General features: G+C 34.7%; 7 protein-coding genes across 11 annotated transcripts; all 7 read left to right on the forward strand.

Annotated features, from left to right (window-relative positions):
* The first annotated feature begins 1,017 nt into the window (after positions 1-1,017).
* On the forward strand, positions 1,018-7,075 carry LOC129302949 (probable E3 ubiquitin-protein ligase RHG1A). 2 transcript variants are annotated; one of them, XM_054941890.1, is made up of 7 exons: positions 1,018-1,537; positions 1,845-1,983; positions 3,039-4,859; positions 5,387-5,437; positions 6,064-6,162; positions 6,272-6,412; positions 6,500-7,075. In XM_054941890.1, the coding sequence occupies exons 3-7, from the start codon at positions 3,132-3,134 to the stop codon at positions 6,629-6,631; spliced, it is 2,151 nt and encodes a 716-aa protein (XP_054797865.1). In that variant the 5' UTR covers positions 1,018-1,537; positions 1,845-1,983; positions 3,039-3,131; the 3' UTR covers positions 6,632-7,075. The 2 variants fall into 2 exon arrangements, with proteins under 2 accessions (XP_054797865.1, XP_054797864.1); XM_054941889.1 differs by lacking the exon at positions 1,845-1,983.
* A 3,015-nt stretch (positions 7,076-10,090) lies between these two features.
* Positions 10,091-13,001, forward strand: LOC129303255 (transcription factor SPATULA-like). 2 transcript variants are annotated; one of them, XM_054942448.1, is made up of 6 exons: positions 10,091-10,692; positions 11,055-11,147; positions 11,228-11,293; positions 11,388-11,453; positions 12,167-12,481; positions 12,647-13,001. In XM_054942448.1, the coding sequence occupies exons 1-6, from the start codon at positions 10,276-10,278 to the stop codon at positions 12,725-12,727; spliced, it is 1,038 nt and encodes a 345-aa protein (XP_054798423.1). In that variant the 5' UTR covers positions 10,091-10,275; the 3' UTR covers positions 12,728-13,001. The 2 variants fall into 2 exon arrangements, with proteins under 2 accessions (XP_054798423.1, XP_054798424.1); XM_054942449.1 differs by having other exon boundaries at positions 11,270-11,293.
* A 6,816-nt stretch (positions 13,002-19,817) lies between these two features.
* LOC129303254 (probable serine/threonine-protein kinase At1g01540) lies at positions 19,818-22,816 on the forward strand. The gene is made up of 7 exons (XM_054942447.1): positions 19,818-20,856; positions 21,034-21,138; positions 21,287-21,409; positions 21,511-21,681; positions 21,777-21,906; positions 22,024-22,233; positions 22,521-22,816. The coding sequence occupies exons 1-7, from the start codon at positions 20,207-20,209 to the stop codon at positions 22,644-22,646; spliced, it is 1,515 nt and encodes a 504-aa protein (XP_054798422.1). The 5' UTR covers positions 19,818-20,206; the 3' UTR covers positions 22,647-22,816.
* A 3,196-nt stretch (positions 22,817-26,012) lies between these two features.
* On the forward strand, positions 26,013-29,055 carry LOC129302174 (subtilisin-like protease SBT3). Its single transcript, XM_054940855.1, has one exon. It carries the CDS (start codon positions 26,208-26,210, stop codon positions 28,503-28,505), a length of 2,298 nt encoding a protein of 765 aa, XP_054796830.1. The 5' UTR covers positions 26,013-26,207; the 3' UTR covers positions 28,506-29,055.
* Positions 29,056-34,565: 5,510 nt separating this feature from the next.
* On the forward strand, positions 34,566-36,387 carry LOC129301937 (uncharacterized). 3 transcript variants are annotated; one of them, XR_008591124.1, is made up of 4 exons: positions 34,566-35,275; positions 35,367-35,552; positions 35,653-36,144; positions 36,247-36,387. XR_008591124.1 is itself a non-coding variant. In XM_054940567.1 (3 exons), the coding sequence occupies exons 1-3, from the start codon at positions 34,802-34,804 to the stop codon at positions 35,935-35,937; spliced, it is 945 nt and encodes a 314-aa protein (XP_054796542.1). In that variant the 5' UTR covers positions 34,566-34,801; the 3' UTR covers positions 35,938-36,263. The 3 variants fall into 3 exon arrangements, 1 of the variants encoding a protein (XP_054796542.1); XR_008591125.1 differs by having other exon boundaries at positions 35,653-36,128; XM_054940567.1 differs by having other exon boundaries at positions 35,653-36,263.
* An 8,426-nt stretch (positions 36,388-44,813) lies between these two features.
* Positions 44,814-47,817, forward strand: LOC129303161 (probable BOI-related E3 ubiquitin-protein ligase 2). Its single transcript, XM_054942270.1, has 4 exons — positions 44,814-44,974; positions 45,126-45,226; positions 45,578-45,894; positions 47,225-47,817. Exons 1-4 carry the CDS (start codon positions 44,901-44,903, stop codon positions 47,750-47,752), a joined length of 1,020 nt encoding a protein of 339 aa, XP_054798245.1. The 5' UTR covers positions 44,814-44,900; the 3' UTR covers positions 47,753-47,817.
* Positions 47,818-60,342: 12,525 nt separating this feature from the next.
* LOC129303832 (heat stress transcription factor B-4-like) lies at positions 60,343-62,003 on the forward strand. The gene is made up of 2 exons (XM_054943374.1): positions 60,343-60,770; positions 60,871-62,003. Exons 1-2 carry the CDS (start codon positions 60,522-60,524, stop codon positions 61,690-61,692), a joined length of 1,071 nt encoding a protein of 356 aa, XP_054799349.1. The 5' UTR covers positions 60,343-60,521; the 3' UTR covers positions 61,693-62,003.
* Positions 62,004-70,465: the final 8,462 nt, after the last annotated feature.

Raw genomic sequence — 70,465 nt, forward strand, 5'->3', positions numbered from 1 at the left:
AAGAGCCTTCTTTACCCTCCTCTCCTCTTCATATTTATTCGAACACGCGACATGTAAGGCAACCAATAACCTACATGATATTCGAACACGTGGCATTTAAGATATGTGGACTTTTAAGAAGCTGACTAGTTCCTATTGACAGCACTCTAGGCCAATTGTTGCGTTGTATATATGAAATAAAAGGAAAAAAAAAAGGAATATAGACTGGGAAAAAATTAAAAGAAAGAAAGGCGAAGGGTGGGGCGGAGCCTGCCAAAGTACTGGAGAATTTTAGGTCCGTGTATTTATTCAGCACTCATTTCACGCCTCTTTAAAGCAAAGTAAAATCATACATAAAATTGGTTGTGGTTTCAGCAGGTTAAGAGCCCGAAACACTGCAACTTGCCTCTCATCATCCCTGCTAGCCATACGTTACTATTTGGTTAAGTTACACCTAAAATTGTACACACGGGACAGCGAAATTGAGCGACCTTGTACACCATGTTTCTTTCTTCTTCTTCTTTTATGGTCATTTTATTAAACCGAGGCTGCATAATTCAAGAGGAGAAATAAAAAAGTCCAGCGGCGATGGGCAGTCAAAAATCAACATCAATGTCCAAGGAAGCGCCAAGATTTTGGGTAGAAAATGGGGGAAAAAAAGAAAAATGCAAGTCATGAAGGTGTGGGTCCGCCGCGATTAAAAATAGAGCCACGTGTAAAATCATGGAATTTGCTTTTGCTCATTGTTATGACATACAAATCAAATGGGGCCCAAATCACAAGGGAGGAAAATGAAGGAGGCATGGCATGTGAACGTGAGCGAGCGTGCGGATGGGATGGTAAAGGGGAAGGTAGGGAAGGGAGGGAGGGTGGTGCTTGGCGTGATAGAGATTGAAACGAGGAGCGACGCACACACCAGAGGGGCTGTGTTCGGCGCGCATTGGAAGCCGAGTCTTGCACTCTACTGATAATGATAATCAATCTATTAATCTCACTCTTCCGCCCTCATTGACTCATTCATTTATTGTTGTTGTTACGGTTTTGAATTGGTTCATTTTGCGAGGGGGAGATGCATGCTGGGGGAAAACAAAAGGGAAAAGAGGTGAGCTTTTGGAAACGGGCTTTGGCTTCCTTTCCTTGTCACTCATTACCCTACCATATTAATCCAGATTTTATTTTTCCCTTTTTCAAAATCTTTATAATTATTCACGTCTTAGTTGTAAATTACTGTCCGTCTCTCTCTGTAGGGTCATTTTGTAAATTCAAAAGATTACTGTCCTCTTTAATCTCTCCCTTTTCATTTTTTCTCCCATTGCTCTCTATCTCACTTCAATCCTCCACCACACCATCCGAGGCTCTCTCTCCTTGTCCCTTCCCATTTCTGACTCCGTGTTCTGCCCTCTTTGTTTGCCCTGGAAGGAGGGAGGAGGGAACGCTCGTCCAATCCAATCCAAGCCGCCGGCCGCCGCCATGGGCGCTTCCCTTCTTTTCCTTCTTTCTCTCGCACGTCGTCCTCTGATTTTGCGGTAGATCGTCCTTTTCTTAATGCTTTCGTCTGGTGAGTTCCTCCCCTCTCTTTTCTTTGTTTTTCATTATCTTGGGTCTGATCAATCGGCGATTTTGCGGAATCAATGAATATCAAGTTTTATTCCCCTTTTTATTTTATAAATATTTTATTTTTTTTTAATTTTTCGGATTTCATCCTTGTATTGATCTTCTGTGATGATTTGGGGCTTTCCTTGTTGCTATTTTAATTTTTGCTCATAATCTTGAACCGCTTTGTGTGTTGAATTCTGCTGGTTTTTGTTGGGTCTTCTGTTCACTTGTTCATAGCTGGAAACGTCTAATTCAAGCTAGTCTTGAAGGTTTTGTATCCAATTTTGTGCTGTCAATGATCGAGCTGATCTTACGGAGACTGTAGTTCTTATTCCGCTTGGCTCATCTTATCCTGCAAAATGAGTTGACTTTAATGTGTGCTAACCATATGGTCTTTTTCTTCTTTGGGTGAGTTATTTTCTGCGACTTTTATCAATGGGTTATGGTGCATTTGTGGAATTCATTTTACCTGCTAAGCATCTATGTTACTTGAATCTTAAGTGATGGAAGAGTTTTCAGTGGTGGTAGATGTGATGTCTGGTAATGCGTATGCATTCTCCTTCCTGGGGTTAATAAGTAAGCATGCTTCCCACTATCCTTGGTTCTTATTTGTTGACTTTATTGACGGACGTGGCTTTGGTGTATTGAGCGGCATCTATTTTATCACTTTGTGGCATTATGTACAATCTTGGCATTGTGACTATACATAAGCTACATTATACAGATGAGCCTGGACAGTGGTTGATTTTTGACAATTTACTGAAGCGGATGCAGATAACATCTTTTGTCAAGGAGTACTCTACCTCTAGACTGCTCAGACATTTTTACCGTTGCTGCATCTTTTCAACCGATAGATAACACTGATAAAAGCCTTTTATTTTTCACATCATGGGTCTGAGCTGATTGCGCTTGTTGTATTCATTTCTCTGCTTATTTAATGTTGCCACTGCAATACAAGGTCAACAAAAATATGGGATTGTGAAGGATTTCTGTATATAATGATGATTTTGAAACATTAAATAATTGTTGCTTTCTGATGTGGAGAAAGATGCAAAATTGCTTTCTTTCTTTTTTCGGTTTCTCCGAGTTCAATGTGATAGAATGCATCAGTTAATTCATTATCAATTTGTATAATTAATCTAAATCATAATACAAAGCATTGTAAGTATTTTGCTTGCCCTCTTGGATGGTCTTTTTCCTGTGAAATTTAAGTGCTTTTGGCATAGAGTAACAAACCAATATGTAGTGCTTCACCAAGTGAGTACACCACAGTTAAGCACTTCAGGAGATATTGGTAGTTGTGGTTGTGAATGCTTTCATGGGTTAAAATTGCATCCCAAATTGTTTGAGTAGACATTGATTATTTTGCTTGCGACTTATAAATTCTTGTTAGTGATAGTGAATTGATTAAGATTTGTCTATTTTCAATGCCTGATTATCACTCTTTTGTTTTTGTTGTACAGATTTTCTAAACTTGATGTACCGCGTGCTTCATTGTTGAGGTTATCAATACATATTCACCCTCATCGTTTAGTGTATCTTTTATTGCTGCCCCAATGCAAGGTCAGAGGGGTGCAATTGGTTCCTTGCCTGAAACCTTAGAATTCAACTGTGGATCCACATCTAGTAATCCTACTGTGGATCAGCAAATTTGCTGGAATAATATGCGGAATCCTGCTGATAATGATAGTGATATACCTGAGTATTTACTTCCTTTGAGTGATATGGACCCGCCATATATGAATTCGATAAACCATGAATGGCAGAATTCAAGTGGATGGAGCTTAGGTGAGCCAAGTTCTAGCAATACCCAGAGTGAAACCAACAATAACCAGCAGAAAAGAGAACTTGAATGGACATCTCCAATTAGTGCTGGTCCTGTAGCTGGTCCAAGTGCAGAAGGAAGGCACTTTGAACCAACCATTATTCTTTCGGCTGACAATGTCAATTCCAGTCCTATGTATATGCATAGCTCCAATTCTCACGTGTCAAATCTCAATTTAAATGCTGGCTTGTCAGATGGTGGTGGTGATAATAGCCAGTGTTTGGAGCATCCTAACTTGCACAAATCTAGTGGATCAGTAAATGAGCGTGTTCCACCTAGCATTGTTACCGGTCCTTTTCCTCCTCCTCCTGGAAATAACAGCTTCGTGCTAGAAGGCACTGATGTTAGGTCAGGCTGTTCTCTAGATGTGCGCCGTGCTTCTTGTAAAAGAAAGGCCATTGAAGAAAATGTTGGACCATCTTTTGACAGTGGAAGTTCTAGTTCTAGTCAGCATACAGAAAGCAGTTCATGGAACACTCTTCCAACTCAGGATAATGCTGGGAGCAGTTTAAGTAGATCTGCTTCATCTGAGCAGGCAATTGCTAGACTTGGGCTGGGAATGGGGGATGAAGCCCCTGAAAACCTTCCAGATTCAAATGATGAAGGGGGCACAGAGGGCTTCTGCAGGAATCTCCGTTTGAGGATAAGTCCTTCAAGCCAACAAGATTCAATTCCTCCCCCTGCAGTCTCTACTGGGAGTGTGATTAGGCATTCTAGTATGTCAACCTCTTCAATGTCACAAAGGTTTCGGCCTGTTGATAACTCCCTGGACTTGAGGGCAGCACCAATGGTAGATAACGTAACTCCACAAAGCCAGCCCCTTGTGATCCATGTTCCTGCTTTACCAAGGAATATGCAATCATTAAGATGGAATGGTAGTTCTAGCTCAAGAAACAGCCAATCATCAAGCCCAATCCTTTGTGCAGATAGGGATAACCAGCCACGGGAAGAATCTAGCTCAAGAAGTATTTCTAGAAACATTTTTGATCGTCCAGTATTTGTACCAGCCACTGATTTAAGAAATCTTGTTCGAAATCCAACAATTAGAGCTTCAGGTAGTGCAAATTTAAGCATGTCAGGAAATGTTGCTTCTTCTTCACGGGCAGGATCAAATTCAGCTATCAACCAGTCATCTGCCTCAACATGGGTTTCTCGTCCTAATCCTCCACAGTATCCACGTAGATTATCCGAATATGTTCGTCGATCATTGTTTTCTCCTCCTTCTGAGGCTGCTGGAAGTCAAAATCTAAGCAATAATTTTTCTTCTCTGCGTTCTGGTCCTTCTGCATCATCTGAAGCAAGGGTGCCAACATCTGGGGCTGGTGGCCAAGGACTTCATCAATCACATCCGAGATCTATGTGGATGGAGAGGCAAGGTGATGCAGAATTTGGAATTCCTTATTCTTTGCGAAGTTTGGCTGCTGCTGGTGAAGGAAGTAGTAGTAGACTTGTATCTGATGTATGTTTTCAACTCTTCTCTTTCTTATGTTCATGTTTTCAATGATTTCTTATGTATTACTGCAGGGAAAGGTTTTTAGCTTTGATAGGCACTCGGGTGATTTGCTGTTTTTAACATAAAAAAAATCAATTCTTTTTTTCAAAAATTTTTAAGAGGAACCTGACCTTGTGAAAATCTGTAATTCTGTATTTGTCAAATTCAATGCATTCAGCTTACTCTGTGAATGCTGTCAAGAGTTATCTTAGGGTGTGAGTTTTTGGGAAACTCCAGGATGGGGATGATGTAGACCTCTGAAGATAACAACTGGTAGTAGTAATGATTTTTGGTGAGCAAAGCAGGTCTGAAACCTAGCAGTGGTGGAAAAAAATATATCATTAATCTTCAAGCTCTCGAGTCCTCTTACTGCTTGTATAGAACATTTTTGGAGCTGTCTGTTCCTTATACCTTGACAATTGCAATGTCTAACTTGCATCTCTGAATGATTTTTCTCTTGCAGTTGACATTTTCTTTGCCCTTTTGTTATGCAGCTGCGTAATGTTTTGGGCCTCATGCGAAGGGGTGGAGGTCTGCGATTGGAGGTTAGTTTTCATAAATTAATTGTGTGGGTTGACAGACTCCGGTTTTTGATTTAACATCTTTTCTTTTTATTTTTACTAATTCTCTTTTAGCTTTCAATAGTGTTTAATTGTCTCCAAATCTGGTTGCTATCTGATTAAGTTGTATAAGATATGATTACTTGTACTGTTAATCATCATTGTGTTGGCCTTTGCAGGTCTAATAATGATTTATTTTTTAATTATGATTTATCTTTGATTTACTCTTGAATTCCCAAAATGCATATTATTCTGTTCATAATCGTATTTGCCATGCATGAAGGGATTATTTGAATTAAATGCAGTAGAAGAGTCAAAAAATGCAAAATTGTGAACATAAATTTTTCATTTCTACCTAAAATATAAAAAATATTCATGTGAAGTGCGCTCTCTCTCTAAGATGCTAGCCTATTTGTATGGGCTCACAACTTTTGTGGATTTTTTTGATTGGGGAAGCTGCCTCTGCTAGCAGCCTGAGCCCCTTTCACAGAGTGCAAAAAACAGTTTTTTGAAGTTACATGCATGAATCTTTATCTGCTCATCATTTCATCCAGGTGGGCGGCGAGCTATTAAATCAGTCATGTAATATCTATGCCTTAACTTTGTCACAGGATGTTATGATTCTTGACCAATCAGTCTTTTCTGGAATGGCTGATATTCATGATCGACACAGGGATATGCGTCTTGATGTTGATAACATGTCTTACGAAGTAAGAAAATTTGACACTTGGTTTCCTTCATGTGTGATTGCTACAGCATTTAGTTCCTTCTAATATTCATTTTAAAATGTTTCCTTTTGATTCATAAATGTGATGATAGGAATTGTTGGCTCTGGAAGAGCGAATTGGAAATGTTAGTACGGGATTGAGCGAAGAAACTGTAGTGAAACTTTTGAAACAGAAGAAGTATTCAGTTGAAGGAGGATCTCAGCTTGAGGCAGAACCGTGCTGTGTCTGTCAGGTAAACCTGTCTGTCTCAACTTCATGGCTAGTTTTATCTCCAGAACCCAGCACGCAGGTCTGAATCGCTTGATTGTGTCACGTGCAGGAGGAGTATGATGACGGAGATGATATTGGAACCCTTGATTGCGGGCACGATTACCACACAGACTGTATCAAACAGTGGCTAATGCATAAGAACCTGTGTCCCATTTGCAAGACAACGGGCTTGGCATCGTGAGACAAGACAACCATTCAATTCTCAGGCATTTGATTCCATCGAAAACAAAATCTGGAGATTTAGATGTAGGTGGAGAGAATTGGCACAATTACCTTAGAAAGTCAGGTTAATTGAAGCGGAATTCTCTGGTGCTTTGCTGCCTTGTCCGTTGTCATACCCTCTTTCTATCTATAGTGTTGGTAAATGCTCAAGCACCAGTCCATGTGACAAATTACAAATGTCTTCCCTTCCCCCTTCCCCCCAATCTTCGTTTTTAGCATTTTGTTTATTTATCTAAGCCAATGATCTCGTACTTTATGGGACTGATAATTGGCATTGGGTGAAGGAAGCATTGTTCGTCTTTATTCTAGTTGATCGGGATTGGTTTTTACTCTTTACTGTCTATCAAAAGCATTTTTACATTGCCCATGATGCTAAAATCAATGTTTTTTATTCGATTTATTATGACTGATGTATCCCTATGACAGCGATACTTGCTGAAAAAGCGACTTATTTAGGCTGAAAGGCTGTAGCTTGCTGATGGTTTGGTTGACAAGCATGTCTATGGCCCTGGTGCTTCTCCCATTATCATCATATTCCGCGCACGCGTAATTCTTGTGAATATCGGTCTGTCCTGGATTGTCCCGACGAAAAAAAGACGCTAGTGCTTGATGTTAGTTTAGGGGTGGGCGTTCAATTTCTGCTGGTCCTCCCTAAACTTTTTCAAGTATTGATAATGATTAATTAAAGTTTGAGTATTTTAGTAATATTTTATTATGATCCTTTTATTACGGTATTTGATTGACTTTTATCCTTCAATTTTATGTTTAGTTGTTATCTATAAATTTAAAGAGGAAGGGTTGGTATAGTGGAAGAGTGCACGTGATTTATATATGGGATCCAGAGTTAGAACCTGTTGAAGCATTTGGGAGTTATTCTTTTGGATAAAGCCTTGTTGTTGTTGTTATCTATAAATTTAGTTTAATTATTTAAAATATCGTAAATGAAGATTTCTTTTTCAGATCCCCTAAACTGATTTTAGCTCGTCCGTGACTTGATATTTTGACTAGCCTTGGGTAATTTGGATCCTGCTCGCGCGATTTGGAGGGAGGAACGGGTAGGTTGGGACAATAAAGTTGTGGGCTTGATGGAGCCCATAAATGAAACGGCTTTGTGGCTGTAGAGAGGGAATAACAGAGAGAGCAGAAGGGCAAAACAAAAGCGTTGGTTGAGGGTGGAGGGCAGTGAAATGCCGCCTCGGGAATTGCACTTCCTCGGGTTCCCTATCTTCAAATCTCAAAATAAATAAATATTGGATGGATTGGGGGTGCTGTGCTGTCCGTTGGGTTGGTTGGGACTTTGATATGACGTCTTCGACTTTTCTATTCTTTGCTTTTCCTTATTCCTCTCTTTCCTTCCTCCTCTTATTTATTTTTGCTAAATTCAATCCTATTTTCTCTCTCCTTTCTTCATATTCCCAGCTGCCATCCATTCCTGCAATTCAATGTCGCCAGTCAAACTAATGCATTCCTTCCTTCCTTCAATCCATAACCATAACAATAAAAAATCAGCCTTACATGCCATCATACATGTAGAAATCATATTCTTAAATGAGTTGATCATGTAATTTCTCTCACACGCTCTGCATTCTATCTTTGACTCCAATTCCCCCTTCCCCACCAGTGAATTTTGTATCGTTTTATTAATTTTCTTCTTTTTCATATATTTTAATTAGATTCTTATGTTGTAAAGAATGGCTATGATTTGAAAGAAAGCATATAAAATAAGGACAACCGCCGTTGCATTAACAATAAATTTAATTTTCTGTCGGATTTTAGAATTAGTTCAATTTATTTTCAAATTTTCAATGTATGTATTTTTTTTTTGGACGTTATATTTTAAAAATTTTTATAATTTCTTTTAAAGTGAAAATCTTTCATAATATAGTCATGAAATTTTTTTAATCACTAATTTAATATTAATATCAAATGTTAACAATGAAATAGTAACTCATTTTAAAAAAAATTGATATCCTAAAATATAAAACATTTTAACAAAAATAAGATTTCATCAATTAAATTTTTTAATATTACATTTCTCATATATTTTTTCTTTTTAATATTATTTTACAATTGAAGTATAAAATAAAAGGTATTTTAAAAATTGATATTTTTATTCTTAAAAAATAAAATTAAAGTATATTCAATAAGATTTTTTGATTCATGTAATTTAATCTAAAAGTATTTTATAATTTAAGATTGAAAGAGTTTTATTTTATAACAGGTAGGAGAAGGCAAACAGGAGGGATTGGTAGAAGGAAAGAAGCTTACTCCAACACAGCTCAAAAAATTTGATTTTATTGACACGAAATAAATTGAAATAGAATAAAAATAATTAAAATAAAAAGCAGGTGCGATGAGAACGAATCTTTCCCCGGGGGGGGGGGGAATCCGTAACTGATAATGGTTTTAGATTCCAACTTAATGAATTAATAAAAGAACTCCATCCATACTATAGTTTACGAGAAATACTTAAATAGATAAATATATTACATCATATATAATCTGTCACATTAAAATATTTTAAGTAATTTAAATAAAATCTTATATTATTTTTTTAATTGATTTTACTTTTATAATAGATGCCCATTTTGCTTTTTTTTCTCTACTATCATTAATATTAAAATTAATTTATATTTAATGTCATCTACTATCATCAAGTAAGTAAAATAAATTTTTGTGTGATATTTTTTAATTAATTTTATTTTTATAACAGAATGCATATTTTTGCCTTTTTTCTTTTTATTATCATTAATATAAAATTAATTTATATTTAATATCATCTAAATGTTATATTTTTATCAAATAGATCACAAATGATGTGGTACGCTAACTTACCTAAATATTTCCCATTGTCTATGGCCTACAAGGATAATAAAGTTATAGAACATACAAGTATTTTAATGGAAGAAGATGAATTTTTAATATAAAATGAGTATCACTTTAAAAAAACAGAAAAAAAAATATAGGACATGTTTGACAACTTGTTCTAAGAACAGTTTTTGTTCTCCAAAATAAAAAAATAAAAAAATTTATTTGATAATATATTTTTAAAAAATAAAAAATAAAATATTGTTTTAGAGAATAAAAAAATAAAAACAACTTATAAGTATTTTGAGATTATTATTTTAGAGAACAAAGGAAAATAAAAAAATACATATTTTTATTATTTTTTTATTTTCAAAACATATTTTATAAAATTATAATTAAAAAAAAAAGACCAGTTTCAAACAGGCTTTGGAATGGAAAAAGTATTAATAAAAGATTTGGTTGGAAAAGAAAAGATGCAAATATGTACTGGGGCGGGCAAGTGACTGGCAGACCAAGTGAGGGAGGCGGGACGGTAATCAAATTGTATGAACTGCTTTCAAAACGGCGTCGTTCGAAGAGCTTGAAACTTGAAAACACGCTCATTCGTTAAACCCACAGCTAAATGCAGGCTTAACGAAAAATGCTTGGGACGCTTCCATACAACTGCGAGCCAAGAACCCAACAAAGGTACAAAAGATGAGCGCAGGCGTTTTTGCGCAATTTGGACATGAATCCAAATCCTTCCTAACCTCCTAAACACTCTCTCTTCCATCTCTCTCTCCTTTCTTTATATCTATGGCCGATATGTACGGTACTCCTCCCTCCCTCCTCACCTCCGTCATGCCTTCTGATTCTGATGATTTCTCCACCTTCTTCACCCACCTTCTCGATAACTCGCCCTCCTCTTCCATCCTTACCAAACCCAAGACCTCGCCGCCGCCATGGCTCCCCGTGCCGGCGGGGACCGCCGGGTTTGGCCAATTGGGGTCGGACTCCCCTCACAAAAATGGCAAGTCTGTTGGTTCTTCGGATGCAGTCTCCGATTCTTTCGACTTTTCTGATCCCTATGCTTACGTTCCTACTGATGTGAAAGAGGCTAGTGGAAATGAGTTCTTTCCGACTGGTGTCGACGATTCTGATGAAAATACCTCCTTCAAAGAACACAGGATTTCGCCGGAGATTGATCCCGGCAATTTCGTTTGCGCTACCGAGGTAGCGCTGCCCGTATCCGAAGAAATTCGTTTTGGCTGCCAGATTTACTCGAATTCGTTATTTTTTTTGGGTTGTTGGTGCTAAAAATGAAGATATGTAATGAATTTGACACTTTTTAACTTTTGAAGCGATCTTTTCACATTATTGCTTTTGGGAATACCCTTCCACTCAGTACAAACAAACAAAATGTTAAAAATGAGGTGGACGTGTTACCAAATATTCAAGTTAAAATTGCATTTGGTCTTGCCTTCGAAAGTTTCTCTTTTTTTCTTCATTTATTTATCTCAAGAAACCACAGTAGCCAAACCGAGATTCGGTTTTTATTAATCACTCTGTTCTGGGTGGATTCTTTTTGAGTCCAGAAGAATGCTGAGGCGTCGCAGACAAAGCGAGTTCCAGCACGTACTTCCTCAAAGAGGAGCAGAGCTGCAGAGGTTCATAATATGTCTGAAAAGGTTAGCTTTTTAACTGTTCCATTCTTACATATTGTACCAATCTCGGACTTCATCTTGACTCGTCTTAATTGACGGGGCAGAGGAGGAGGAGTAGGATTAACGAGAAAATGAAGGCTTTGCAGAACTTAATTCCAAATTCTAACAAGGTATTCTTTTAACCTTTCGATGGGTTTGATCTTTAAAAAAAAAAAAATTCTTTTCTTTTCTTTTGGCTGATTTTGTTTGTTTATTTTCCAATAGACGGATAAAGCTTCAATGTTGGATGAGGCGATTGAATATTTGAAGCAGCTTCAACTTCAAGTGCAAGTGAGTTTTCTTTCTGCCTGCGTCTTTGGTATTACATGACGATATTATATTGATGATGTGATTTGTCGCTGTTCTATATGTCCCATGGTTATTTTCCTGGTGTTTTTTCATTGCTTCATATCGATTGATAGCCTGAAAACATAATATGTATATATATATATATATAACTCTACAACGACCATCGCAAATTTGTTCACCATTCTTTTCTCTTTCAAATTTTGTTCGTAGTATTATTTTTTTCCGCTGCTAGTGGAGATTATTGTTTACCTTGGACAGTTCAATATCAAACGAATAAGTTGTGCATTCCACCAACACTTCGACTTGAGATAAGAAGAAAATTTTGAAATCTGTTTTGATCGGTGCATTGCATCACCTTCTAGGCCACAAATTCAGAAATAATAACAAGGTTTGAGAGATGGTTAACGTGATATTTCTAATACTGTGCAGTGCTGAGCATGAAATTTTGAATTGATAAAGAAAAGAAAAGCATGGTGATGAAATTGTACATGTGCTTGCGTTCTCAACGAAAGCATTATTAGTGTCGAAATTCTTTAGAGAATTGTTTCAGTTATAACAAGTTAAACTTGTTTGACACAATAATCTCGTCTTAAGCATTGGTTCCACGCTCTTACTCATGTGATCAGACAGAAAGGCCTTGCGTTGTTATTCCTTCAAAGACACTATCACTTTAGCACTTGTACTTGGTTGTGCAGATGTTAATGATGAGAAATGGTTTGAGCTTGCATCCAATGTGTTTACCAGGAGGACTGCAGTCTATGGCAACGGCACTGCCTCAGACAGGGTTGAATAATTTTGACGAGTCCAACGGATATCAGAATTCTTGCTGCGGAATTGCCTCGTCCGTAAATGCTGAATGCTTGGTGCACCCAGACTTCAGCCTTCCAAAGCATTGCTGCATCTCAGACCAGCCTTTGATCATGCCCTCGATGACAAACATGACCAACCCAGATAACTCATCTGGTTTCAAATTTCACACTGGACTGCTTGACCCTTCTACATCATCCAAGGTAAGACGATTTTGTTTCCCTTTTCTAAAGATTTTCAACATAACTATAGTGCGAATTTCTTGCATGTATGGAAGGAGTCACACGATATATAGTATATAAATATAGTGTCACTTGTTATGTATAAATACGTTGTATTGATAACGAATTCTTGTGTGTGATGTGAAGGATGCACTTTCTGATGGCGCACCACAGCTCCATTTGGATACCACAAACATTGAAAAGAGCGCGTCTTCAGATGTCTCTTGAGCAGCCTGATATCAGGCGTCGAGGAGATAGAAAGAACTTGGTAAATTGGAGGCCACCATTGAACACTAGTTCTTTTTTCGGTTCAAGGACAGTATAATCTACAGAAGAACCTCGAAATTGCTGACCATGACACGCCAGGTCAAGATTTTCTTTGTGCGAGCGATGACAGTTTGACACAACTATGAGCTCTCCGAGCTTATCGAAATGTACAAACTTTCTGTTTATCGATGGCATAGCTATTGGACCTTGTGGGCACGTTCAGCTTCTTCTGTTAGATTTTTTTTCAATATATATATATATATATATATTAAAAAAGGCAGGTAAAGGAAGTTGATCAACACTTCAAAATTAAAAATCAAACACTTTGATTCACAAGTCCCATGCATTTACTTCTCATGATTGTGTGTGTTTTCCATTAAGTTCTTTTGGGCGATGACAAACTTTTAGATAAGGAAATCTATATGTTGCATGCGAAGATAATTAACCGCCATTTAGAATGCACACAGGGTCATATAATCCAATACAGAATAAAATTTTGATTGAACGTGCTAATGTTGCGGTATATATAAGTCTTACGTCTCAGTATATAACTTTAATGTAGAAATTTGTTTTATATATTGACAAATAGTTAAAAGATCATTGAAAAACGAAAGGATTACTATCCTTTTGCGCGCTAACGGGAAACTTCACCTGCAGTCTGGTGAAGCCAAAACAGATGATCTATCAATCTCCTTCATTCCCAAATGAAGCGTTGTTGAGAAGCTAGATGTAGAAGAAGGCTACAAATTTAGTTGAGGAGAGTAAAAGAAATAATGCATGCGCAGGAAAGGGTGGAAGAGGTTAGGCATATAATGAAGATAAAGCCACCTGTGCTGAGACTGTAGCGTGTCAGAAATGAAGGCGACATGGTGGGGCTCCTTCACAAATAGTGGACAGGGCGGTGCTCACACTACTAAACACAACATGTTATACTTTCCCTTTAATTTTATTCGGTTCTCCTTCCGGGTCCTTTTCATCTGTCTGTATTAACGTGGATTAGTAAAAGATCCTCCGGAAATCATTACTTTTTACGAGGTACGTGGTTAGTTTTATTAGTTATAACATGGGTTTACTGTTTGAGAACCCGCATATGCATGAAAGGATGGAAAAAGAATATGAAGGATATAGATCAAATAATTTAAGTTCTTGGTAAAGAGATGACTCCGAATGCAATTATTAGAGAACTTGAAAAGAGAGAGAGAGAGAGAAAAATAAGTAGAGCAAAGCAGAGCATCGCCGTTGTCTGATATTGAAGGGAGAGGAGCAGCTAGCACCAAACAACGGATCTAATGGTTTTGGACGCTTGATTATTATTGAATAATCGATTATGTTTGTTCAAGAGAAATTAACCAACCATGATCGAAAATATGTGTTTTGCCTTTCACAAGCAGACGCATTTTGTGCGGCGGGAAACTTTGAAACTCACTGTCAGTGGAGGTGAACTTGTGGTTTGTGATGTTGCTCAATGCTCTTCCTAAATAAATTTAAAAGATTAACTTAGTGGAAGTGCGTGCACGTGGTTGAGCTAATTCATGAAGTGGATAGAGGCGCATGGCTCGTGCCTTGTGGATTATTTTACTGCTTATAATGCTGAGTGATTGTGATTTAAGTTCACGGCTTCCTAAGTAAGACGAAAAGAAGTGTGCATATATTTCACTCGGGATTCTCATGGATACCATAGAAGCATTATTATGGGAAAGCTAGCAGATGGTGAACAAATTATTTGAGCGAAGGAGGAATGTATGAATAATGAAGAAAATAATTATAAAACAGGAACAACAATTACAAGTTGTTAGCGTCTGCATTGCAGAGCGACAACGAGGAAGAAGGTTGACAGGTTGTCTTGAAAAAAATCTACAATACAGGATGACATTTATTATCGTCAATGAAGAGTGAGAACGGCACCAGCCTGCTATACCTTCCCCGTTGCTCGCCCTTCATTTGTAGTCCCCGGATTTTTGTTTCACAAGCCCTTCTCTTAATTATACGTACTTCTCAACTCATTCCGTATGTCAGTGAGAGCCAGAGAAAACGGGAGAGAGATCTAGAGGGGTAATCACGTACAGCAAATTAATTAACATAGAAATTATTCATATAGAGAATTTGAATTTCAAACCAGCGTATAATGAATACTAAGATCTGAGATGGATGTTTCATGTGCATGTCCATAATGTAGCCGGTAATTTGGACAATTCAAGCTTATTCAAGTCAGGCCCAACTCGAGCTGAACTTATTAAAATTGGACTTAAAAGTATCTTACCTCTTTAAAAAATTCATATAATCAAGCCTGATTCTAATACATTCGGGCTTATTCGAGCCTGCTCAAATATTCAAACCTTTTTAAAAATATTTTTTTATTTTTTGAATAAATTTTAATTTTTAAACAAATCTATTAAGCATAAAATATTATTTTAAATTTATAAAAATAAAATAAAAAATAATAACTTATTAACTTTGTACTTAAGTGGCCATTTACTATTTTATTGTATTATATGTAATTTATTCACAAATGTTTTCTTTATTTGTAAATCAATGTCTAAATTGTTTAAATATTACTCTTATCATGGTCATATATAAATATTTTACATCTTTTAATTAAATTATATTATTTTAATTATGATCAAGTTGATCTCAATTCAATTACGGTTAGACTATTGATTTAAAATCACTATTTCGATTAGTTTAAAATTTTTAATAACTTTTGGATAAAACAAAATTATTTAATTATGAGTAACATACTATTTTTTAGAATTATTTTTTCTTTAAATTTTTATATTGTTTAACTCTTACATACAAGAAATTTTTACTTTAGTTTGTTCTTAATTTTTAACCAAGTCTATCATAGACGATAACTAAATAATTATTTAAAAATATTTTTTTATTTATTATGTTTATCTAGTAATAGAGTCGGGAATTTGTGCATTCAAAATTTTATTTTTAAATTTATTTTTAATTTTTTTACTTTAAGATTAATTATCTTATTTTATAAAAAATATAAAATATATTTTTTGGATATTAAATAATGTATAAGACTCAAAAAAAATTTTAAAAAAATAGGGTCCCAAAATATAAAAATAAATATTAAAATATATTTTAAATATTATTTTGAGTTATTTTATTGATTAAAAATAATAAAACAATGAAAATATAAATATTTTTAATTATTTTTAAAAATAACTATAGTAATACACTCAAATATATAGTATTTTGGTATAAATTAACATAAAACTTAAAAAATTAATTAACATTTATTATATCTGTTGGTAAAAAGCATTTATTATATTTTAAATATTTTTTTAAAATTATTTTTTTATTTGGATATTTGGGCTAAGTCTAAACTCAATCAGGTTTGGCTGAATTTAAAAAATAATATATTTTTAGGGCTTAATTTTAAATTTTTCAGGTGAATTCGGAATGGCCAATCAAGCTTGATCTAAATTATTGACTCTCATTTATATTTTTCAAAATTAGTAATTTGGGCTAGCCCAAACTTGCTCGAAAAATTTCAGGCCAAGCTTAAAAACTTATTAATTTTTTAATACTTGGGTCTATTTAGGTAGGCCTGAGTAGGCTCAAAAAAATTTGGGCCAAACTCGATCAGGTTGGGGCTTAACCTAAACACCTGAATAAAAAAATAATTTAAAAAAATATATAATATATATTAAATATTTATTAATTTTTTAAGTTCTATATCATTTTATATCAAAATTTTTTAAGTTTTATGTCATTTTATATATTTAAATGTTTTACTATAGTTATTTTAAAAAAATAAAAAATATTTATATTTTTATATTTTTATTATTTTTAATCAATAAAATATCTCAAAATATTATTTAAAATATATTTTAATATAAAATTTTATATTTTAAGACCTGATCTTTTTTTAAAAAAATTTTAAATCCTATACATCATTTGCGCATTTAAAAAAATATTATATATTTTTTATAAAATAAGATAATTAATTTTAAAGTTAAAATAAAATTTAGGCATGTACGAATTCTCAACTTTATTATTAAATAAATATAATAAATAGAATAATATTTTTAAATAATTATTTAGTTATTGTCCATGCTAAACTTAGTTAAAAATTAAGAATAAACTAGAGTAAAAAATTTTGATTGTAAGGGTAAAACAACATAAAAAGTTGAAGGAAAAATGACTCTAAAAAATAGTATTTTACTCATAATTAAATAATTTTATTTTATATAGTATAATAATAGTTATTTTTCTCATATTCTTAAAAAAAGGAAGTACAATTTACTCAAAAGTTAATAAAAATTTTGAACTAATTAGAACAGTAATTTTAAGTTAGTAGTTTAATTGTGATTGAATTGAGATTAATTTAATTATATTTAAAATAATATAATTTAATTAAAATATATAAAATATTTATATATGATTATAATAAAAGCAATATTTAAATAACTAAAATATTAATTTACTAGTAAATGAAACTTTTATGAATAAATTATAATAACACAATAAAACAATAACATTGCTACTTAAGTATAAAATTGATAATTATTATTTTTTATTTTATTTTTTAAATTTAAAATAATATTTTATACTTAACAGAATTATTTAAAAACTAAAATTGGTTTAAAAAATAAAAAAATATTTTAAAAAACTTTTGGATAATCGAACTGGCCTAAATAAGTCTGAAGGTGTTGAGGTCGAATTTAACTATATGAATTTTTTAAAAGGAATATGATACTTTAAGCTCAATTTAAATAAACTAATATAAATTAAGTCCTATTCAAATAAGCCCAAACAATCTAAATTATTAACTCTAATATTTCTCTAGAGTATCACTACAGTGCACACACAAAGATAGCATCCACTTCACTCCCTTGATCCCATTGATAATTAGGGAGAGGATCCTCTCCTCTTCCCTTCCCATCGTTTTCCCCTCCTCTTCCTAATTATTAACTATTAAATTAAAATTTAAATGGTTTAGATTTAATGCCTTATTGCTAAAGAAGAGGCATGTTTTGCAAGTTCAATTTTATAGAATTTGTCTTTTGATTTGCTATAACAAGATGTGAAATACAAGGCTTATTTGGTGAGATTTCTATTTTTTTGTTTTCTATGGGTAGGATCTTATTGTAAAGGGCCCTTTGCCTATTAAATTTGCTAGAATTGATGGCGTTTTAGAGTTCCTTGGCTCGTTACTATTTAATCTTATACTTGCCTTTATCGTCTGATAAATGTATTATAAAATGGTTGATTAAGTCTATTCATCTATGTCTTTTTTGAGTTTCTACTTTTAGATTAAACACATGTTCTAAACTGTTCAAATATAGACTATTAAAATTATTCAATTTTTTATTATAACTTTATACTAGATCAAAAATATCAATTTCAATGTTTGATAGTAAAAATTAAATCTCAAGTACTTTGAATATTAAAAAAATTAAATTTTGAATATTTAAATTTTAATTATTTTATCAGAACTTGTAAGACTATTTTCCTAATATCAATTTTAATGCTTGACAAAAAAAAAATCTCAGTGACTTTGAATATTGGGGAGGATTAAATTTTAAAGATTTAAATTATTGATTGTCTCATTGAAACTTGAAAAATTATTTTTCTAATATTTCACTATTAAATTTATAATTGATTAATTTTTCAATTAAAAGTTTCTCATTATAGTGTCTTTTGAGAAATTAAAACATTTAAAATTAATTTTTTTAGAAGTTGTGTATTTAAATGTGGTTGATAGAATATTTCATGTGTGAATTATTAATTTAATTAAATTATATTTAACGATGCAATGAGAATTAAGAGTACTCACAAAATGTAGTAATTACATCAATTTTTATCAATGATATTAATTATATTTATTTTAAATTTTTTAATTTTAATCCGTGCAACGCACGCACGGGAAAGAGTCTAGTTTTTAAATGAAATTGCGTCCATAACGTCAAGATGATCATGCGCTGACAGCGTTTACTTACAGTGAGTGGGTCCACCTTCTTAAGTAAGATTCCATCATGTTAGTTTATTCACTATTCCGTATGTCTGCCCAAATCCCACAGTTTCCTGCCACCAATCTTAAAACTGACTCTGGTTCATGCTCCTATGTCTACTAAGGTAATTAACATCTTTTTCTGGGGAGTTTGGGGAGTTTTCACTAAAATAAAAAATTAATTCTTGACCAGATTCAGGGAAAATGACAATTAGAAACTTAATATTAATGATAATTACAGGCTCCAAATTACTGAAATTCCAACAACAAATCATAATCCTTATTTACAATAAAATTATTTTTTATTGATTAGCTTGAGTTCATAATTAACTCCGGAAAAACCCCAATTAACACTGCAAACAATTTTAAATATCTTTTGTTAATTTTTTAAGTGATAAAAAAATCATAAAAGATTAGCTTGAAATTCACAACCGATTCTCATAAATTTTAAATACATTACAATTTTCAAACAATTTATCTATATATTGATAATAAAAAATATTGATTTATAAGTGATTGATTTGCAATTTCATAACTAATTTTTTGTAAATCACAAGTGATGAGCTTGCAATTGATAATTGACTCTTATGAATTCTCAATTAATTTAATTTTAAGTATATTTTCTTAATTTCTTAATTAATTTATTTATATATTGACAATAAAAAATAAAATTTATAATTGAGACTTGTAAATTTTTAACTGACTTGATTGATTTTGCAATTGACTATTTAAATTTTTTTAATCGGATCTTAATTTATTATTTAAATTTTAATAATTTAAAATTTATAATTATTATTAATAGTCTTAAGGGTTTCTAATTATTATTTTTCTGCCTTTTTATGAAGGCATTTATCGTTGAGAAAAGTAAGGCTTAGTACATGATGAAAGCAACAAGCAGGAGGCAGGAAGTCTCCAGTAGGGTCCGGTAAAAGAGATGTTAATGGTTCTAAATATTTAATTCTCTTAATAATCCAATCTCTGTTTCGAATGCTCTAAATGAAGATGCTGCCGTATCCAGGGTTTTGACCTTTCTTTCTGTCTTCATCTCTGCACCTTTATTTATTTTCAGTTGACGACCACAAAACTTTGACACCAAAAAAAAAACATCAATTACAGAATTGAACATTCATGATTCAACCACAGTTGTTCAAGCTTCATAATGCAGGTTACATACGAATCAAATTCAACCTGCTACAGATTGCCAGAAATTCAACCTGCTACAAAATTTTGAGATGAAAGGCACAGACTTCAAGGTAAAATGCCAAAAAGTAACAAGAGGAACATTTTCTTTATTGTAGGAAGAAAGAGACCCAAAACTCGTAGTTCTCGCTCCACTGGCGCCGTGCGGTTTCACCTTGCTAATCGCTGCACAATCACAGACCGTGTTTCCGTTTCACTTGGGGGTGGTTACTGGTTAGTCTTCTCATCCTCCTCCTCCTTTCATAATTTGGGGAGGGGAGAAGAAGAGAACAATGACGAGCTACGCGTTTCTGAACGATCAGCTCTCAAAGCATACTTCAGTTTTTGGGTTAAGACTGTGGGTGCTGCTAGGCGTATGCGTTGGAGCAGCCATTGTTTTTTTACTGTTTGTCATATCACTCTGGTTCGCTGCAAAGCGCAACAATGCTTCCAAGCTCAAGTCTAGTCAGAAACCCAACATACCAAATGTGTCCAGGGAGATCCAGGAAATCCGGCTTGACCATTCTCGTGAACCAACTAAGCCAGTCCTCTTGCCCTACCCCGACCCACTGCCGGAATCACAGTCCGAGGCTCTAGAAAGAGCCCAAGCCATTCTTCTTCAGCAGGAGGACGAAAGCCCAGGAACAGGGCCCCGCAGAATCCACATTGAAATTGGAAAGGGCCACTGCATTTCGTACCCTGAGAGGGGGGGCGGTTCATCGCATGGCAGCGGGGAGGTTCGGTCAGGCGAGCAACTCTCCATTGCTGCGCCGGAAGTTTCTCATTTGGGTTGGGGGCATTGGTACACTCTTCGAGAGCTTGAGGTCTCCACCAATTTTTTCGCCGATGAGAACGTCATAGGTGAAGGAGGCTACGGGATTGTTTACCGAGGGGTGTTGCAAGATAATACCAATGTTGCTGTTAAAAATTTGCTAAACAATAAGTATGGGTTGCATGATTCTTACTTTCTCTTTAAATCTTAGCTCCACGAGTTTTTCTAAGCTCCTAAGAAAGTTTTAACTGTTACGTATTTAATGTGACATGGACGCATGAGCTCAATAATGAATCGTAATTAGCATCGCCTAGAAGAAGGTTAAGACAGTAGGTTTTCTGCGTACAGGGGTCAAGCTGAGAGGGAATTCAAGGTGGAAGTTGAAGCAATTGGGCGCGTTCGGCATAAAAATTTGGTGAGGTTGCTTGGGTATTGTGTTGAAGGAGCTCATAGGTATTTCAATATTGATTGATGACATATTCAATGCTTTTATTTTTCATCTTGTGTATTGCCTGGTTTCTCAATACTATACGCCGTGGCTGTCTGAACATCTTGAGTGTTAGGCATTTCGGTACTAATTCATATGCTTCAATCATTGCAGGATGCTTGTTTATGAGTATGTGGACAATGGAAATCTAGAACAGTGGCTTCATGGAGATGCCGGCCCTTCTAGTCCCCTGACGTGGGATATTCGAATGAATATAATACTTGGAACTGCAAAAGGGTAAATACTTGCATTTATATCCGCTTACTTTCTGCAAGTTCATGTTCTTTTAACATTACTCCTTTATTTCAAGGTTAAAGCTTCATGCTGATTGATTGTAGGTTGACATACCTTCACGAGGGCCTTGAGCCGAAAGTTGTTCATCGTGATATCAAGTCCAGCAATATATTGCTTGATAAGCGATGGAATCCGAAAGTTTCTGATTTTGGGCTTGCAAAACTGTTGGGATCCGAAAGGAGTTATGTGACGACTCGCGTGATGGGAACATTTGGGTTGGTTGAACTTTTCTTTGAAACGATGTAGCCACTTTCTAACTTCATAAAGTGATCCTGGCCTAACAGGACAGATGACCCGTTCCGTTTCACAGATATGTGGCGCCAGAATATGCAAGCACTGGCATGTTAAACGAAAGAAGCGATGTGTATAGCTTTGGAGTCCTTCTTATGGAGATCATCTCTGGTAGAAACCCAGTTGATTACAGCCGTCCTCCAGGAGAGGTATCAACCCATACTATTCGGTGACTCTTTTTTTGGGTCACTTTAAGGCATCTTTTCAATGTTCTTCCTCCACCAAACGTACTCTTTCGGATGATAATTGGAAATTCAACTTTTCAGGTGAACCTGGTTGAGTGGCTGAAGACGATGGTTACAAACCGGAATGCAGAAGGTGTTCTGGATCCTAGGCTACCTGAGAAACCTTCTTCCAGAGCACTGAAGCGTGCCTTGTTAGTAGCTTTACGGTGTGTAGATCCAAATGTCCAGAAAAGGCCAAAAATGGGACACGTTATACATATGCTCGAAGCCGATGAGTTCCCATTTCGAGATGTGAGTTTGCCCATACTCTTCACACTTTTAACACTTCCCGGTGAAGCATGGTTTACCTAGAAATTTTGGAATATAGCAAATTTTGTGGTACTATTTCTCTTAATTTATGATGTCATAGCATGTTTGGAAACTGTTGGGGTTGGACCAGTTTTCTGCATTTTCATTTTGTTGCTGCTTTGATGTTTACATGCTGGAATTACGTTAAATATTCAAATATCTTCCTTGAAGCCATACCTTCTGTGATATTTGGAGCATTTTGTGGTAATTGAGTTTGGAATCTTTTATAGGACCGTAGAGCTGGAAGGGAATATGGACGGTCCCAGCAGGATAACACGAGAGATAGGTTGATGGAAAAGCGAGTAAGCAAAGCCGGTGACAGCAGTGCATATGAAAGTAGTTCCCACACTATATAGGTCTTTGAGGATAAAGCAAGAACTCGAAGGACGGTAGCCTTACTAGGGATGCTTTAAGCACTGTCTTCTTTACGTGTTATGTGTAATGTGTTTGTTAGTCAATATGTTGCTACAAGCTACTGGATGCCGTTTAATTAAAAGCAGTAAGCCGATTGTCTTATCAGCCTAAATCATGTTTGTTCTCGTTTCTTTTCTTCCCCCCCCCCCACCTTCCCTTTTTAATGAATTATATTAGAATTACCTGACTCTAATGCTGCTTACCTGTCTCAATCTATTACTTCACACACATTTGATGATCCACTTCAAATTCATCTTAGAAATTTCTCCTCTTTCTTCCCTTGCCTAAACATTGCCCAACTTCTGCCCTTCCTTATCTGCCGTCCCAGAGCTTATTGCTTGAATTTCAATCAGTTGTGGCTTGTGGGAATATGAGGGATCAATGGCGCTCATGATTGGGTATGAAGTATGATGCATTTTTATCGGCTGGCACCTAGATATGCAAGATGTTCAGCCATCATATCTCTTATCAGTCAATTCAGGAAGTATTATTTTTATTTGTTAGATTAAGCACAATTCCTTCTTTCTTTATCGATTCTGTGTTCATGGATTTGATGGAAATTTTCTGCATGTTGTTTCCCCCTTTCTTTTTTCGTGCATGCTACCATTTTTTTGGAAGTACAGGACCTGTAGAATTTATGAGCTATGTCATTATTAAATAAATGGATGGTTTCTAAATGCTATAACATATTGATCTAATTTTTAGTTTATGTAGTTGAATGAAGATCCATCTCTGTATTTCCATTGTTAATCTGTTATTTGTTTTGTTTTATTGTTTATCATTTTGGTAAACTTTTTATTGTGACTGGCCAGACATACCTTGCGACTATTCCTTACTTGTCTCCGCACGTAACCTCATAACCTTATTACTAAATCTTAGCTGCTGCTATTACTCCATCTGACCATTTTGTCCTGCTATGTGTTCTACTGGAATTTTCTTCTGTATCCTTCTTCAGCCCATTGTTTTCTTTGTTTCATTATGCGCCACGTGTGAGAAAGAGATATGACTACCTTAAGAAAAATGTTGCCTGGTGGCAATTCTTTGTGGAGTGTTAGAAGTAGCAAGGATTGGTTAAGTCTGTTCTGTCAATGTTTGTAAGTTTTGTAATTTTTGAGGTTTCAGAAGCTAAATGTTTTCTATTCCCAGCTCATCATTCTCCGGACCTGCACTAACATAACGAAACTTCTTTGAAGAAGATTTTCTGAAGTTGAGGGAACCTTATGCTTTATGTTTTTACTACTCCCAACGCATCATTCTCTGGACCCGCACTTGCTATATGTGTTGCATTTTGGGTATCTGTTTAGAACACTTCTTTGCCTTTGATATCACTGAGAGCGCACATGACCTTTGCCTATCATATCATATTTTAATCTTATGTGGCTGCAAATTCTGCTTTAATTGTATCTCTTTATGAACCTTTTGAGCTGTGCATATGGTTCAGACTTCGAAAGATACAATACTTTCACTTGAGTAGGTACAAATGTGAGGTGATTACTGTTGCATAGAGGAAGGTTAAAAATTATTAAGCATTCGTTTTGATTGAAATTAAAGCCGGTAATTGGCTTCTGGGGGTAAATTTTTGCAATTGGCAAAAGAAAAGGAAAGGAAAGGTATGTTACCAGCTAACTCACTGTTTGGAATGGGAGGAACATAAGGAGAGAAAATTAAGGAAGAAATGTAGAAGAAAAAGATATTCTTCCTCTCTTGGATAGCTATTCTCCTTGGGCTTATGTGGTAATCTTTTTCCTTTGTTTAATGAAATTTATCTTTTAATTAAAAAGAAAGAAAGAAGGCTTATTACTCTGAAGTTTCATAGTTTTGGTTATGCTTCATTCGAATTTGCAAATCAGCTGTTCACTTAGCAATTTAACGCGCATGCATAGTGCATGGTTTTCAGTGATGCCTACTTTTCATCTGGCACTTGTTTGCTTCTGAAATTTGGACCAGTAATCTTAAACATGCAGAATCTCAAAGGATTAGGGGATATGTTTGCAAGAATGAACAGTTCTGGAACAATGCAATCCCCTGATTCCATTACCATTTACATGTGCCTTTATTTACGGAAACAAGAGTAACGATAGGGAGATTAATTTGATCAGCATTTCCAGTTTTAGAGAGAGCCTTGTTTTGTTCCATGTGCAGCGAAGCCTTGGAACTGGGAGGGAGTAAAACAGGACCTCGTTAAAATATACCACACTACTCATATCAGACAAATAAAAGCTACATGGAGCTATGTTTCTGACTCCAGCTGAATTGAAATCATTCGCTTTAAAACTTGCTTTGTTGTGTCATGATCAGAACTGAGTCTCACCTGCTTGGGTCAAATGGTATACCCTGATATAGGCCCACATACGGTACAGTTACGATAGGAACTGCATAGAGACGCATGGGGTCTCAAACCAGTCGGAAATATACCTATTACGATAGAATTTCGCCCCAGATCCAAAACAAGAGGTGACAAGTAGCCATTTGTACCTTGTCTCTGCTGTGTGGCCAAAGCAAAGTTTATCTCTGCCCAGAAATCTCTACGTATACAAAGACTTTCACAAATGATAATGGCCAATGGGGTACTTGATCTTCTATTTGATTTGGTCACTTTTGTCTGGGATTGATTATTGTCTCAAGTGAGAAGGACGAGCAGTAATTTCAATCCCAAAGCATGTGTGGAGGAGAAAGACTTGACAGCCAATACGTATGTGGCCTGGCCACCAAAGGCGGTGGCCGGAGCCCCATCTTCATGAAGGAATCAACATCGACGCCATGCAATGATTTATCATCGCACTGCCTCTTACCTCCACGTATCTATTCACCGACAATGCCTCACTCTCACCTGTATTATTATACTCCATCTAATTCGCTCCTTATTTACGCCAGCCACACACAAGCGGACTTACCTTTCATGAACCTTGTGTATATGCGAATGTGGGCACACTCAAAGGATTCTCGTGCCACCATACAGTCTTTCTTCACATAACATGCCTCAAGTGTTATAATCTCACCCCCTCAATCACATTCTTGAAGAACTATACATCTTCTTTTCTATCATTCGCCCTCTATTTATACGTCACCTGTCGAACTAGTCTCTGTTTCAATGCTTCAGGATGGCTCCTCTCCGGTCCGCGACGTGTGATTAATGAGGCTTTTGCGGCCTACCAACAATTAATGATATGAATTACTCACCACTGATTTAAATTTTTTAAGTTTTGACTACAAAAGTAATCAAATTAATCTTTTTTTTAATAAAAAAAAAGGAAGTAAAAAGTAGACGCTTCGAAAGGAAAAAGGAAAAAAAGGTCCACAGCACACATTGGCGAGGCCTGTTGATAATGTATACGTGGTCCACAGGTAAGATACCATTAGGACAACTTGGAACATATGTGGTGACGTGAGTTGGGAATCTCTCGGGCCTAACCATACCTATCGCTTCTCTATATAAGTCTCTGAATTAGTTTCGTGTCGTCAAACAACCATCCAAGTATCTAATTTCAAAACTACTATTGGCAATGGCTACTCATTTTTGTGCATGCCTGTGGTTATCCTCCATTGCAATCCTCAACACCCTCTTCACCTTGGCTGATCAGTCTGACAACTACATCATCCACATGGACGTATCAGCCATGCCTAAAGCCTTCTCCACTCAACACAGCTGGTACTTGTCCACCCTTGCCTCCGCACTGAACAATCCTCAGGCTACCACCAATTTTAACTCTTCCTCTTCTAAACTTATCTATAGCTATACCAACGTCATGAATGGTTTCAGTGCACACATAACCGCTTCCGAGCTCGAAGCTCTTAAGAGCTCCCCGGGCTATGTTTCATCATTTCATGATTTGCCTGTCAAACCCGACACAACCCACTCGCCCCAATTCCTTGGTCTCAATCCGAAAGTAGGAGCGTGGCCAGTCTCAAACTATGGCAGTGACATTATCATTGGATTGGTGGACACTGGAATTTGGCCAGAAAGCGAAAGCTTTCGAGACCAAGGGATGCCTGACATCCCTCATCGATGGAAAGGCCAATGTGACTATGGCACCCAATTCAATTCATCATTGTGCAACAAGAAACTCATCGGAGCTCGATTCTTCAACAAAGGGTTGCTCGCCGAGAATCGAAACATCACCATAGCCGTGAACTCCACCCGTGACATGGAAGGCCACGGGACACACACGTCAACCACCGCAGCAGGAAGTCATGTTGAGGGTGCATCTTTCTTTGGGTACGCCTCTGGATCGGCAACGGGCATGGCTCCAAAGGCTCGAGTGGCTATGTACAAGGCTCTTTGGGAATATGGAGCCTACGCATCTGATGTAATAGCTGCTATTGATAGTGCTATAACAGATGGTGTCGATGTTATTTCATTATCGTTGGGGTTTGATGGAGTAGCTTTGTACGAAGACCCTATTGCTATAGCCACTTTTGCAGCTATGGAGAGAGGCATTTTCGTGTCCACGTCAGCAGGGAACCTGGGGCCATCTCTTGAAACTTTGCACAACGGAACACCGTGGGTTATAACTGTAGCTGCTGGTACCTTGGACCGTGAATTTCACGGGACCCTAACACTCTGCAATTATAATGGAGTTCAACTCCATGGCTTGTCTCTCTATCCAGGAAACTTCTCCATAGGACACGACTTTCCATTGGTCTTCATGGGCATGTGTGACGATTTGAAGAAGTTGAAACGAGTCAGGAGCAAGATTGTGGTGTGTGAAGAGAAGGACGGAACCCTCAGCGATCAAGTGGATAATCTTGACAGGGCAAAAGTTCGGGGGGGCGTGTTCATATCAGATAGCCCTGACATTTCATTTTATTTTCAGACTAGGTTCCCATCCATCTTTATAAATCCAGAGAGAGGAGAAATCATCAAAGATTACATAATGAAGAACTCAAATCCAAAGGCGAGCATGGCTTTCAATATGACCGTGTTGGGGACCAAACCAGCACCGAGTGTGGATAGTTACAGTTCTAGAGGACCTTCACAAAGCTGCCCATTTGTGTTAAAGCCTGATGTTATGGCTCCTGGAACATTAATCTTAGCTGCATGGCCCCATAAAGTTCCGGCAACAGCGTTGGAGTCCCAGAATTTATTCAGTAACTTCAATTTGCTATCCGGAACATCCATGGCTTGTCCTCACGTTGCCGGAGTAGCTGCTCTTTTGAAAGAAGCACACCCTGATTGGAGTCCTGCCGCCATTCGGTCTTCCATAATGACTACATCCGACATGCTCGACAACACCCTCGGACTCATCAAAGACATCGGCGATGATTACAGAGCGGCTTCTCCTTTGGCCTTGGGAACTGGTCATATTAATCCTAATAGAGCCCTTGACCCTGGACTCGTTTACGATGCAGGAATTGAAGACTACGTGAACCTTCTTTGCGCACTAAACTTCACCCAAAAGAACATTTCCATTATCACTAGATCCTCTGCCAATAATTGCTCCAAACCTTCCCTGGACCTTAATTACCCCTCGTTCATTGCTTTCTTTGATAGGGGGAACGCCTCATCTTCTTCTCGCGGGTCCAAAACGGTGAAAGAATTTAAGAGAACAGTGACCAATGTTGGAGAGGGACAAACAACGTACAAAGCAAGCATCACACCAGTGAAAGGGTTTCAGGTCCACGTCATCCCGGACAAGTTGGTGTTCAAGGAGAAGAAGGAGAAGCTGAGCTACAAGTTGAGAATAGAAGGAGCAGAAATGATGGAGGAGAATGTATCATTTGGGTGCCTTATTTGGACGGATCTGAAACACGTGGTCCGAAGTCCGATCGTGGTCACCAGTCTTGTCCAAGTAGCTAAGTAGAGCTAATTAAAAATGCCTCTCCTATTAATCAAGTCAAAAGAATATGCATTCGCTTCATTAGTATTGATGATTATTAATCACTATTTATTTAGCGAACATGGTTAATTAGGATTTGTAAAGCATATGGCCTTGGATGGCATGGTGTACGTGAACGAATTAATTATGGTGAACAAAGGGACAATTCACATTCAATGATAAGAAAGGACACTAGAGAAGGGAGGAACTGCAATGGGCTGGAACTTTATTGATCCATGTGCAGAAAGAAAGGAATCCAATTCGTTTTTTTGGGTTAAAGCAAGCAGATTCACTCGTTCACATGATGTTCTGTGGGCCAGATCGTTACTCTTTTTTCGGTTTTAGATACCGTCGGCCCTGCCACAGTCCTGCCATGGCATACTGATATAGTGACTAGAAGGGGGAATTTCAATTTGGGCCCTCAGAAACAAATTAAGGCCCAAGAAATTCTGAAACCCTAATGCATGTCTAAGGGTCTGAATTGTAATTAATTTTTTGGTCCAATTATCAAAATACCATTGCCTATTCGTTTTTTTTTTTACAAAAAAAAGGGTGTCATGTCACCAACTGCAAAAGCCACCGCGTTGGTCGATGACTACCACCATCGGTGCCAGGCCACTAGTACCAACACAGTAGTTAATGATTGGTCAAATGTACCAAAAGAGTTAGGGGTAGATTTAAACTCATGTCCCCTTGATTTTTTTGAAATGAAGGAAATCATTAAGTCAACAAACAATTTAATATATATAATGCGAAATTATATATATATAATTTTTTTTATGTTCAAGTATTTTTATTTATCATGATATATTTTAGATATTTCATTCTGTGTATTTAAATAATCACTTATAAATATTTAAATATCACTTATTTATATATAAAAAAATTGTCAATTTTTTAAAATTCAACTCATTCTATTGTGTGTGTGTGAGATATATATATATATATATATATTTATTTATTTTTCAAATATTTTTACATATTTTTGTTAGTTTTAGATGTCTTGTTACATACATTTGAATAATTACTTATAAATATTCAAACATTATCTGTTCATATATAAAAAAAAGTTTTTAATTTTTTAAAATATAATTTATTCAATGTGTCACAACTTGTTCATTCAATTTTAACAAATTATTAATATTACAACAACAACAACAACAAGCCTTTATCCCACTAGGTGAGGTCGGCTACATGGATTGCAAGACGCCATTGTGCTCTATCATTTATTAAGCTTTTAGAAATATTATTAATTAAGAGATCACGTTCAACAACTTCCAAGAGTGTTCTCTTAGGCCTTCCTCTACCTCTCTTAATCGGACTCAAAGTTATATGTTCCACTCTTCTCACTGGTGCCTCCCTTGGTCTTCTTTGTACATGCCCAAACCATCTCAACCGATTTTCTACCATTTTTTTCTCAATAGGTGCCACCCTCACTTTTTCACGTATGTGCTCATTTCGAATTTTATAAATTATTAATATTATACTAAATAAAATATATATATTATAAATTTATTTTTCAAACATTTTCACAGACTTTTGTTAATCATGGACATTTTATTGTATACATATATGAAAAAATATTTGTAAAAATTCAAACATTAATTGTTCATACATAAACAAAGTTGCCAATTTTTTAAAAATTAATTTATTCTATTTTTCACAACTTATTCCTTCAATGGATACAAATTATCAATGTTATGTTAAATAAAAATATATATATTATAAACCTATTTTGCAAGCATTTTCACAGTTTTATGTTAATCTTGGATATCATGTTGTATATGTCTAAATAATCACTTATAAATATTTAAATACTTGTTCTTTCAAATTTTTAAAACCAAATTTATTCTATTTTTTACAACTTATTCCTTCAATGTTAACAAATTATTAATTTCATACTAAATAAAAAAATATGTGTGCTATAAATTTATTTTCAAGTGTTTTAATGGGATTTTGTTAATCATGGATATCTTATTATGTATATCTGAACAATTACTTGTAAATATTTAAACATTATTTGTTCACACAGAGAAAAGTTGTTAATTTTTTAAAACCCAAATACTTGAAAAATAAATGTATAACATATATATTATTTAGTATAATATTGATAACTTGTTTGTGAAAAATATAATAAATTGTGTTTTAAAAAATTAATAACTTTTTCATGTATGAATAAATAATGTTTGAATATTTATAAGTGATTATTTAGATATACACAATAAAATATTTATGATTAACAAAAGCTCATAAAAGTGATTGGAAAATAAATTTATAACATATATTTTTTTATTTAGCATAATATGATAACTTGTTAACATTAAATGAACAAGTTGTGAAAAATAAAATAAATTAAAATTTAAAAAATTGATAACTTTTTTTATGTATGAATAAGTGTTGTTCAAATATTTATCAGTGATTGTTTAGATATATACAATAAGATGTTCATGATTAATAAAAACTCATAAAAATGCTTGAAAAATAAATTTATAACAGATATTTTTTATTTAGTATAATATTGATAACTTATTAACATTGAAGGAACAAGTTGTGAAAATGGGATAAATTGGGTTTTAAAAAATTAATAATTTTTTAATGCATGAACAAGTGATGTTTGAATATTTATAAGTCATTATTAAGATATACACAACAAGATATCCATAACCAACAAAAACCCGTGAAAATGTTTGGGAAATAAATTGATATCATATTTATATATTTATTTATTTAGTATAATATTAATAACTTGTTAATATTGAATGAACAAGTTGTAGAACAATAGAATAAAGAGAGAATTACAACCAGGTCTCACATAAAAAAATTAATTACAATAAAGTCCGTTAACAATTAATTGTGTTATCAATGATGTTTAATTTAGTTGTCAATAAATTTTGTAGTAATTAATTTTTTTGTGTAGAATTTCAATGTAATTCTTTCTAAAATAAATTGGGTTTCTAAAAATTGATAACCTTTTTAATGTATGAACAAGTAATGTTTAAAGATTTATAAGTGGCTGTTCAAATATACGCAATAAGATATTTAGAATATGTAGTATCATATAAAAATACTTAAAAATCAAAGTTCTAATGCACACACATGTAATTTTGCACTATATATATCGAAGTATTTGTTGGTTCAATGGTTAATTACGTTTTGGAGAACCAAGCTGGGTCAACTTTAACCTCTAGGCACATTTAACTGATCATTGACCATTACATTGACATTGTAGCTTCGATGGCCAATGGTGATAGTCTAGCATTGGTAATGATAGCCAATGCCGAAGCTCCATTTGCCTATGATAGGACACCCTAAAAGGAAAAAGAAAAAGGCAATGACATTTTGATAAATAGGCCAAAAAAATTAATTGCAATTGAAGCCATTAGGTCTACCGAAGTATTTCAAAAAATTTTAGGTCTAGCATGTAATTAATTTGCTTCTGAAAACCATAGTTGAGATTCTCGTTAACTAGAATCCCCTAGCTCGTTGATGTTAGACCATAAACCATTCAAACAACGTTCTTTCAGCCAAAAACAAAAAAGAACGTCCTTTCTCAACAAGTTTATTTGTTCCAGTTGATTAGGCATTACTGTATCAATAAATGAGAATGAGATCGTTGTGCGGTGGTGCGCTGATGGAAAAATTGAGGAATCTCCCAATTAAAGCCTTGTTTCATAGAGAGGAGCAGTGAGAAAAGAAAAGGGAATGAGAGGGATGGAGTTGCTTGATAATTGGCGCTATGAAAGTCAATTTTATAAATTATGATTCTCATAAAAAAATTTTGGTACAAGATTCCACTGTGATGCGGTGGAGTATGAAAAGCCAAAATTATCCTTAAATTATTTTTTGATTTTTTATTGTAAACTATTTTATTTCTTGATTTAAATTATTTGAAGTTGTGTTTGGTGAATTTAGGCAAATTTTTTAAATATTTTTTCTCATTTTTATTTTTTATAAAATATAAAATCTTTTCTCTTTTATTTTTTTAAGTAAAACGTCAAAAAAATTCACCAATTCCAATTTCATGGGGTTTAAATCCTTTTTCCCCCCAATTTCATGCATACCAAACATCATCTTGCCATATTTGTTTTAATTTAGTTCTCATCTTTATTCCCATTTTCAATCCATCAGATAAATCAAACGTTATTTTAAGTTTTGATTATCTTACATGTTATATTAAATCATATAATTTTGAGCTCAGTCGTGTTGAGTTTCATTATTTTTTCTTGAGACGACACTATGAATCAAACCTTTTTTCTTTTGTCAAGCCAAGGAAGGGCAAGAAATGATTGCTTGATGCGAAACGCTTGTCCCAAACAAGATCAAAAGACACTGAACAGTGAACAAGATGCTATTGCAAATGTGATTGGGTTCATCTTCATTAAACTCGCAACATTCCATGCTCAGCATTGTCAACAGAATCAGGAAGAATTTTGACCCCCCATTTCAATCTAAAATAATCTATACTGTCTATTTAAATTAATTTTTAAATATTTTTAATATTATATTTATTAAAATAAAAAATAAAAAAAATTTAATATTAAATCTGGATTATTTAAAGTATATTTAAATGATTAATTTATAAAATTTATAAATTTTTTAATATTAAATTATGTCATATAGATTATCTCTGAATTGTCTAGAATCTATTTGAATAATCAAATTATAAAATTATAAAAATTTTCAAGTTGAAATATACTTTTAATTTTCTAACTTTATATAAGGTTTTAATTTAATCTTTTAATTTTATAAAATATTTTTTAGTCCACTAACCTTAATGCCATTAATTTTAAAAGATTATTTTTTATATCAATTATTATTGTTTTTTTTAAATTAAATTTAATATGTCAACAATTAATGATGTTTTATCAAAGCTTATTATAAAAATTTATTGGGATGAAACTAATGATATTAGAATTCTAGAACTAAAAATATACTTTATAAAATTAAATAATTAAAATGAAATCTTGTGTACAATTAAAGGCATAAATATATACTTTAGCTAATTTTTTAATATTAAATTGAACTGTTATATTAAATCTATGCTGACCAGATAGGTAATGAATGAATTTATTAAAAAAAATTATATTACTAAATATATTGTTAAAAATATTTAAAAAATAATTTAAATGAATGGAAGGGGTTGGTTAATTTGGACTGAAATGCATGATTGCATCACAATCCGGGAAATGATTGGGATCATACCTATCCCAAACGCTGCAATTTTGACCAAAAATCACACAAACTAAGAAGCATTCAATAACTATCTTTGTTATTTTGTTATCAATTATATCATTATATTAATAGTTGTAGTAGTAGTAGGCGTGAACCCGAGAAACATACCTTAATTTGTTGAGTGAGTGATATCTTATTTTAAGCCTAACTTTATTTAATCAAAGATTTCCCCTTTCATAACGCCAGCGTTGATCATAAGGCGCCGACACATTTTTCTTTGAACTGTAGTATCGTTCCTTTGAACTTGCAGTAATTGAACTTTTTTGTTGGTAGAACAGTAAATGAACTTATCATAAGAGAAAATGATTGTTAAATTTTAATAATAACGTTATTAACTTGACAAAAATAATAAATTTTTTGTTGGTAGAACAGCAAAAACTACCTCTCTCTCTCTTAAATTTCTGATAAAGAAAGCTACAAATAACATTTTTGTGAAGTTAGTTTTAACGGGTAAGACAACATATGTTGGTTGTTGACAATTTATGAAAGAATAGAATAAGAATTGTTATTTTGGCTAGAAACGAGCAAGTTTGCAATTTGTCGTCCCCAGCTAAAAAATTGTCAATTTAGAAGGGCCGGAATATTATGATCTTGAAATCATGCTTACAGCTTACAATAATGATTTAGGCCTTTAGGAGCAGGGAACGAGGAACGTCGCGATACGCACACCACACCAGGTCAGCATCGTCGGTAGATTCGCGTGAAGCGACAACTGGAACATGGTTGTCGGGTCAATCATTAGATTAGGGTTTATTCATTGCTGCGCTTTTGCCTTTGGCCTCACTCCCATGTGACGCGGGTACTGTTCCTTTGAGCTTTGAGCTCGTCTATTCATCTCATTTCTTGGTGGTTTAGTAAAGTAAAAGCATTTTGAAATTGTTATAAACAATTGGACTGCCCCACTAATTCATTTTCTTAATTTCCCTGCCAAGCCGCCTCCTTCGGCCAGCTCACCCTCACTTTCCTTTTATTCTTCATTCTGGAAATGACCTGAACAAAGCTCAAAAAATAAACTTCTCTTGTGAGCTGGGGTTTGCAGAGACAACAGAATGCACGCCAAGACGGATTCTGAAGCGACGAGCCTCGCCGCTTCGTCTCCGACCAGATCTCCACGGCGGCCGGTGTACTACGTGCAGAGCCCTTCCAGGGATTCCCACGATGGAGAGAAGACGGCGACGTCGTTTCACTCCACCCCTGTGCTCAGCCCCACGGGGTCTCCCCCTCACTCCCACGCCTCCCTGGGTCACCACTCTCGCGAATCTTCCTCTAGCAGGTTCTCTGGATCTCGCAAAATATCTCCCAACGATGCGTCTCGTGCTCCCCATGGCAAGTCTCAGAAGCCATGGAAGCAACCCGATGTCATTGAGGAGGAGGGTCTTCTTCCCAATGAAAACCGCCACAAGCCTCTCCCTCGTCGCTGCTATGTCCTCGCTTTTGTTCTTGGCTTCATTCTTCTCTTCACTGTTTTCTCTTTGATTCTCTGGGGCGCCAGCAAGCCTATGAAGCCCAAAATTACCATGAAGGTTTGCTTTCCCATCCTTGATTCCCGGAATATTGAATAGTTTTGTCAATGCCCGGTTTGGTTTTTGATCGATTCGCATTCCTGTCTTGCAGAGCATAAAAATTGATCATCTCACGGTTCAGGCCGGTTCGGATTCCACAGGAGTGGCCACCGATATGATATCCCTGAATTCCACCGTGAAATTCACGTATCGCAACACGGGCACATTTTTTGGGGTCCATGTTTCCGCAACACCTCTGGATCTACTCTATTCGGAAATCATAATTGGTTCCGGAGAAGTAAGCTACGAAACCCATTATCCCATTCATTAACTCAAAATTTGAGATATAGTTCCAATTTCTTATTGAATATGCATACTAATGAACTGGGGGATTACAGTTGAAGAAATTTCATCAATCAAGAAAGAGTCAAAGAACAGTGAGTGTGGCGGTGATGGGTAACAAGATTGCTCTGTACGGGAGTGGTGCGGGCCTGAGTAGCTCAACCGGAGCGCCTACGGTTCCGGTACAGTTGAAGTTAAGGTTTGAGCTTCGATCCAGAGCTTACGTCCTTGGCAAGTTGGTGAAGCCGAAATTTAACAAGAGGATCGACTGCTCTGTAACTCTGAATCCTAAACATATCAACGCCACAATTTCTCTGAAGAAATCTTGCACGTACAATTGATTCGGAATTCCCCGGCGAGGAGAAAGCCGAGGGGAAAAGGAAAATCTGATACTCGTATTCATTTGATCTTTTAGATGAGGAAAGAAATGGGGGATCCAGCTGTAAAGGGCTCTTGGGCAGGACACGAAGAAAAAAGAACGCGTTTCTGATTGCATAGTGGAAAAAGATGATGATAGGCTGTCTTCCATTGGGTATAGATTGCTTTATGTATGAATTTTTACCCCCTGTTTGTGCATTATTCTCCAATTTCTTATTTTTATTTAAGGTAAAACCATAACTACTGAAGTCAAATAATTTACTCAATCTCAGATCCTCCTTGTGTTGGACTTGCATTTGTTGATGGAGTAATTATTGGCCAATAGAAATGGAGGCGCCTTGTCTAATCATCTGGATGCCCGGTGCCTTATACATATATAAGATAATAATACAATAAATTTATCTTTGATCCTACTCAAGTGTTGGCCCAAACATGCAAATGCTGTCCCTCCATTGGTAACATTTATTAATTTATGGTTTGGTTATTTCATTTGAATAAACAATGAATCGATAATTTGAGAATACAGCTGCCTATAAAAAAATATTTAGATAGATTGGGTGCATTACATTATTTATGATTTATCTAATTAAAGTACTTTAAGTAAATTAAATCTTGTGAGATATTTTTTAATTGATTTTATTATTATAACAGAACAGATGTTTGATTTTTTACCTTTTATCTCTTCACCACTATTAATATCAAAATTAATTTATATTTAATATCATTTAAATATTATGTTTTTATTAGACAGACTACAAAGACATGGTGCACCCAGCTTACTTAAGAATTTTTCCTTGCCTGTATTCCTATCTCTAGTTAGGAGCCATGACAATGAATATTGTTTCCTTTGTCCTGCAATATGAACCCATTAATTTTGGTGCACGTGCTGCCTCTGTATAGATCTTAAAGATTGATGAAAATTCCAAAAATAAGCTTCGATGAAACTTAGGAAGATGAAACTTAGGAAAATTGTAACAGCCCTTCGCTAACCCCGCCCACCTTTGTTATGCCTCAATGGTATTAGGTTCAGCCTCAACTTTGTTATGTAGGAGAGGTTGGAGGATTGAACCTGGGGAGGCTCTCCGCAAGGGGAATAATCCTGCACACTACTGCAGGGAAGTCTTTGTCTCCTAATGCTCACCGTAAGGGGTGGGATTGCCTTGTTGTGGGGCCTGAGGGGAGAGTGTCCAGTGCCGCAAAAGACCTCGGGTGGGCGAGGTGAGTAGAGGGCTGTTACAAAAATCACATTCAATAATAACTTGAATGAATTATTGACAGACAAGAATCAATATGAAATATATTAGTGTTAAAATGAAAATATTGAATTATTTTTTCTTTGAATGAAACCCATTATTAATTCTTTTTTATAAATAATTTACTTAAATGGTGCTTGAATGTGATTCTCTCATAAAACTTTAATAACATTGGTATGTGTATATAAAGCAATATATGTGTGAAAAGTAGAGGAAAGTTTGTATTAGCGTGAGAAGCTCCGCCTTTTCTCTAAATTTCTAAAGAGAAGATCTATCTTCTTTCCACCTGCTCCTTCACCATCTTCTTCTTGATCTTTCTCGTGAATTTGTAGTTTAAGCTTGATACTAATTTCATCTCCTCGACCTCCACTTCACATGAAGAAAACATGAATCCCCCTACAACCAAAGAAGAGCTCGACTTAATCAACAGGAATATTTCAAAGCCAGATGAAGAAATGATTAACAAAGGTTCAAATTTACATCTACAACAAGAAGTGCAATATCAACAAAATAGAGTAGCACCAAATGAAAAGCAAGGCCATGATCAACTTAGGAAACCAATGGATACATAAACCACTAATGCTCTCCAAGTCAATGCATGCCTAGTTAAAGCAATAGTGATTCAAAAAGTTAGAGCACTTATTTCTTATAAACAATCAATGACTGAATACAATAGATGTTATGAAATCAACACAGAAAGTGATGCCTAGCATTTAAATGAAACACTTGCTAAGGAACTGGAACAAGAGTAGACACCTTCAAAAAGAACCAAGAAACTGATGGATCTATACCTATCAATTCAAACTTTTAATGACGAATGGAAAAAATTGCCAAACTTAGATGGGTGCTATAGTTATTAACACACTAGGCTTGCAACTAAATCCTAAATCCCTTAAGCCAAGGTTAGCAAAGATGTGGCAGCTCAAAGATTTTGAATTAATTATTCTCGTCAATAGTTACTATGCAGTCAGAACCAATAATCAATCTGCCTATGACAACATCCTCAATAGTGGTCCTTAGATAACTTTTGACTACTGTATCCTTGTTCAATGCAGGTCTCCTAGTTTCAACCCTAACTCTAACAAGCTGGGCAAAATTGCTCTATAGGTCAAACTTGCAAACGTTCCAATTCAATATTATGACAAAGAGATCCTCTAGAGAATAGGTAATTGCATAGGAAAAACTTTAAAAATGGATGTCAACTCTCTGTTAGAATCAAACTCTAAGGATGAGCATGGCAAAACTGAAAGAGATAAATTTGGGAGAATCAGCATTGAACTCAATTTATAAAAGAAACTCATTCCTAAAATACTCATTAAAGATGAGCTCTATAATATGGAATATGAAAATCTTAACCTTATTTATTTTGAATGTAGATGCTATGGCCATCAAAGAAATAATACCCCCAAAACCCCAAAAATAGATGCATGGAGAAGGTAGAAGACAGAGGAAATAATCAGAATCAGCCTCTCGACCATTTTTTAGCCACAAAAAAAGAAAGAAAATGGAAAACAAAAAATCAACATACAGTGGACTCATTGGAAAATGGCCAAGTGGCTTGCTAGAAGAGATATGAAATGAATGGATGAAATTCCAACACTTAAAAAATGCTCAAAATTCAAGAAATCAAATGAACAACAGAGATTTGCGTCAAATCTGATGATAGAATATCACATCAAAATCACGATTCAACATCCTTGCCTTTCTTGAACGTGATGTAGTTGATGGCATAATGAAAGCTTTTGAACCCAGAAACATTCCACCTATGAGCCACCCTACTAAGCCTGTCAAAAAGAATGTAGGAAGAAGGATATGGCTGGTCCTAAAAGGATGAGATTGAAGGAAGATAAGGTGGGAATTGAATCTTAAAGAGGAAAAGAAAAAAAACGAGGGAAGACAATTAGATTTCTAAGGGCACATGAGTTGGGCCAAGTTTCATTTGGGAAGGTCCAAAGACATTTAACCTATCTACAAATGAATCAAGAGAGCTTCAACCCCGCCAATGTGACTTCTGGCGATTTGGTTGGTGCGTCATGCACTCAATTGAAACGTCAGAAACTCAAATTGGTAGGGAAGGAAACAGAAGAAAGAGAGAAAAAAAAAGAGCTTCAACCCAAAAATGCAGCATACAAGCCTTACATGAGTGGGAAAATATACGTGAGAAAATGCTGCTTATGAAAATGGTAGTCTTTTCGAAACTCGTTGCAATTTTCCCATGAGACGGCCCTTTTAACACTTGAAATTGTCAGTGGAAAGATCCTAAGCAAAACAAATAACTAAATAAATCGCTGGTGGAGATAAACAAGGAACTTGTAATTTTCAACTTCTGTTGACAAAAAAGTGCATGGCCGTAATAAAAACAACAACAACAACAACAAGCCTTTATCCCACTATGTGGGGTCGGCTACATGGATTGCAAGACGCCATTGTGCTCTATCATTACGCCATTATGGCCGTAATAAAGATTTGCCAAAAACCAGTCCGGAGCTGTTCTCTAGAAAATCATTTGTTACTAATTCCCTAATCTCTAAGGATGTTTGTTTTGATTCACATTTAATTTTCCAGTTTAATAATAAATGTGTCAGTCTGTCAACGCTTAGTTGCCAACTATATATATTAGTTTGTTTGTATATTCCTCACCTGCTTTAAATAATATGATCAGTATAATTGTGATTTTATTTGTGGAGAAGAAGCCTTGAAACGAAAGCAGAAGGTCAACATTACATTTTACAGGCCGCATTAGTGCCTGTTTGGATACGGTTCAAAATCGATTAAGTGTACTAAAACCATGGTTTTACTGAAAATTACCCAAGCATCTCATTTTCACACAATTTATTATTTTGACCATAACCACGTTTGGCCTCAAGCTCAAAAGAGTAGCTTCCAATGATCGATTTTATCTGTTGGGGCAATTATTGCCTGCTAGAATTTTTAATCTACTAAATAAGGCTAGGATACCTCCATCACTTCTCTTTATCCTCGCCAAAAAGTGAAAACTCTTTGACGCCATCTCTATATCTTTTTTGCTGCAACCTCATCTCCCACTTCGATCTACGATCTCCATCCTCCATCTCTGACCTGCAACTATCGTTCGAGTTCATCGGTGCGTCTCCTCTGTTTCCTTCCTTGAAGGTCATACTTTGCTATTTTCTCCATCCAAGTCCATCTGGTGCGACATCCTCTCCTCATACTGTGCCTTTCTTGCATTTTCCTTTAGCCTTTTCCAGTTTGATTCAGTGCTCCTCTTTGGGTGACTGCTTTCTAGTAATCTGGTGTGACATCCATGACCCCAGGGGAATAATATAATATATATTTTTTATTACAACATAGTATAATATTAATATTATAATATTTTATTAATATTAGTATAAGTTATATTAAAAGATAACATAATTTAAATTTTTATTATTAATCAAACAATGTGTATTTATATATGTTAAAGCCAATGTCCTTAATTGTAATTTATATATTTAAAATTAATTTTTACTAAAAATATCTAGACCTTTTCAATTCTATCAAAATTAATTTAAAAAATAATATTTAAATATAATATAGTCATAACATAATCAATCATAATCAAAATAAATCATATCAATTAATTTTTTTATAATTAATTATGACTATACATGTTTAGAGAGATAGATTAGGGGGAGAATGTGACGTCCAAGGACGATATACAGGGGAAAGTAAAATACACTGAAGGACCTGAATATTTTGAAAATGCAACGAAAGAGAGATCTTTTTCGGATGAGAGCAAAACACGGCAGAGGGCTTGAAATTCTTGAAAATACAATCTTCCATGGTCCTAGATCCTCTATTATATTTTAAAAAGTTTCATATACTTCAATGTATTTTGCTTTCCACGATAGTCTTTGGGTGTCATTTTTCCAAAGCTAAGATAGAAAGAATGTGAAAGGGGCGGCAGCCGGTAGGTGTGAAGGCAAAAGAGGGGTCAATGGCCATGGAAGGAGCCAAAGTGTAGGGTGATAATTAATTGATCAACTCAACCCCATCTTTATTCAATGTGATTTTGTAAGAATTATATGATTAGCTTCTCCTCTAAGTCCGCAACTTGATGCTTTTCTGAGACTAAAATACTGTATCCTTCAATAGCTTTTCACTTGCTTTTCAAACTATGATGATGGTTTACTAATGGAAATCTATACGGAATTGATAGTTGCAGCTTTATATAATGCTTGGTCCGGCAAAAATCAGATCATTCACAAAGGCATTGTGGCCAAACATTACTCTACAAATTCTCCAGGACAATATCGTTGATTACTTGATTGGTTGAATGAACATAAAATCTGCTACTGTAATTGTAATATGAAAAAAAGAAAAAGAAAAAGAAATGCTGAACCATGATCAGAGTAAGGTTTATTGATTCTATCCTCTTCACTCTCTTGAGATTGACCTCATTTTTAGAGTTAATAATTTGGATCAAGACCAAACTCGTCGAAATAATTTAGGGTCGGGCTTTAAAAAAATATAATTTTTTTATATTCAGGCCAAGCCCCGATTAGGTTTGGACTTGACTCAAATACCCAAATAAAAAAATTTATTTTTAAATATATATATAATAAATATTAATTAACTATTGAAGTTTAAGGTCATTTTATGATAAAATATTATATATTTGAGTCCTTTACATCGTTTAGGATTTTATATTTTTTATAAAATAAAATAATTAATTTTAAAGTAAAAAATTTAATTAAAAATAATTTTAAAAATAAAATTCAGGTATTCGAGTAGCCTAAAGCCCAAAAAATTCGAGGGCAGGTTTAGCTATTCGGGATTTTCAAACAGTCAGGCATATCTAAATTCGAGCTCGTTCGGATCAAACTTATTCAGGCCAAGCTTGGATAAGCTTGGTTTGCCCAAAGTCCAACTCTACTCATTTTCTTCTCTCTTATCAATTGCAATGGCATTTCTAATAATCTTCACATTTCACTCTTCCTTATCAATTAGGATTAGGGCTTAAATAAGTTGACTCTATTAAGCTGAATTATATCTTAAGGCTTTATTTTGATCAGTCCAACTCTGGCCTCAAGGTTGAAGGGCTAACTTTTTTTTTTGACAAAAAATGGCTAACTCTCATTGGCTCAACCTTTTTTTTTTTCATTTTTCAATTTAAAAATCTAAAAAAATATTTAAAATCTCAAAGAAATTATTACACATAACATTAAATATAGAAAAACAAATTTAAAGTCAATACACACAACAACAAATTTAAGTCTAACAAAGATATAACAACATCATAAAATCAATACTAATAATAATCAAACTTTACCAGCATTATCAGTTAAATCTTGAAAATTTTTATTATTACCAACATCAATATAAATTTATCTTTCTCATTATAGAGCCTTATCAATGGCAAATATATTTAACTTTTCATATATTCTCTCTTCATTCTTGTAAGATGAGGTTAAAGTTTTAAAATTAGTGTAGTATTTAATTTTTTAATATTAAAATTTAAAAGAAATTATAAAAGGGCTTAAAAGTATTGGTCATGACTAGCTCTTTTAAGCTTGAATTATCATTTTACACTTTAAAATAGCGGTCTTATCTTGAATTTTTCACACTTAAAAGGGCCAACCCAATGAACTCAACCCTAATTGACGACTTTACTCTCCCCCAAGATGTAATCACATTTACATTTTTCATTGAATTTTTAATATCTAGATTAAAGGCACGAAAGAAATATTAGTATGCTTCACCATCCTACGTTTTATTTATTAAGTCCTGTTTGGTTATTAGAAAGTAATGAACTAGAAATATTAATACAAAAATGAATTAAGTCACTCTTTCTCGTCATGATAAATATGATAAAACTTATTAAATGTATTATAAATGTGGGAACTATCATACTTTTCAAAAATATTATGAATTATTATTCTCAATCTCATAAATTAAATTATTTTCCTCCCTCATGACTGTATTTATCATCCTTTTTTATCATCTTATCTTTATATTTATTTTTTTAATCTATTTCTTATCTTTATATTTATTTTTTTAATCTATTTCATTCTTGTAATCAAAGTGTCGCTTAGTATTTTTATGTGACCAGATACATTTATTAGTGTATTTACTGACATGTGATTTCTGGGCAAGAGGTGTAGAGATGCACAGTGCCTCGCCAATCTAATGCTCCCTTCTTTGAGTACTTGTCGTCTCTTAGTACTGTTTATGGCAAAGCAGAAACTCTCGAGATCGTATAACACTATTCTACGTAAAATATAATAGTCTTCCTTTTCACATAATAACAACAATAACCTTCTTTAAAATTTATGAGCAGAAATTTACAATGGATCGTTAATATTTTTTTGTATAGCTATCTAGGTTAGATTTAATCAAGATCGAGTTCAATTATAGTAACCTCCTCCCTCTCTCCTGTACGTGCGTGCGTGGTGCCTTGTGTGCAGGCATATATCAACACATCAATTGACTTTTATGAATACATGGTAAAAAATAATCATTCAATTTCTCACGACAAAGTTCTTAATTTTTTTAATAGTTTTTGATAATGAATGTTTTCAATAAAGTTATGCTAAATAAGAAGATAAAACGTTTTTATAAAATTAAAATGGATATTAATTTTTATAAATCTAGCATTTCAATAAAAATTAAGACATTTTAAAATGCCTAAAAGATTAGTGATATTAGAGGGTAGTCAAAATATTTTAAGAATTTCATAATTCAATTTTTTTTCTCATCACAAAGGATGCTGCCACAACTAGCAGCCTGTTAGAAGATCTCATGCTTTTTTGTTTAAATTGATGGTCATGAAAATATGCAAGAAAATATTAAAATTAAGTTATGTCAAAAACTAACAAAATTCTATAATTTGAAGGTGGAAATTCCAAAATAATGATATGTTGAGAGTTGTGAGATGCTCGATTAGTTAAACAATTTGCATATTCGTTAGCATCTTTAAAAACAAATTGACGGTACATAATAAAATCTTTGATTTTCTTTTCTTTTTTTTAATTGTGTCATAGAAGGGATGATTCAAGGAGGACTTATTATTGATGTCGATAGGTGCAGGAGCCTCGAGAGAGCTACGACAGACATTAATTGAGATATCTTGTTTAAATGATCATGACTCCATTTGAGGCTGACCCTTTGCAACTTCGATTTGCAAACACTAAAATCTCATTTGATTATTAAAAAAAAATAAATTAAAAAATTAATATAAAGTGAATTAAATTATTCTTCTCTCTTATAGTAAGCATAACAAAACTTATTAATATATATTATAAATGTGAGAATTATCACACTCTTTAAAAATCTTACGAATTATGATTCATAACTCTATGAATTAAATTACCCATCTTTCTTATTAATATAATTCACCATATCTTTTGATCATTTTATTTTTATTTTTTTAATTTATTATATTTTATGCCATTTTAGTAGCCAAACGGCATCTAAAATCCATGAGTTCTCTGTTATGAAGTTATCAAATATGGCTTAACCTCTTCCCCATTAGGTTCTGGGCCTATTGGATCAAATTCTTCTGCCGGCGTTCTCTCACATTTGGGCTATAGATTTGCTGTGTACGTCTAGAGAAATATCAAGAAATGGAAGGCGCAACTAGAAATTTCAGAATTTCCTCTTTCGGCCACCTCACCATTTTATTTGGACAGAACCTTCCTTCTCTCAGGACAACCATGGCACTCCCTCAGCACCACCTCCAACAACACTACCAAACCCAACCACTACAACCACAATCAAAATCATTCAGGCAAATACTGTCCATTATAATCTGAAATTTTTTAATATCCCAAACAATTTTCTTCCTTTCAACCTTTCATTTTACCTAACTTTCTTTTTGTAATCAGTCTGTTAACTCATTGTTTGCTTCCCTTTCTTTGCTCCTCTTGCGTTTCTTGCAGAGCTTTACAAACAGTAGATGGCCAGATGTCGCAGCCGGTAGCCTTCTATAATCCAGCTGATTTGCAGGATCAGACCCAGCATGCTCCGTATGTTCCTCCTTGTACGTAAAATCTTCATCTTTAGCTTCGCTCCTTTCCCTTTTTGTTCATATATTTTATTTTTGTGTACTTATCTTCTTTGTTGCGAAATTTCTGGAGGATACATCTCTTTTTAACTCTGAAAAATTTCAGCTTGTGAAAAATGAATGAAATGAACTAAGCTAGGGTTTTGGTACCATTTGACCAGCTTGAATTCTAATTCTTCTTTTTATAGTTGATTAGTTGAGTTTATGAGTTTAAATTCTTCCTCAGCATTTTCTTGCCCTTTTAAATTTGGTGCTATTGGCTACTTTCCTGTCATGTTGATATATAAAACCAACCCCTTGAATTGTTGGGGTTTGCCGTTTTTCTAGTTCACGTTGTTGGGTTTGCTCCGGGTCCATTTCCTTCTGCTGACGGCAGTGATGGTGGAGCTGATTTGCAATGGAATTACGGGTTAGAACCCGAGAGGAAAAGGCTAAAAGAACAGGATTTTCTGGAGAACAATTCTCAGATATCTTCCATAGATTTCCTTCAAACTCGATCAGTCTCCACTGGATTGGGTTTGTCTCTTGACAATACCCGCATGGCTTCTACTGGAGACTCGGCTTTACTGTCACTCATTGGTGACGACGTTGAACGTGAATTACAGCAGCAGGACGCAGAAATACAAAAATATCTCAGAGTGCAGGTTAGTGCTACATATCTAATTTAATTTTCTTAGTACTTGCTAGGGCCAGAACTCTGTATATTTCATTGAAAGTGGATTTTTATCGTCATATGAAAACAAGATGCCGGTTGAGCATATTTAACATCATCGTTTATTGTTGGGTAATGATGAATCTGTGTTGGGGCTCTTATTAACTTATCTAACTTCGTAGAATAAAATTTGCATGTTGATTGTTTTTTGGATTAGCTTTGATTCCAGCTAGAAGAACCCGAACTGCATCTGTGTGAACTTTATGTAATGGGCAATAATGTTCAAAGGAAATACAGATTAGAAGTGGGGTTGGATATGGTAGAAATAGAATGTTAACCCAATGTTCTTTGTCATTACATGGGTTTTGGATTCCATATAGTCTGGAATTTCAGTCTTGTCTCATCTATGATCTCAGCTGTCCGTTCTATTCAGTCCAATGGGATTGAGGTGACACCTGTAATGGAATGGATGACAAATTTTAGATTGGATAGGATTGCAATCCCATAGACATTATGGAATCTGGACATGCTTGCAATACAATTGCCAAACAATTAATTTGACTTTCCCTAGATTCTATTTTAGATATCCATATACCTCATAGCGATAACAATTCATACTGTTATTTGTTTCTTTTAAAAGTATAGTATGTTTTTTCTGTTAGTGTTGACTGGATGTTCAGTGTGGCATATTTGTACTCTGATAATTGTTTGGTCATTCATGATAAGCAAAGAGATAGGTGGGAGCATCTCCATTCTTCGGTGACTTTTTTTTCTTTTTTTTCCCTCATTCTTCTTTTTTTAATCAAAATCTAGGAGACTTTCATCCCTCCCTCCTTGCCCATCTTTTGATTCTGAAATGGTGGGGTGTGCTCTCATGGGGGGCTGTAAATTTTGAGTGGAATGCGTATGTAAGATTCTTTTTTTCTGGGTCAGCTGCTGGAGAGCCTTGTCCTTCCCTCATCTCAGAATGTCAGTGGGCTGGCAATGATGAGGTTAATATATACATTTTTCTTGGAAAGATAATCAAATGTGTGCTCTGATATAAAACTTTATCTGATTTTACTTCTTCCCATTAAAGTGATGGGATCAAATACAAGTCATGCAACTTCGTGCTTCAAAAAATCTCATCAGTTATCCTCATCATCCCTTCTTCTGCACCATGAGATTGTCAGCCAACCTTTCTCTCTTAACCAATGCTCTGAATACCTGCCCTCAGCATTGGAATTATATTTGTTATAACTTGGATTGGTCAAGGCCACAAGCTGTGGAAACTCAATTTATGCACGATCTAAAGATAACTTCAATTATCTTCTTCCTGATAGGGTGAACGTTTGCGCCAAACAATTATGGAGAAGGTTCAAGCAACTCAGCTTCAGAGTATATCAATTGTTGAAGACAGAGTTCTACAGAAACTTAACGAGAAAGAAGCTGAGGTTGAAAGCATCAATAAGAGGAATATGGAACTTGAAGAGCGAATGGAGCAGTTGACTGTTGAAGCAAGTGCTTGGCAACAGCGAGCCAGATACAACGAGAACATGATTGCTGCTCTCAAGTACAATCTTCAGCAAGTATATGCTCAAGGCAGAGATAGCAAAGAAGGATGCGGCGACAGTGAGGTAGATGACACAGCTTCATGCTGCAATGGCCGTTCCATTGATTTTCACCTGCTCTCCAAGGACAACAATGATATGAAAGAGATGATGACTTGTAAGGTATGCAGAGTGAATGAAGTTAGCATGCTTTTATTACCATGCAAACACCTCTGCCTCTGCAAAGATTGTGAAAGCAAGCTTAGTTTCTGCCCCTTGTGTCATTCCTCAAAATTTATTGGCATGGAGGTTTATATGTAACAGGACAGCGGATACTTGATATGTTAAATCTCTAATTTTATATTAGATTATGCCTTTCTTTGTTACTCGAATAGCATCTCCATGTTATCTTGTACCTACAGTTTAACTTTTTCACACTTTTGGTAAAGTAAAGAGACAGAGAACCGAAGCCAAAAAACGAAAGAGAAAAAAAGAAGAGGTTTTTTGGCCAACAAAAAATGTAGAAATAATTGAATGGTTATTATTACGACATAACATGGATATTGATAAGAAGATTTTCTCTTACATGATGATAAGTAATCAAACAGCTAGTAGTGGCAGCGACTTGGTGGACTTGCTTTGGATGTCAGTTGCATGTTTTTTTTTTTTTTTAAACACAGGAGTATTTTTAATTGAAAGCAATTTTGTTTGTTCAAATGTTAAATATTGGCACAATTTCTAACATGGATTTGACTCTTGATTCGATATTAAATATTAGTCCTTGAATATTAGATCTAACTCTTGTCCATAGTTGTATGTCCTTTTCTGACCACAGCAAATCAAAACTGTGTTGAGGCCATCTGATTAGCATGTGACATCACGTGATAGTGAGTTATCTGTTGGCTAACATCTAAAAAGACAACACATGGAAATTAATGCCAGTTGTTTCTTGATAAAGAGCAAAAGAATCCAATTAACAAGCAAATGAAATTTGGTAAATATATATGAATCTGAATTTGAAGTATATCTCTTGTTTAAGCACTTAATAATTTATAGATTTGGATTTACTTATGTGTGTATGAATTTGAAGTATATGAATTTAAAATTTCAGATTTGAAATATGAGATTTTAAATTTTAAATTTAAATATAAATTTATTAATTCAAACACTACATAAGTGAAGGCAACGAAATTTACATGAAGTGTTGAGACCTTGACTGTGGTCCTCACAAGAACTTTATCGGACTGCTGGCTTCAAATCCAGTTTGGTTACATTCCAGTATCCAAATCAAGATTGCCGAGGAAGCCCATTCATTGAAATTGGCTCTTTCTTGATTACAAGCCCATCGTCGAGTACTCAAGTGGGCCTGCAAGACCGCTCTGAATTTGAATTAAGTTCCATTACTGTATTATTTGAACTTTGTTCTGTAGACTGATGAATATCGCGTAAGCGTGACAGTTGCATTGCGGTTGGCCAACTCAAGTAGGGCAGGGGTGGAGACGGGAAGCGGCAAGGACTATGACCTTTCCTAATTTTTTAATTTTTTAATAAAATATAGGGTTTATACATTTTTATCTCTTTAAGTTAGCACATTATAAAAATCTTAAGATATTAGATAAAATTTTTATTTTAATTCTATAGTAACCTTTTATATATGTATAATACATATGTTTCAAGGTAAATGTCATTTAACTGTGCTTTTCTATATTTAATGAAAGAAATTATAAAAATTATTATTAACAAACTGTAAGAAAAATCTTAAAGATATATTGAATGTTATGTGCTTGATAACTATCATAAAGTTATTAATTTAAAAATTAAGATGTTATGGTTAAGATATATTTTTTTTATAAAAAATTACTTTTTTTTCTTGTAATAATCAAGTTATTGAAATTTATTATATAAATGGTTTTTACTATAATACACTTAGATCTCATCCACATAGATAGTTTGTGACAACTAAACATCATTACCTTGTAAATATAATTTAGTGAGCAAGTAATAAAGTTTTTTATATTGAATAAACATTTAAATTTCAATGATGAATTTAAATCATTCAATACTCATGAAGAAGATGAAATCTTCACCAATTTAATAAGAGTTTATATTGGAAAAGAAATTATTAAAAATTTTATCATAGACATAATAATTAATTATTCTTATGTCATGAAAAATTAATGAGCAAAACTTAAAAATAAAAGTATATATTTATTTTATGTGTGTGTAAAATTAAATATAAATGTATATGTTAAAATATTTATGTTATGTTAATGATATATATAAATTTAATTTTTTTTTAATTATTATATATGATTTGTTATCTTCGCCTTAATAAAATTTAGTGACTTCACTCCAGTCAAGTGGGTCCGTTGGACAGAATTAAGCGTGGAGGGCTATAAAATGCAGTTTGAAACTAAACCTCCTTTTTCAATTTTCACGTTCACAACTTGGATCCATCTTTTTACTGAAGCACGATCTGTCAATTAATGATCGGTCTGAGTTGAAACAAAATTAAGAACTATAAATGTAAATAATTGTTCATGGACATGGCATGTTATAGGCGGAGAAAGGACGAGGGATGGATGAGATTGAGAATGGCTTTAGTGGGAGAAGATTGATCAACTTTTTTCTAATCATGCCATAGAAAGTGATGACAAAGAGGAAAGCGAATATGCTTCGCCCATTATTTTTTTAAGCACCTATCTATTATTTTCATTGTAATTTTTATTATAATTACTCCCACCACCTCCTCCACTTTCACCTCCTTCCACCGCTAACTCCAGTCGATTTAAAGTCATGTCACACTCATGTCTCTTTGTCCCCCCCCCCCCCATCTTTTTCTCTGTTGCAAGCAAATCATCAACCCTGGAAATTAGATAGATAATCGAGTGTAATGTACACATACCAAAATGTTATTCCTTAGATTTAATCGGAGAAGAGACAAGAGCCACGAGCAAGAGTGTTTTTCCTTCAGTTCAAATATTTCAATCATGCAACTTCATCCTTATTCCTCAAAAAGCTGAACTTAGCCTTTTCTTTTATTTGCTTCTTCTTTAGTGGGGTCTGTGGCCAGCCTTCTCTTAGGCCAGCTTCCTTCCACTTCCACTTTGCATAAATATGCGATTCTTTTAACATAGATATCACATAATTAGGTTCTGTGAATTTCTGTTGCCACTCCGATTTCTCTGCTCTTTTGCAGTTAAAGTTATTCCTCCTTTAACTCGGACCGTGTAGTGAGTTATGCCCACATCTTCTGCTTTTCATGGATATTGCGCTCTGATGCAAAAGCTTCCCCCCACGTAAATCGATCATTTGTTCTTTTGCCATGTTGCTATCCCCAAGGTTTTATCATTCTTTAAGAATATAATGTTGTTTAAATTGCTCAATAGAAAACTTATATACGTAGCAGATATTAGCCTTTAAACTAAACTGAAAACCTTCTCTTTTAGGACTAGCGAACCATTATCAAGTTATCAGAAAATTACCATCCAGTATCCAAATCAAATGGATTATATATCCTTTGATTAAAACCGAGTGCAATGATTATTATGATCTAAGGATGGAGTATATGCAAGAAACCAGAACTTGCTCATCATTATGAGGTAATTGCTGCTGTCTTCATGAAAGATCGATAAAATAAAAGATGGCATCAACATCTCAACACATATCATAGGAGTCGAAAATATAGCCGACCAGCGGAAAGCAGAGAAGCTGCTGACATAGCTTTCTCAGTTATAATGAAAACAAAATCAAGCCATGATCATCTAATATGGTGAATTGACAAGGAAACTCAGTAAGAGACGACAAAATCAATACTAGTTTGGACTTAGTTTGACAATTATTCAATTATTGTTACTTTGTGTACGTCTTTATAAGATAAAATTGCTTAAAACAAAATCTGCATGTGTTTTTGTATATTTAATATCCATAACAACTTACAAGTTAATTGCTTCTGAAAAACTAAAATTATATATTTTGGTCCTTACATTTTGCTTGAGTTTTCTTGTGGGTTCGACACTTTTTTTTTGTATTTTAAGTCTTTACATTTTTGTTTTTTGATATTCTAGGTCCCTCCTTCCTACACTTTTTTTTTGGTGTTCTAAGTCTCTATAACACCGCTCATGGAATGATTTAAAATACTAAAAAATAAAAATATAGAGACCCAGAATACTGAAAAATATATATATAGGAACTTATAATAAAACTCAACCATAGTACAAGTATCCAAAGTTATATTTTTCTTTTTAGTACTATTGTATACCATAGTAGTCTTGGTGCTTTCATGGTTCTTTTTCTATTTTAATGGTTTCAAACACAGCGAATTTATCACAATACAAAAAAATTTCTTCCCTTCCATTATCCTCCAGGATAAAAATTTACTTTCTTCTTCTTCATTATCTTTTCATAAAATCACAGATTTTTTCTACCATCCTTTTATGGAACCAATTTCATTTCTCAACCATAGAACTAGTAATTCGAGTCAAACTTAATAAGTCAATCCAAATAAACTCAAAAAAGTTTAGGGATAGGCTTAATAACTTAGTGTTGTTTTAATGATATAAAAGATTCAGGTCAAGCCAGTTCAGAGTGTGACTCAAATACTTGAATAATTTTTATAAAATATATTAAATATTAATTAATTCTTTAAATTTTTTGTCATTTTATATTAGAATATCATATATTTGAATATAATGTCATATTTTTAATCAATAAAATATCTTAAAATAATATTGATTCTTAAATTTTAAGACCTATCATTTAAGTATCCCAAAATATATATTATATATATATATATATATTTTATAAAATAAAATAATTAATTTTAAATTTAAAAACTAAATTAAAATTAATTTTAAAAACAAAAAATGTGATAATTAGTTGTTCACAATCACTTGAAGCCCAAAAATGTTTAGGCCACTTGGCTATTTGGGGTTTTTTATAAGTTCAGGTTAAGTTTGACTCACCTGAATTACCAACTTTACTCAATCGATCATGAATTGTCCGGTGCTTATCATTAATTTAAAATAAAAATAAAAATAATATTTAATCTATATGATCATATTTTAATATGAAAAGTACAGATTTATGACGAGTCCTTTTATGTGAAGAACAAGGAGTAATCATAGTAACGGTAACGGGAAACTGATGCACTTCCTTACGATCTGATACCGAAGTAGCTAATACATTATTGGTCTAAAACTTGCAAGACCCTGTGAACCGGTTTGATAGCCACTAAAAGGCAAGTTTATCTTGTTTTGTCCTCTTCGTTATTTGCTAATTTGAAAGTTGAAATACGGAAAGTGACATTGCATCCCTATCTTTGTCTCCAGCATGAACTTAAACGTACGTACGCCTTGTCTTTCCTGCTTGCACGCATCTGGTTGTCTTCGACATATACATCCACAAACATGATTTGGTGCGTATCTTTGCTGTGTTTGGTAGGACGTGATGAGAAATTAACAGCTTCACCATTCTTCTGTAAATTTTAATAAAGCCAGCGCCAAAGAGTGTTGGTTCCACTTTTGGCAACAAGATATATATGCTCCTTGTACATTTCTACATTTATACTCTTTGTTAATCTTTCTCATTCCCAATGCCACAACAGCTTCATAATTATCTTTAAATCTAACACGCCCATGTACCGAGTGTAATTTATGTGTTCTGTTGGCCAAGAGGGGGAAAACGTACGTAGTTCAGTTCGCTACTAATGAAAATCCGTGCTTTATTTAGTTGAAAACAAAATGGGATGAGTACTTTGTAAGCTGCTTTAATTTAGTGCTTTTATCCATGATTAAAGTTATATTCCTCTTGTCATTTCAAGAGGCGGACTTCAAATATGCTAACTTCAAAAGAACGAATGGAATTTTTTTTAAAATTGTAAAGAATCACGGGGGAATGAAGTCAAATTATTCGGAGAAACACTAGTTTTCAGTGATTTTCACCGTCTCATAATTGATTAAAGATGGATCGCCGCGCCTGCAGTGTTGTGCCCACATATACACATGCAGACACACACATATATATATATATATATATATCACTTCCTCACAAGCGGCGCGAGGGAGAACTTTACGACTGTGATAATAGCATATTTGATGAAAGCGTCAATTCCGTTTCTCGGGTATACCGATCGAGTTAGTGACTGTATCACCATCACCATCAGGTCAGGTCGCAAAAAGAACTTTGCTTGAGACATCATTGACTCGGCCATGAGGGTTACTGTTTAGTGCTTAATTAGGTGGCAATCCGGCAATTATATTTGTATCATTATATATGGAAATTACACACACACACACACACACACCTCGGTCATATTTATTCAAAAATAAAAAAGAATAATTAATGATTGCAGGACACGGGACAGTCCGGATCTATCAAACAGGGCAAATGATTTTCCGATCACAGCATCATGATAAATCTGGATTCCGATGGGCTATTCATGGTATATCCATCATTTTATTTCTTTCCTTACCAGAAATCGATGAGAAGATAATTTTCTCACAAGGTGGTCGGGCAGCGATTCTTGATAGCTCGCACTGATGCATTATTGGCTGGCATCACTTTAAGCAAATGCTAACTTTACAAAGCAATATAATGGACCAGAGAGGGGCGGGTCTTCTTTAAACTATTACTGCTATATGCATGAAATGATGAGGGAGGGACCCAGAATGTAGGCTGATCATCTAGTGGATTCTTTTGGACGACTGACGATGAATTAGAAGCAGCCTTCACACACATGCAATATATTGTGGGATGTGGATGTGGAACATCTTATTAGTCACCTTTATATTTATATTGTTGTTTTTTCTTTAACGTTCTTCAGCCACAGTATATAAAAAGAAGAGGAGCAAGAGAAAAAGAATGTGACATGCATGTGATCCAACAGCCTTTATGTTCCCCTTTAGCTCTCGCCTGCTTATCTTCGTCTTCTCTTCTCCTGCTTCTTCTAAACCAAGCTTTCCACCACCACCACTTGTGCGTCTTTCTTGACATTTCGGTGAGTAATATTGCTTTTTGATTAATCATGTTTAGGTCAAGCTGATATCTTCATTACTTAATTGTACTGAAAACGTTATTTGGGTCCCACTAATAGCCATGCGAGGTCGGCCATATAACTGGCATATATGCATGCATGCCATGCATTGAGCTAATTCATCGACATCCATCAAAAGCTTGCTTTTAACTAGTGGAGGTAGTTCCTAGGCCCCACATCAAATCGAATGGATTATATCTAATCGACCACTTTGCTTTGCTTTTCTTTTAATCGGAAAAAGATTGACTGTTTGGCGCAAGAGTTTCAAGGTAGAATGTGAATATACGACTCTTTCTATTCTTATTCTTTTACAGGAGGCCAGGTATCTTTTGTCATGTAAATAGAAAGATCTCCTTTTTTTTCACATAGAAGTCATATGGACGTCCACTTTATGAAAGAGAGAGAAAAATAAATAAAGGGAAAGGAAAAGAGAGAAGAAAAAGATGAAAAAAAGATTGAGGAAAGACCTCCCTTGTTGTTCTCTCCTTTTGATGTGACTCTAAAGAATGATAATTAAAATTAGTTTTTTCTTATTGATGAGAAGCATTATGTCATGCAAGCCTAATATTTAGATTAGAGATAATATTATTCCTAGTCTGGAAGTTTCTTTTCAACGTCCCTTTCCAGGTCACCAAATTAACTTTTGCATGCAAGTATATATTCCATGATCTACGTATATTTTTTAATTCTTCAGTCTTAAATAGTGTCTCACTTTCCATCCGACCAACAACTTCTATGCTAAATTTTGTAATATGGGAAACATAATTAAGTCGTTAACATGCACTACAACATAGAAGTTCACTCCCAGAAATCAAGGACACGTTTTTAGCACTTTTTGTGAGGGGAAAAAATCTGAAATATAATATCCGTAACATATGAATGATAAAATAAATATTAAACTGTTGTTTTTTCTTGGGTTCTACTCGAAAGCAAAATTAAACCTGCTGGAATAATTACCGTAGTTCAGCTCAGCATATATTTAAAATATTTCCATTTAGTTTGTCCATTTGAATGAACGAGATCGATCGATCAAATATTTTCAAATGTTTTCAGAATTGATATGATGGAATGGAACGGACGTCAGTTATTGGGAACATTGAAAGCAGTATCTGCAATGACTTCACAAATTTTGATGGATAAAAGAAAATGCATGGCATTAATTAATTATCCAATAAATTTACAGGAGTTGCCAAAAGAATCTTAATAGTTAGTGGGTACAGAAATAATGTGATGGGAAAGAAGAATGTGATCTATGAGAGGGACGTGAGATGACTGGGGACCTTTTGTGCAAACATACTCCAATAAATAATAAATGAACATCACTCTGACATCTACATTTACAAAAAAAAATTTAATTTCTTCTTATTAAGCACATTAAAAAAATATTTACATTTTTTTTTGAGATAAGACAAGTAAATTTAATTAAGATTATTCACTACATTTACAAGCTAAGTGAAATTTTAAAATAATCGTGGAGGTACGATCCACCCGAAAAAAAGGGTTCAAATGGCAAACCCATGTATGTGCGTAGAGATGAGAGGACAAGAGAAGAGAAGCCGTGGGGTACTAAATAATTTGAAGAGGTGTAGAAAGACAAACGGGCATCTTGTCCAGTCCTTCATTGTGTATCAGAGCGCCAATTCCTCCTGCTATCTATACATAGGCCCTCGTGACCTTCTCTATAATTAACATTTTCTAATTACAACCCTGTTTTACCCTCCATACACATATCAGTATCAGTATCTTGTTTTTGTGGCAGGCGCAGAGCAGAAGGAAACAACCATGGTAATTTTAACTTGCCGTATCGTATATAGATAGAGCTTTTCGTTTTTAGCTTTTCGATTCTTTCGGTTCGGAAGAATTAAATATGAGAAAAGAATATTTATGATAATGGTTAAGCAATAATTGGGTGGAGTTAATTAGAGCGTGGAAGGTCTGGTAAAGCCATAATATGAAGAATGATTTAATTTGAAAGGTACGGGCAGTGGTCACGTGATGGGAAGATAGCGAGTGAGTGGGGTTGGTTTTCACTTTCACTAGGTTATGGAAATTAGAATAGAATCTTCTTGGCTCTTGAACAAGAGTAGAGAGAGTGTGTTTGAGTGTGCTTTTGGTGGGTGAAGTGAATTTCGCTACTCATGGTGGTGGGCTCGCAAGGATCTGTCTCAGTTGCTGACAACTTGTGAAGCAAATGAAATAACCCCTCCATTTTCTAGATCTCCCCCCCCCCTTCTCTCATTTCTTTCCTGCAAGCATATCCTTATCTTTTCAATTACTATCAGAATCAGAAGAAAATAAAATGAATAAATCTGCGTACTGCATCCATGAACTGCCAAAATTACCCTGCTTTTTCCGTCTTTCTCCTCCAACGCTTCTCTTACCAATCACCTACAGAAAATAGAGGACCCTACTCTATATCTGATGGACCCACATAATCCCGCCTTTTTCATCCATTGATAATCACATAATTAGGCCTAAGACTAACGTGATCTGGTCATCTGGTAAAAGCCAAGCCAATCAGTAGGCCAAATTTTCTGGAACAATAGTTTGTGACCAAGTTTGAATCTTGAAAAATAATAATGACTGTCAAAACTCGGAAACTAGGTGAAAATTAAATTTGCTTCGGTTTCAAAACCGATGTTTGGAAAATAGAAAAGTACTAGCATGCAGAAGAGGGGCGATAAAGAATAGTAGTTTTTTTTTTTTTTTTGAGAAAAAGGCATGATTTTTCTAAAAATATGTATGTAACATGAACGGGGGAAATGGGGAAGAGGTGGTGGTAATAAATGTTTGTTCTCAACAGGATAAAAACAAGAAAAGAATCACGAGGCTGGGAATACACTCACAGGTTCCGTCAAAATAAAAAAGGACTAGGTACTGTCTCCATGTCAGTCGCTGCAATGGTTCAGCGAAAGGGTCAGTGAGAGATTGAACTGGGAATTGGGGAAACTAGAAGAAGAAGCAAAACGAAAGATAAACGATACAAATACTGAAATACAAGGAGGGCATCATTGTTTTCCAAGTCACAACATAATTATCACTCCTCTCTTTGGTCCCTTTTACCCTTCGCAGATCATGCCACACGCTAGACTAGGCCAAGGAAAGAAGCCAACCATTCCCATTTTTAGCTAATTATTGGGACTTGGACTTGCCAGTATTCCTGGCTAGCTGCTTCTTCGTTTTTGTAATATTTCCACCTACATCAAAATATATTTATCGCTCGTGCATGGGAATGGAATAAATTTTTTTTTTCCGCGCTAGCTGAAAATAAAAATCAGAAATAGTATCTCAACCAAAATTGTTGTAGTGAGATCTTAGGAGGTTTGTCCTGTCACATTGTTACTCCTAGTCGTCAACGAATGAAGTCCTGTCTCATTATATTGTGCAATAATTTTGTTTGGTTCAATTAATGTCTAATTGTTTTTAAATCAAAATTAATATCTAATTGTTAACGATACACTTCCTCCCATGATATTTATTAATGAAGTTTAAAAAAATTATCGATAATGTATACTCCATCCATTAAAAAATATCTTATATTTTAACTGAGATGTTAGAAAATATAAAAAAAAAATGAGTCTTGTAGAGCTCAATTAATGAGGTTTTTTTCAAAAACACCCCTATTTAGGTGTGTAATTAATTATAATGTTTGATAAATATGAAAAGAGTGTATAATTTTAAAAACAAATGTAATTCATTTAAAAATGTCTCATAATTTTAAATGGAAAGAGGCAAAGAGCATTAGTCACTTCACATAAAAATCCGGGGTATTAATTTTTTTTTTTTCAAAAATCACCTCTTGCTTACAACTTTCAAATGTTTGTCTTTTAATAAGGATAAACATAAAAATTTATTGTTTCTTGACCGTTTCAGTAATTCAACTATTGACTGTATATCTATTATTAGTTTTATGATTAGTTAGAAGTGTCTTGCTTAATAGTACTAGAGGAAGTAATTACTGAGCAACATTTTATAACGCAGTCAAATTTGGTTCAGGCTGGCACTGTTAGTAAATGCAGTAGCTCTCTATAAGTACACACATGAATGAGGAGGGACAAATTCGAACTCAACCTACTGCTGGCCTGCTGGGTGGGTTAGTGCTAGCTGGGAAGTAATGAGTGAGCTTTAAAATGTGTCCACAAACCTTCTTTTTCGGATCAGAAAGTGATGGCTTCTCTGAGAAGCTAAACTTAGGTTTTGAAAAACTTTGGAGATATTATTATTTATGGGGATTTAATTATATGCACATTGAATCCGAGAAAAGCAAAGAAAATTGCAAAGCGAGGAATGATGATATGCGATGGGGGACTGGGACAGTTGAGCGTTGCTTTTCCGATATTGAGAATGATACACATTATCAAAATAATCAGTTATGGTATCTGTCCGAAATAATTACTCATCATTTTCCTATCGTTCTGCTTTGGCCCTCTAATCTGCTTCTCTGTCCCTACTCTTTTACTTTCACTTACTATCACAAGATCAAAATATACGACGCCTCACTCATTTCGATATGGAATGTACCAAAAGAAACAATTCTAGCCAATATTTCGACGGCAAAAAAGTGAACATGAATTCCCATTGAAAAGGCGAGATTTAAAGACATGCTGTATCGACTATCGAATGCACGCACGCACCTCTGATTAACGTTTTTGTCCGCCTTAGCATATTCTGATACTATTTGCAAGTGTATACGTACATATATTCTTGTATTATTACTTTAATGATGTAAATTGGTGGACCGTAGAGAGGAAGGTGAAAAGTTTAAAGCTGTAAAAACTTTTGAGGTCAATAATTCAATTAATCACCTGGGGGCACGTCAGCAGAGGGAGAGCCAAAATTGAAAAATCAAAGCAGGAGTAAAGGCGAAAAGGGTAGTAGCAGGCAGAGACTAGTCTCTAGCCCACATGGTATTCAAGTTTGAAATGTGTGTATTTGACAAAAAGACATGAAACCGATAAAAAGAAGGGTGGTGAAGAGTAGAAAAGGGTCAGAGCGAAGCAGATGGAAGAAGAGAAGCAATATTGGAGGGAAGAAATGTCGTCACCCTTAACAGTCTTTAATTTCCCTCACGTTACACGATGTGTGCTTTGCTATACGAGTGCTATCTTCTAGAGAGAGGTAAGACGCAGCAGGGAGTAAAAAAATGATAGGGATTCGAAATTGGAGACTGTGTTTGGTTGGTGACTTTAAACAAAGAAAGGAAAACTACAAACTGAAAAGAACACTGGTTTGACGTGAAGCTACCCAAGCCTCTCCCCCTCCTTCCTTTCTCTCTCCTCACTCTATCGCACAGAAATGACAAAGACCAAATCAATAAATCTGGGTATTTCGCCGGAACGCCCTTCTAACGAGGTTTCCTTTACCTCTGGAAATATCCTTAACGTCGTATTTGATTTGTTAACCAAAGCTAGATTCCAACATGAGTTTTGCGTATGTAGACTAAAGAAAAAAGAAACCTGTTGTTCTGTGGTTTGACTAAGTGCACTTTGGAGTGAACAAAGAAGCGAAAGGAAAAGGTTAAAAAAAGGCAGGGGAAAAGGGTGCAATGGTCAATTCACATGGACTGCAGCTTCTTCGTGCTGTGCGTGATTTTGAGTGGGTAAGAGCGGGGCGGATCAATGTCAGAAGGCTCAGTGAATCACACAAACACACACACGTAGAGAGAGAAAGAGAGTCACGGGTTTGTATTGAAAGGCCTTATTTCACAGTCCTAGACAGACAGACAGACACATATTCCCCCCTCTCCCCTAGTTACTGCATAACCGAGGAGGGAAACAAAATTATAATACCCCTCCTACCCGACAATTCCTTCCTCCTTCACCGAAAAAAATAAATAAACAAACAAACAAAAGAACAAAGCGAATACATAACCAAATTACCGCACTACACAGTAGAACTAGTACTACTACTTCTATTCCTCTCTCTCTCCTCGACATTTTTATCCACCTCCATCATTCACATCCTCGCTAACCACTTCGTCCTCCTTCCCTTCCTCTCTAACTCGACGCCACATCGCCGCTTCAATTCCATCCTCTTCTTCCTCGCTTCTTGTGTTCCATGGCTCTGTTGTTGGACAATTGTGAGAGCATTTTACTGTCTCTGGACTCGCACAAATCGGTGCCTGCTCCTTTCCTGACCAAGACTTATCAACTGGTGGATGATCCCACCACCGATCACATTGTGTCTTGGGGCGAAGACGACACCACCTTCGTCGTCTGGCGTCCTCCCGAGTTCGCCAGGGATCTTCTCCCCAACTACTTCAAGCACAACAATTTCTCCAGCTTCGTTCGCCAGCTCAACACCTATGTATATATGCTTCCCACAACTCGCCCTTCGCCCTCTTTCTTTCTCCTTCTCCTTCTCTTTTTTCCTTCACGTTCTGACTTCAATTGTTTTAATGAACTAGGGTTTTAGGAAGATCGTTCCTGACAGGTGGGAGTTCGCAAATGAGTTTTTCAGGAAGGGAGAGAAGCATTTACTCTGCGAGATCCATAGAAGAAAGACGTCTCAGTTTCACCAGCAGGGATCCGTCAATCATCCTCATCATCACCCGCTGCCGTTGGGACTCAATGTTCCTACTTTCTTTCCCTTCTCGACCGCCAGAATCAGCGTCTCTCCGTCCAACGACTCCGATGACCAACCGCCCCATTGGTGTGACTCGCCGCCGCTGACTTCTCCGAGCGGAGGCTCCGGCATGGTAACGCTATCCGAGGACAACGAAAGACTGAGGCGAAGCAACAACATGCTCATGTCTGAGCTGGCCCACATGAAAAAACTCTATAACGACATCATATATTTCGTCCAGAATCATGTCAAGCCTGTGGCTCCCAGCAATTCTTTCTCTTCTTCCTTGCTCCTACCGAATACTTGTTCACCATCACCGCCCTCTCCTATGTTGCCTCCATCTGCTACAAATGTTTCCTTGGTGCAAAGGCCGATGAACCAGCTTCTGGGGTATTATTCAACTTCTGCTAACCCTAAGCAAACTACCCCTCAAGTTTCCCGTATCGTGAGACCTCCCACGACCTACACATCAAAAAGCTCCGTCGCCATTGTTGAAGAACCCTGCAGCAATACCAAGCTTTTTGGCGTGTCCATTCAGTCCAAGAAAAGGAGGCACCCTGACTCTGATTCTCTTACTCCTACCAACTCTGAAATGAACAAGGCTCGATTGGTCTTGGAACAAGATGACCTGGCCTTGAATCTCATGCCGCCTTCCGCATGTTAGAATTCCCAGCTATACCACTTTTTGTTTTTTTTAATTAACTTCTTCCTCTCATTTGTTTGTTTTTTATTTTCCTTTTTCATTTTCTCTTCTTCCTTCTTGATCCCAAGTCTTAGTGAAGGAGCGAGAATGATATTGATGGAAACTTTAGTGAGCGCCTGCGCGCTACTCAACGCTGTTTGTGATTCAGTGTATATATAGCACCAAATATTATCTTTGTTCCCCACATATCATCGATTGATGCAGCTAGCTAGGTTTTGGGTAGAGTGAAGACAAAATTAAATGCGAAATTTTAAACGTTCATCTTCTCTTTCTGAATTGTTGTTAAGTTTTCTTTCTTCGCACTGGTGCAATTTATTGCTCTACATTATTATGGGATTATTTCTCTCCCTCCTGTTCGTCTCCTTTTTCTGAATATGATCTCTGCATGTTTCAGTTGCATTAATGGCAGCGATAGAGAGTGAGAGGGGGAACGGAGTTAATGAGTAGGGGGTTCCATGCAGTTCTATTGGGTAAAAACTAAAAAGCTGAGAACTGAGAATGTAACAGGCTGGCCTAAACACTAATTTCTCTGGGGCTTTCTCTGCCTAGCCCCATCTTAAAGCGTACGAGCTAGTAACAACTCGCATTTCAATTCAAAAACCGATAAGAGACGAGTGATATCACAAAAGATCCACGGATAGAGCAGACACCGAATGACATATTCGTTCACGAACAATTCCATAATTAGCTTTCCATGATTTTTCTTATTATTGTTATTATTACCATTTGATTATAATCTAATAATAATTTATCGAAAAGAAACAAAGAAAGTCATCATACCGGCCGCTTCATTTCATCGAGCTCGAGAGTGACGGTTTTCATTGTTTCTTTTTCTCTTTTTTTGGGGAATAAATAGGGAGGAGGACTGAAAAGTAAGGAGGGAGTGTTCTGAAAAGAAGGAAATGGAAGCCAACGGAGAGAGATGTAAAGAAGGGCAGAATACAAAATTGAAAATACAGTTAAAGAAGAGGAAAACGAGGAATTGAATAATTGGATGAAAGCGAAATGCAAGGAAGACTGACTTTAAAATGTTTTTCGACACGTATCTGTCAAGGCTTCTATACTTGTTCCGAGGACTAGAAACCTCTGCCTTTTCCCACTTTAAGTAGGCATCCCGTTAGCGTTTATACCACTCTCTCAGCTTCACAACCTCCTTTTACCCTTTCTGCCTACTCTTCCATTTTCTATCATATCTTTTGCTCCTACTCAGAAACCACATATTCTATGGCTCGCTACTGTGCATATTGATCACTCATTTTTTTTTATATAACATGCCCTTGCTTTTCCCAGAAATTCGCCCGAGAGCATTGAAATGTGAATCAGAGGAACTGTACAGGAGAAAGCAAGTTAAGAAAGATATATTTTGGGGTGTCTAGTGAAGAGAGAGAGAGAGAGAGAGAGTGAGATAGTAGACAAGGGAATAAAGATAAAGATAACGGGAAATGTTAAATAATAAAAAGGTTGAATATCTTTGTCGTGCAGTGCAATAATATAATTTCGTCTCATACGCGCAAAAAGCTTGAGGGGAGAAAATTGAAAAGAAAAAGATGGAAAACCCGATGGCCCTAGTTTTTGAATCGTGGGTGTCCTTCATGGGCTTTTGTCTTTTAGGAAAGGAGTGGCACGTGACGGGTTGGACACGTGTGCAAGTAGGTGGGAATGAGAGTGAGATGGAGTGCTTGGTTTTGCAAATGAGATGGGTTATAAAAGTGGATACGGATCAAAGGGCAAAGGGGCTTTAGTCTTTAGGCTTTGAACAGCCTTATGAAACCACTGAGGCCTTGGCAGAGCATTAGACAAAAGGTAAACAAAAGATGATTTGTGGATGTAAAGTGGAAAACTGTAAATACCCCTCTTATTTGCTCTCCTTTTTCTTTTCTTCCTTCACTTTTTTTTTAACCTCCACTTTATTATTAATTGCCTTTTCACATTCCCTCCATTCTTTTCTTCACAAAAAGAACAAAAATCATAGAAGTCAAAGTATTGCGAGTCGATATGGAATAGTTCATAGCAAAACCGGGTGAAGTACGAGGCCTTATATTACTTGGCCCAAGGAGAGTGATCATGGACAATTGGGTCTGATTTAACAAAAATTCAGATTCTTGTTCTCTGTCCCTCAAAGTGGTTATTTTGGGTCAAGTTCTCGGCTGAGTGTTCTCTGTCCCTCTAAGTGTTTTTTTTTTTTGGGAGAAATTTCAGTCTAGACTCATTAACTAAATATAATAAAAAAGAAAACTCTTTAAAATTTAAAATTTCACTTAAAGCTAAGGGTGGTGACATGAAATTGAAATGTTAAAGAAGAAAAACAAAATTAACTCTTCTAAATTAAAAAAACTTCTTAAGTTAATTGGAAAACACAAACGACGCAAAATTTGAAAGAGGAGAGGAAAGCAAGCAAAGATGACATTTTACGCAGGATATCTTCTTTTGATGCAACAATAAACGATTTCAATGGAAGCCCCAAAATATTGAAAGTGGACACTGGTAGGCCAAGATTGAGTTCTCGGAGGACCAATGCTTCTTCAATTTCAGATTTTGATGATGACCCGCGATTCCAAGAACTTTCCTCTCCTCTTCCAGTCCCTTGTTGTCGCATCCCTGCTTGCCTATTGATACCGAACTGTTGTCAGAGCATACAGGATTCCGATTGGGGGTTAACAACGGAAGAATGTTGGTCTTCCACAGCATAGAGCACTCCCCAATTCACAAGTTCTTGTGGGTCTTTTAGTTGTCAGGCGACGGCTTGTCGGAGTGTTTGTGCCGGTGACAGATTTTGAGTGGTGTGTGTTTTTTTCCACTTAAGTTTTTTTTTAATTTTACAATTTCCCTAACATTTTAATTTCATTTCACTACTCAGTGTAAAGTAAATTTTCGGATTTTAAGGGCTTTTTTTTTTTTCATTATGTTTGGCATCTAGACTGAAATTTTTTTTCATTTTTTTTTCAACCAATAAAGTTTTCTCTTTGATTTTGAAATTTCAAACAGACTAGGACTCGAAATGTTTGAGTGAGAGAACATAAAATACTAAAAACAGGTTGCATAAAATCAAATTTGAATAATTTAAATAATATTCATTATATATCTACATTTGTATACGCAATGGAGGCTCCTGGACTGAAAGAAGCAAGTTATTAAAAACAAAACTACGAAAACAAGGAACTAAAACAAAATATAGTACTATTATGTATTAAACATTAAAGATACTAGAATATTTTATATCTCATTCTTGTTCATTTTTTTTTTATATTTTGACTCTAATATTTTGTATGCCAAAAACCATATTAGTTATTAAATACAAAAGCTATATATGTTCAGGTAATGCGCGCGCGCGCACATATTTGATTAACAACCATAAACAAATGTTTGTTTATTGATAAAATGGTAGGTTTAATTTTAAAGTAATATAGATTACTGAATTGTGTACTTGGCTGATGTTTTCATATTTATTTAAAATAAATATAGGCACAAAAATATGTTTCCATCTATACGTGGTTTATACATTTTATCAGAAGAGCTTTAAACATAATCAACCCGAATTAGCTTGGCTTTTAAAAACCATTTACTATTAAAAGTTTAAAATTTCATATGTATAGTGGGGCTTATATTTTACTAGAAGCCATGCATGTACGGACCCGCTCTAGTTTTGAAAAGTTAAAGCTGCATGAAAACTGAAATCATGTGGAGAAAACTTTTAAAAAATAGATGAAGCCAAAAAAAAAAAAAAAAAAAGCCACTCCCCATACATCTGATAATATACTGATAACTTTGTTACGTTAAATTTGAATCTTCAACCCTCTTTTTTTTCCCAAAAAAGTATTCCAACGATTAAAGTATCCTAAGCAATACACTGCTGGGAACACCGGAACAGTGATGATACAAGCATGAAAAGTAAGAGAAAATCAGTCACATAGAGTTTTCTATTCTCATTTTTTTATTTTTAAAAACTGTTTTATAATACAGTTTTTTTAAATTTTTTTCAAAACAAAAAAAATAAAAATTCATTTGATTATGTCAATAAAAAATAGTTTAAATTATTAAAAAATGAACTAATAGTAATGGTTATAGATAGTTAATGTTAATGATATGAATTATAATATTATAGAAATTGATCAATGTAATTATAATTTTCAATATTAGTTATTAAATACAAAAGCTATATATGTTCAGGTAATGCGCGCGCGCGCACATATTTGATTAACAACCATAAACAAATGTTTGTTTATTGATAAAATGGTAGGTTTAATTTTAAAGTAATATAGATTACTGAATTGTGTACTTGGCTGATGTTTTCATATTTATTTAAAATAAATATAGGCACAAAAATATGTTTCCATCTATACGTGGTTTATACATTTTATCAGAAGAGCTTTAAACATAATCAACCCGAATTAGCTTGGCTTTTAAAAACCATTTACTATTAAAAGTTTAAATTTCATATGTATAGTGGGGCTTATATTTTACTAGAAGCCATGCATGTACGGACCCGCTCTAGTTTGAAAAGTTAAAGCTGCATGAAAACTGAAATCATGTGGAGAAAACTTTTAAAAAATAGATGAAGCCAAAAAAAAAAAAAAAGCCACTCCCCATACATCTGATAATACTGATAACTTTGTTACGTTAAATTTGAATCTTCAACCCTCTAATTTTTTTTTCCCAAAAAAGTATTCCAACGATTAAAGTATCCTAAGCAATACACTGCTGGGAACACCGGAACAGTGATGATACAAGCATGAAAAGTAAGAGAAAATCAGTCACATAGAGTTTTCTATTCTCATTTTTTTATTTTTAAAAACTGTTTTATAATACAGTTTTTTTTAAATTTTTTTTCAAAACAAAATAAATAAAAATTCATTTGATTATGTCAATTAAAAATAGTTTTAAAATTAAAAAAATGAACTAATAGTAATGGTTATAGATAGTTAATGATGATAATTAATAATAGAAATTGATCAATGTAATTATAATTTTCAATGGTCAAATTTAGTGCATTTAAAAAATAACAAAAATGAAATGAAACAACTTGAAATTATTTCAATTTTTTGTTTTTAAAAATAAAAAATGAAAATAATTAAATAAAAAACACTTATCCAAATAAGTTTTTAAAATTTTCTGTTCTAGAAAAAAAAAATAAAAAGCAGAAAACAAACAATCCCCATCTCTACAGTCTAACTCTTGTGTTCTCAGGAAAAGCGTGCAGTGAAAATGAAGTTATAGAATGTTAAATCCAAACAAGTGGTTGCACTGTGGTAGTGCAACATGCAGAATTGGGCAACCGGAAAATGATTTAACTTGAGAGTTGATGAAATTTATGCATGCAGAGACAGGCACGCAACAGAGCCGGGACCATCTTCCTATTATATTAATGCTTCGATTCTGCTCTAAAACCTACCCTTGCGTTTCCCGATAGCAGAAAAGGTGAAGATATATATTCAACACCAATAATCTTATAATAATACCAGTAGTAAGGGTGGCTGGTAGACTCATCATCATCATTAATGTAATAAAAACAACTGGGGTGTGGGGAAGAGAAGATAAGATGATAACAGGTGATAATGCAGAGTAAAAATAGGCTATGCCACCAACAAGATCTCTCTCCTTTGGATTCTTCATCCTATCAGACAAGCCTCTTTGGCAGAGAACTGTCCCCACCCTTTATTTCAATTAATACTTATATGGCCACCTTATTATTTTATTCTGTAAGCATAAAGGGAATTAATTATTTAACATTAATATATCTCTGCGCGTCTCAGAGGGAGAGAGATGCTGTCGTCAGTTGAGGCTGTAGTGGACGAAACATTGAAGTGGGGATGGGTGGGTTATTTTATTTGCATAGTGGTTTCAGAAGAGATCAGAGATATATACAATTCCAGTATAATTCATCTTACGCTTTCCTCCGTAATCACTACATCCAAGCTGCCTTATCTGTGGAATGCAGACATGCATTTCCTCATGATATGCGTGGAAAGAGAATTATAATAATGATTATGAAATATATAGATGGTTGAATGGCATTTTTGTCACTGAACCATTTTCCGAACAACACTAGTTATTCTAAATTATAATTGGACTAATAATTCCTTTCAATTTCAAAAAAAATCTATCATGAGTCATATATCAAGGAGCCTCATAAATGGTGTGGGTTTATAAGTGTAAAGATTTTCTCACCTAATAAGCTAATCTTTTGGGATAAGCTTTTTTTTTTGAGTTTATGCTTGTTACATTTTCATTGAGAGTCTAGTATCATAGAAAAGGCTACTTGTTGAGGTTTTTGATTGACAGGAGGCTAAGTAAAGTGCATGAAGTGAAGTTTTTAAGAACATTGGCTCTCGATGAAGTGACATTGTCATGAGTTTCACATTGAAAATCCTTACAAGTGGTGTGTGGTTTATAAGTGTGAAGGATTCTTCCACCCAATATGTTAGTCTCTTGGTATGGGTGGAGTTTATAAATGTGAGAACCTCTCCCATTCAACAAGCTATCTTTTAAAATTGACTCTTTTTTTAAACTTGTGCTTGTCACATTATTGTCATGAGTCCCATATCAAGGAGCCTTCCAAGTGCTGTGAGGTTCATAAGTTTCAAGAGCTTTCTCACCTAACATACTAATTTTTTGAGAAGGGCTCTCTTTTTTAGATTTATGCTCGTCACATTGGTGTGTTACAAAATCATTGCAATATTATTGGTCCTAAATAAACAGATTTTCATGTTGACCTTGATTCAAGATTGATCTAAGATTAAATAACATTACATGCTCCTAAAATATTTATAGAAGAGTTACTACTACCCTACAGTTTAATAATGTGGAAACAATTGGTATTCTTGATTAAAATACTTTTTTTTAATCGAAACATTTGGCATCGTATTTAAGGGTTGATACATGTTTTGCTAGCCAGGTATTGTTCAATTGAAAAACAAAAAGTCTATCAACCCGAACAAACGATCGACTAGCAATGTCATCACAAGTTATATATATGTTTATTTCTGGCTTACTAATTACTTGGCAGTGAGCACTCGTGGATTAAAAAAATATTTCAGCTTGCATTAATGTTCGGCATCGAAAAAGTATGCACATGTTTTTGTTAATAAACTAGGAAAAAGGAAGTGGATATCGTTTGACTCGCGAGCTAAACATTTATTGGTAAAAATTAATAGAAAAGGGTTTATCAACACACACTAACCTTCAATCAACAATGCAGTCACCAGTTATATATACCTATCGTGACTAGCTATAAGTTTGATTGACGTTTTTTTAACTGATATATACCTACATAACCTAGAACAATATAGATAGATGTAATCTATGATAGTATTGTTAGTTGATTATTGAAACAGAATGACAGACGAATATAACTGAAACATGACGCAACATCTTATGATAAAAAAAAATAAAATAAGGGTGCCAATTGCTATATACATCACCGATTAGTAGGTTATGGGCAAAGATTATCTTTAATTTAAACCAGAGTCAATGTAAACTATCCATTAATATCAATGTTTGCAAGTTAAATGATATGTAATATTATACCAATTTTGTCACTGCATTGCTCGAACAAATAATTCATGATAGCTAATTCTTTAAGAGTGAAAATATGTTTTAATCGTTCATGAAACGTGTCGTAAAGTACTAATATTGATCCAGGAGCAAGGCCTTAAAAGGCCAGTCAAAGCATAGCTCTTGGGTACCAAATTGGAGCGTGTTGCTCCCCGGACGGACGATGGCAATATTGCATTCACTTGTCCCCTAACCTTATCAACGTCTGCATCACATTATAATGTGCCCTGCGGCCTCCACACTCCAGGCCCACCTTTCCCTTCTCATTGTCGATACCAATATATATATATATATATAGGATTATTTCAAATATTTCAATATACATTTAATTGCTGTGTAAATAATTCCAGGTACCTACTACAAACTTTGTCGTTTGTTCTTTCTTTCGAGCCACTTCTTCAATGCCTCAGCAATGAATATGCATTAATTTGAATGCCTAATATTCGCACTAATTATTGAATCATGGTTTGTTAACCAGGCTTTAATTTCAAACGATTAGCACCAAATATTTGTAAAACACACACATATAGGTGAATATTATAAGGGTTTTTTTTTAGAGGCGTGTTTTGTTCCTCAACAAAAGGGGTGGCTTGATAATTTTGAGCAATTTAATAATTTTGCCCTCATTGTCTTGAAAAATAAAAGGGATATTAATTGTGCTTTAATTACCTGGTATCATAATATTACTCATGGCATTATAAGGGTAAAGATGAAAATTTATTATACTTTTATGTGTTTTCAATTAATAACAAACCTTTATTAGTATGTGAATTTAATTAAAAATATCTTATATATAAAGAAGAAGGAAGTATATAATTTTGTCAAACTTGGTGCTTGCATTGCGTCTAGTTCTTTTTCCTCCCTTTTGGCAAAGGATCTTGTACAGTTTACTCAAATGATTTGATTCATTTTTACGTTAAGTCAATCTTGCATCCCGGCCTCCTTAATCATTATCATTGTTTTAAATTACATGTTCATCCATAATTAGGTTATCACGGATTCATAACCTACACTTAAAATTTAATTAAAAAAATTAAAAGAGAAATTGAAGTATTTAAACTTTTAGAATCAATAATCTGACGTCTTCCTCAACCGGACCAGTTTCCATCTAATGACATGATTACATTCAATTGTCAGATTAATTAGTTGTAAAGCCCTAATATCTGACAGATTTTTTTTTATA

The sequence above is a fragment of the Prosopis cineraria genome, unplaced genomic scaffold (genome assembly GCF_029017545.1).
Source record: "Prosopis cineraria cultivar Desert tree isolate PC_DT_omini unplaced genomic scaffold, ASM2901754v1 PC2, whole genome shotgun sequence".
NCBI lineage: Eukaryota > Viridiplantae > Streptophyta > Magnoliopsida > Fabales > Fabaceae > Prosopis > Prosopis cineraria.

What these genes read in the sequence shown, in the direction of transcription:
- LOC129303832 (XM_054943374.1), top strand. Translation starts at nt 60,522, where the DNA reads ATGGCTCTGTTGTTGGACAATTGTGAGAGCATTTTACTGTCTCTGGAC. An exon ending in TTCGCCAGCTCAACACCTAT is followed by an intron (nt 60,771 to 60,870) that starts GTATATATGCTT and finishes TTAATGAACTAG; the next exon opens with GGTTTTAGGAAGATCGTTCC.
- LOC129302174 (XM_054940855.1), top strand. Translation starts at nt 26,208, where the DNA reads ATGGCTACTCATTTTTGTGCATGCCTGTGGTTATCCTCCATTGCAATC.
- LOC129301937 (XM_054940567.1), top strand. Translation starts at nt 34,802, where the DNA reads ATGCACGCCAAGACGGATTCTGAAGCGACGAGCCTCGCCGCTTCGTCT. An exon ending in AGCCCAAAATTACCATGAAG is followed by an intron (nt 35,276 to 35,366) that starts GTTTGCTTTCCC and finishes CCTGTCTTGCAG; the next exon opens with AGCATAAAAATTGATCATCT. An exon ending in TCATAATTGGTTCCGGAGAA is followed by an intron (nt 35,553 to 35,652) that starts GTAAGCTACGAA and finishes GGGGGATTACAG; the next exon opens with TTGAAGAAATTTCATCAATC.
- LOC129303254 (XM_054942447.1), top strand. Translation starts at nt 20,207, where the DNA reads ATGACGAGCTACGCGTTTCTGAACGATCAGCTCTCAAAGCATACTTCA. An exon ending in ATACTTGGAACTGCAAAAGG is followed by an intron (nt 21,410 to 21,510) that starts GTAAATACTTGC and finishes GATTGATTGTAG; the next exon opens with GTTGACATACCTTCACGAGG. An exon ending in CGCGTGATGGGAACATTTGG is followed by an intron (nt 21,682 to 21,776) that starts GTTGGTTGAACT and finishes TCCGTTTCACAG; the next exon opens with ATATGTGGCGCCAGAATATG.
- LOC129303255 (XM_054942448.1), top strand. Translation starts at nt 10,276, where the DNA reads ATGGCCGATATGTACGGTACTCCTCCCTCCCTCCTCACCTCCGTCATG. An exon ending in TTCATAATATGTCTGAAAAG is followed by an intron (nt 11,148 to 11,227) that starts GTTAGCTTTTTA and finishes TTGACGGGGCAG; the next exon opens with AGGAGGAGGAGTAGGATTAA. An exon ending in AGCTTCAACTTCAAGTGCAA is followed by an intron (nt 11,454 to 12,166) that starts GTGAGTTTTCTT and finishes TTGGTTGTGCAG; the next exon opens with ATGTTAATGATGAGAAATGG.
- LOC129302949 (XM_054941890.1), top strand. Translation starts at nt 3,132, where the DNA reads ATGCAAGGTCAGAGGGGTGCAATTGGTTCCTTGCCTGAAACCTTAGAA. An exon ending in GTGGAGGTCTGCGATTGGAG is followed by an intron (nt 5,438 to 6,063) that starts GTTAGTTTTCAT and finishes ACTTTGTCACAG; the next exon opens with GATGTTATGATTCTTGACCA. An exon ending in AACCGTGCTGTGTCTGTCAG is followed by an intron (nt 6,413 to 6,499) that starts GTAAACCTGTCT and finishes TGTCACGTGCAG; the next exon opens with GAGGAGTATGATGACGGAGA.
- LOC129303161 (XM_054942270.1), top strand. Translation starts at nt 44,901, where the DNA reads ATGGCACTCCCTCAGCACCACCTCCAACAACACTACCAAACCCAACCA. An exon ending in CCACAATCAAAATCATTCAG is followed by an intron (nt 44,975 to 45,125) that starts GCAAATACTGTC and finishes CGTTTCTTGCAG; the next exon opens with AGCTTTACAAACAGTAGATG. An exon ending in AAAAATATCTCAGAGTGCAG is followed by an intron (nt 45,895 to 47,224) that starts GTTAGTGCTACA and finishes TCTTCCTGATAG; the next exon opens with GGTGAACGTTTGCGCCAAAC.